Below are 72,089 nucleotides of genomic sequence, written 5' to 3'. Positions count from 1 at the left end.
TTTATATCTCTTTTAGTCCCCATAGGGGACTTGAACTTACAATCTTTTGATTGCTCATAGAGAATAATGCAATACCATAGTAGGTGTGTTGTAACAACGATTTTTTGGTGTGCTGAACAAAAGATACGGTCACCTAATGAAGAAATGCTTGCTTATTTGTCAGCTGATTAATGCCTTCACAGGGCCTAAGGATTGGGCAAGCGAACGCTCCTAGGAAAGCTCTTGCCCTGTCATCAGGCCACGTAAAAGGCCCTTTAGTGTAAGATTACCTAAGGTAAACTATATGTGTTGTGGATGTTGGTACGCAACACAGGTTACAGGATATGATGTAAAATAAACAGTACGTTCTTGTTCACATCCACGTTGGTGGTTCCATTCGGAACCTCTGTCACTGATTTCTGGACAAAGCAGTGCGAAATTCCAGAATGCAGGGCAGAAATAGAATGGACCCCATTATAGTCAATAGGGGTCCGCTTGACACCATTTGGTTCCGTCATAAGATCCATTTGGCCAGGGGGTGCCGTTTTCCTGTGCCCCAAACAGAGCAGGAAAAGGGGACTCCTGAATGCTGATGTGAATGACCGCAGAGACATACCTATAGGGGGTGCAGAGGTAGCAGTTACTACTGGGCCCTGGAGGCTTACAGGGCACAAATGTCCTTCTATCATATAAGAAAAGACCAGTATTATAAATGGCACATGAATGGTTGGGGGCCATGTTACAGATTTTGCATTAGGTCCCCTTACATTTAGCCTCTGCCTAATCTTTTAAAATTCTAGCAATGCCCTCGCCTGGCAACTCAACGATGCAGAGGGAAGTTGTGGGAGAGCCTTATGCTGGTCCACGAGCCTTTAGTTACACCTTCAAACGAGCTCTTTCAAAAATAGATAGAAGTTTATTCAATTTGAGGAAACCGTTTAGAAAACACTTAAACTTTACGGTTCTGTTACGTATCCTGACTACCACTAACTAAGGCTTATAACTAGAGATGAGCGAGTATACTCGCTAAGGCACATTACTTGAGCGAGTAGTGTCTTAGCCGAGTATCTCCCCGCTCGTCTCTAAAGATTTGGGGGCCGGCGGGGGGCGGGGGAGAGCGGGGAGGAACAGAGGGGAGATCTCTCTCTCCCCCTGCTCACCCCCGCAACTCACCTGTAACCCGCCCCGGCCCCCGAATCTTTAGAGACGAGTGGGGAGATACTCGGCTAAGACACTACTCGCTCGAGTAATGTGCCTTAGCGAGTATACTCGCTCATCTCTACTTATAACCGTTATGCTATGTGTAATGAAAAATAATAATGTGCTGCTCTTCGTGTAGAATGAGTATGGCGATGGGTACACACAGCTATCATAAAGTAATCCACACTTCAATATGGAGTATTATAACAGTCCGTTTCAACTAAGTGTACAAAGTTGTGAACAACAATACACTATCCATATTCCACAAAACATCTGCGGTAATATGTGGTAATTCCAAATAATGTTATCCCAAAGTTCCCTGGCTTGGTATAATAAGAAGCTCCAGCCACAGTTTATACAAGTTGGTCAAGCCTCATTTGTCTCACTACACTCTTAGCAGACCTGCTAAACTCTGAAAGTTACTGTGAGGCCTTAGTCAGATGGGCGTTTTGTTGCGCGATTTGCGCATGCGTCCGACGATTTTTTAAAACCATTGCTTTGCAATGGTATCGGACACATGAGTGCTTTTTATGCGCTCGTCCGATAAATTATAGAACAGAAATCGCAGATCGCACCTATCTGCGATCCCTGTTCTCTTCTCTATATGCGCTCAATGGGGCCGGCGGCAGCAGCGCCGACCCCATTGAGAACATATAGAAGACAAATCATTCTTCTCTGCCACAGCTGTAACAGCTGTGGCAGAGAAGAACGATGTTTGCCCATTGAATTCAATGGAGCCGGCAATACAGCCGGCTCCATTGAAAGCAATGGGCTGCCGGCGATCGCGGGATGAATTGTCGAGAAGGGCTTAAATATATAAGCCCTTCCCTGCAATTCATCCAGAAATGTGTAAAAATAAAAAAAATATATATACTCTCCTTATCCCGGCAGACGGAGTTCAGCGCGGTCGGCCTGCAGTGGGTGTGAGTGAGAGCTGCCTCTGATTGGCTCAGCGCTGAGCCAATCAGGGGAAGCTCTCACTCACACCCACTCACACCCACTGCAGGCCGGCCGCGCTGAACTCCATCTGCCGGGACAAGGTGAGTATATATATTTTTTTTATTTTTACACATTTCTGGATGAATTGCAGGGAAGGGCTTATATATTTAAGCCCTTCCCGACAATTCATCCCGCGATCGCCCGCAGCACATTGCTTTCAATGGAGCCGGCTGTATTGCCGGCTCCATTGAATTCAATGCGCTGGACAGCTCCGGCCCGTTTTTTCGGGCGATTTTTCGGCCCCGGTCACGCGATTTGCAGATGCACATCCGTCATGCGATCCGCAAATCGCGGCAAAAAACGCCCGTGTGACTAAGGCCTGAGTGCGCACTCAATTCGGCTTTTATTGAGGTCGGCCTCACTTATCATTCCGATGCTGCAGAAATCCTTCTGTGGATCTCAGTCCAGTGAATCCATAGCAAAACACATTCACCATGGGAGAGTCGCACATGCGCTCCACGTAGAGAGGTTTGTTTTTCCTACCACCAAATTCTGACTATGTTTGTTGCCCGAGAGGTGGAAGGCAGCTTCATCACTAAACACTAAAGACTCCATGACACCATCGCCTTCTATTACAGTTTGCAGACTCTCACAGAAAGAACCTTGTTGCACTTTGTCGTTCTGTTTCAGGGCAACCATTGCAATCGGTAGGGATAACATCGCAATCGTTTTCGCAGAATCTTCCACACAGCCAGCGGCGGGACGTCCAGTTCTCTGCTTGTTCAGATGGTGGATTTCTGAGGACTTCGTGTTTCCTCGCTTACTATGGACAGACGGATAATTTTCACTTACAGATGCAACCTTTATCCTTAATATGGTGCGCCATCAGGGTGTATCTTCACCAAACTTTGTTCAAATATGACGTTGCACACTAATAAGAGGCTGTTAGACGTCAAACTGAAGGACACAAGATGCTCTCCCGTCTTCGTTGGCAGACATTTTGTCTCATATCCCCCTAGTGACGACTACGGCTGAATAAAACTTTTTGTGCCTCATTTAGCAAAACTGTCTAACAGTAAAACTGTCCATGCTGCCTATAGCAACCAATCACAGCGCAGCTTTCATTGTACTTCAGCAGCTTGAGAAATGAAAGCTGTGCTGTGATTGGTTGCTTTGGGTTACAAGGACAGTTTTGCTAAATTAAACTTTTTGAGTTTCCATTAATATCAAAAATATGTATCTGAGTGTCATTAATAACCCTGTATTGTAATATTTTAATATAATTGTCTTATTTTAGCCCTCATTAACTGGGTTTGGAAGACCCAGGTAAGCTGACACTTAAAAAAAACTAGCTGAGTACCCTGCTATAGGGGTTGCCCAGGCGTCTGTCACATGAGGCGATCTCACATAACTGTTTGCTAGTGGCCACATGTAGATTTTTTAGCATGCAAGCAGGCAGCAAATTCGCAATGACATGCAATTTTTTTTCAAACACGTATTTTGCGTGCATCGTCCGAGCGGCACAATTGGAAGTCTATGGGAGATTTGTACTGCATAATACACGCACAAAAATTGCGTGCATAATACGCAGTAGCATACGCTCATGTGAGAGTGGCCAAAAAGGACGCAAATATTATAAATGGCACATGGTATATAAGGCAGGAAGGCTGTTACAGATTTTGCATCAGGGGTGATAATGTTATATATTACCCAGAAAGTGATGTGTATATATATATATATATATATATATATATATATATATATATATATATATATATATATCCATCCTAGATCCTTTTCTTTTTACCCAACTAACTAATGTAATCGGAATTGTCAGCTCATGTGTCCAGCAGCCTTCTAAAATAGTTTGTACTTGAAACCAATAGACTATTGGAATAACTTTTTCCCCCTGTGATTAAGTGGTTAATTGCTGCCACAATAAACATTTCCTCAACTTTCCATTTCTTTAGCTCCAGCAGTTTTTTGGAGTCACTGACCATTCCCAGTTCATTAACTGATTGACCTCGGCGTTAACACCCCCTCAGCTGGGGTTGTCTTGGAAACAAAGCTTCCTGTGCGTAATCCAAGATTATCCAGGCCTTTATCCCGCATGTGACCCTTAATTACTTGCTAAATTAGAATGGTTTTCTGAAAATCACAAGAGGAGGTTAATGTGTTCTTCCAGATCTGGTCAAGCTAAGATGACACTGAGTTTGCAGGGAATTGAAATTACGTGATCCCTGAAGGCGTCTCTTTTCAGCAAGAATATGGAGTGGGCCAGTAGGAGACAGTAGGTCCTCGTGAAAAGCCTGTCACTTACTCTCTTGTGGTCATTATCCTTCTATTAACTAATCTCATCTACACCATTTACTCAGGTAAATAGAGGCAGTCAATAAAGAGGAGTCAATTGTGTCACCGAGAGAGATGTATTATGGTCACGGTGTCAAAGCAACTTTTTCCCCCCCAAATCTGGCTATGAGAAGACGATTATTCTTGAGGAAGGACATTTTCCATAAAATAAAAATGGTGTAAAATTCAGCAGCAAGAAACTCTTGCTTTTTTTTCTTGGATGAGTAGAAAAGTTCAGTTCAGCCAACCAAAAGTATTTGTTGGGTGACAACCAATATACCTGACATTTCAACTGGATCAAAGAGGACTATGGAGGCTTCTGGTGAAATCATTGTATGAGTCTTCCCAGCTCTACTGGGTTGCCCTAAGCTTGTGCTGGTGTCATTTTGTAACATGGAAAAAGCAATGGAGAGGGCGGTCTGTCAAGAAAGGAAACCTTATTTCCTGCTAGTTGGCCATATCTCTTCATACTGGCCTTGCAGTAGTAGCCTGTAAGATTCAGCAGCAAGAAACAACTCTTGCTTTTTTTCTTGGCTTGGTAAAAAGTTCAGTTCAGCCAACCAAAAGTATTTGTTGGGTGACAACCAATATACTTGCCATTTCAACTGGATTAAAGAGGACTATGGAGACTTCTGGCCAAAACATTGTATGAGTCCTCCCAACTCTACTGGGTTGCCCTAAGTTTGTGCTGGTGTCATTTTGTAACATGCAAAGGGCAATGGAGAGGGCGGTCTGCCAAGAAAAGAAATCTTCTTTCCTGCTAGTTGGCCATATCTCTACAGCCCTGCAGCAGTAGCCTGTGTCCTTTCCTTTTCTAGCAGGCCAGGTAAATGCAGTTGTATATTGAGGGGGGGGGGGGGGTCTCATGCCTGGGGTTTGAATTAAACTAAATTTGTGGTCTGCACTAAGAGGACTAAATGAATTTGTAGGCATCTTTAATTTGATATCTGAATACATTTTGAGGTCAAAATTAGTTTTATGGAGTCTGAACTCTGGGGTCTAAGTTAATTATTAGGGTCTGAAGCCTGGTATCTAAATTGAACTAAATTTGTGGTCTGCAGTAAGGGAACTAAATTAACTTATGGGCATCTTAAGTCTATCTGGATAAATTTTAAGTTCAAAATTAGTTTTTAGGGGTCTAAATTAATTATTTGGGTCTGAAGTCTGACATCTGAATTAAGTTTAGGGCCTGCATTATTTTTGAGGTTCTGAAGTCTGAAATAATTTGGGTATCTAAGGATTCGGGTATAAATTAGAGATGAGCGAGCATACTCGTCCGAGCTTGATACTCGTTCGAGTATTAGGGTGTTCGAGACGAGTACCACGCGATGTTCGAGTCACTTTCATTTTCTTCCCTGAGAAATTTGCGCGCTTTTCTGGCCAATAGAAAGACAGGGGAGGCATTACAACTTCCCCCTGCGACGTTCAAGCCCTATACCTCCCCCCTGCAGTGAGTGGCTGGCGAGATTAGGTGTCACCCGAGTATTAAAATCTGCCCGCCCGCGGCTCGCCTCAGATGCATTCTGACATAGTTCAGGGAAAGTGTTGTTGATGCCGGAGCTGCTATAGGGAGAGCGTTAGGAGTGATTTTAGGCTTCAAGAACCCCAACGGTCCTTCTTAGGCCATAGAAATCGCAGATCGCACCTATGTGCGATCTGCGATTCCTGTTCTCTTCTCTATATGCGCTCAATGGGGCCGGCGGCAGCAGCGCCGACCCCATTGAGAACATATAGAAGACAAATCATTCTTCTCTGCTACAGCTGTAACAGCTGTGGCAGAGAAGAACGATGTTTGCCCATTGAATTCAATGGAGCCGGCAATACAGCAGGTTCCACTGAAAGCAATGGGCTGCCGGCGTGCGCGGGATGAATTGTCGGGAAGGGCTTAAATATAGAAGCCCTTCCCTGCAATTCATCCAGAAATGTGTTACAATAAAAATATATACCGTATATACCGGCGTATAAGGCGTATAAGACGACCCCCCAACTGTCACCTTATACGCCGGTAATACAGCGGAGCAAAGAATAAAATTCATTACTCACATCCCCCGGCGGTCTGCGGCGCTGCTGCAGGATGTCGCTCCCTCCTGGTCCCTGGCAGAGCATTGCTTTCTGGACGCAGGGCTTGAAATCCCCTATGCTGACAGTGCGGGGGGGGGGGCACTCTTGCCGCTATTGTGGCTTAATACTGGGACCTGGGAACTTGAGATGCAGCCCAACATGTAGCCCCTCGCCTGCCCTATCCGTTGCTGTGTCGTTCCCATCACTTTCTTGAATTGCCCCGATTTTCACAAATGAAAACCTTAGCGAGCATCGGCGATATACAAAAATGCTCGGGTCACCCATTGACTTCAATGGGGTTCGTTATTCGAAACGAACCCTCGAGCATCGCGAAAAATTTGTCCCAAGTAACGAGCACCCGAGCATTTTGGTGCTCGCTCATCTCTAGTATAAATTCATTTTGGCTCTGGGGTTTGAATTGATTACTGGGATTTGAAGCATGGAATTGAAATTAAATTTAGGATCTGAATACATTTTTGTGATTTCGAGTCTGATTTCTGATTTGACACAATATGGCATACAGATTGGCTGTTACAGTCTCCAAGAGGCATACTCAGTTTACAGGTTACAGTCTCCTAATAGAGCACTCAGATTAGCAATTACAGTCTCTTAAAAGGGTTGTACCAAGTTATAGTTATCCTCTACCCTGTGGATAGAGGAGAACTTTATAACTGATAGGGTCTGACTGCTGGGACCCCCACTGATCCTAAGAACGGGAGTCCATTTCATCCTCGAGTGGCTGGAGGGGAGGTTTCCCAGGCACGCCAGCCTCCATTCACTTCAATAACAGCGCCAGAGATTGCCAAAGTGATTAAACTCCGGCAAAGTCATTGAAGTGGAGCGGGGTGCACCTGTACTGTCACGTCTGCCGGGCGCACCCTGCCACAGCACGGACATAGGGTGATGTTCACACAGAATCCAAAAAGAATAAACCAAAATTATGCCGGACAGAGAACACCACTCCAGGAACCATGTGTTGCGTCCTAAGAACGTGCAACCTCAATAACATAAATCAAAGGCACAACTGTGCAAAAGGAAACAAAAACTAAAGGGGGATGCTCTCCCTATCGTCCCCTAACCCGGGAGGGGGCCCTGCCTACTCGGCAGACCGACCGCGCTGGCAAGTGCGAGCCTGCACTCGAACCTGGGCCACTGACCAGTCCCTCACTGGGGCCCTAGCACAAAACAAAAAGAGAAACAAAACCAAACCAAACAGTATAGCACTTAGCTTATCCAGCAGAGCTTCCACCACACTGTGTTGCTCCTTCGCTATCCAGCATAGAACTGAAGTGAAGTGAATTGAATTGACCAGCACAGGAGTAACAGTTGGCACTGCTTAAATAGGAGCAGAGCTACTTAGCACCAGGTGCTGACTGACATTAATCTTGCAACCACCACACCTCTCAGCTCCAGGAGAGGTAGAAATGCTGCTAAACCCTGGTCTGGCCTGAAAGCAAGGTGGAAACCTCAGAACGGCTGCAACAGTACCTCCCCTTCTAGGAGGGGCCCCAGGACCCTTAAGATCAGCACGACCAGGGTTTGATCTGTGAAATTTTTTGACTCGACGGGAGTCCAAAATGTGACTTATTACCAACTGCTCCTCCCCATCCGCTAGCACAGGAGACGGGGGTGGAGGGTCATTCCCAGGATTGATGAATCTTTTGAGCAGAGATTTGTGGAAAACATTGTTAATTTTCATCGCCCTGGGAATTTCTAACCGGAAGGCCACCGCGTTAATCTTCTCAATTATTTTAAACAGACCGATAAATCGCGGGCCCAGTTTAGCGGATGGTTGTTTGAGTTTTATATTTCTGGTAGACAACCAAACCAAGTCTCCAACACGGAATTCCGCCCCCTCTGGGCGGTGACTGTTAGCAACTCGCTTTCTCCGCTGAACTGCTCGCCGTAACTCTCTCTGGACCTCGGCCATAATAGGCCCAGAAGAATCCGGCTGCCCCAGTGCCGGAGCCGTAGCAACACACTTCTTCAATTTCTGAACCCTCTCAGGATCCATCTTAAAACCCTCTTGGGTATAAGCTTTGAGCGTCAGTCTCTCAGGAGGGGGTATGCGGCTCCTGGGGAACTCGTAGTCAGGGAGAAGTTTAATTGCACAATCTCCCTGTCTGTGCGGTGGTAATTTGTCTGCCCCCACTCGGGGAAGCCCCTTAGAGAGGTCGGCGATGACCTCCGGCAGCTCTTCTGTCTGAGTAGAAGCTATATCAACAGAAACGCAACCGGACAGACAACCAGGGCTCCATTCAACAATGTCCCCCTTTTCCCAGTCTACTACCGGGTTGTGTAGACGTAGCCAAGGCAGCCCCAAGACTACTTGCGAAGGGAGGGATTCTATGACATATAATGTTATAGTCTCCCTGTGGAACACCCCAATTTTTAAACGGACGTTAGGCACACAAAACCTCAGACTTCTTTGCGATAGAGCAGCATCAATGGCGGATACGGGAATGGGAAACTCCAGAGCCTTCATCTCTAAGCCTAAACATCTGACCGTCTCCCGATGTATTAAATTAATACTAGCTCCACAATCCAGAAGGACTCTTATGGGGCTGCCCACACTATCAGACAGGATCTCAGCAGGAAGCACCAGTCTGGAGGGTGATATTCAGGCAATTTGATGGCCTAGAGGGGCCCCCTCAGTAATCTCCCGGTCATCAAGTCCTGACTGGCAATTATGACGGGGACAACGCTGAGCCATGCGACCAATGCGGTTACAGGAAAAGCATCGACCTTTACACTGTACTTTGTTCCCATTCCTAGCCCTGGCAGCCAGAGACCCCAACTGCATGGGCTCCTCCACATCTGCTGATAAGAAGCCAGAATCTATGGAGAGTTCCTGATGTCTCTCCCTGTTCCGTCTCCCAGCTCTGATAGCCAGAGACATGGCCTCATCAAGACTGCGGGGTACTGGATAACCTACCAGTACATTCTTGATTTTATTGGATAGACCCCAATGGAATTGGCTCTTTAAAGCAGGGTCATTCCACTGGGTTTCTGCTGCCCAACGTCGAAACCCAGCACAATAATCTTCGACAGAGGAGTCTCCCTGTCGTAAGCGTCTGATATTCCCTTCAGCCACCGACATCTTGTCTGGGTCGTCATAGATTAGACCGAATGCAGCAAAAAAGTCATCCACCGAGTCCAAGGCCTCAGACGTTGGGGGTAATGAAAAAGCCCATGCCTGCGGCGCCCCCTGCAGTCTGGACATGACAATGCCCACCTTCTGGGCGTCGTCCCCTGAAGACACTGGACGCAGTCTAAAATAGAGCTTACAGGCATCCCGGAAGGATCCGAATTTCTGCCTATCACCAGAAAAACGGTCAGGTAGCTCAATTTTTTGGTTCCTTGCTGGGAACCTGCAGCGCAGTTTGTCGCTGTTTTATTTCAGTGAGCTCAGCAGCCAGCGTGCCAAGTTGGTGCGACAAAACCTCAAGGGGATTCATAGCAACAGCACAGAATCTCCCTGAGTAGGTAAGGGCTGGTCAATCTGTTGCGTCCTAAGAACGTGCAACCTCAATAACATAAATCAAAGGCACAACTGTGCAAAAGGAAACAAAAACTAAAGGGGAATGCGCTCCCTATCGTCCCCTAACCCGGGAGGGGGCCCTGCCTACTTGGCAGACCGACCGCGCTGACAAGTGCGAGCCTGCACTCGAACCTGGGCCACTGACCAGTTCCTCACTGGGGGCCTAGCACAAAACAAAAAGAGAAACAAAACCAAACCAAACAGTAAAGAACTTAGCTTATCCAGCAGAGCTTCCACCACACTGTGTTGCTCCGTTGCTGTCCAGCATAGAACTGAAGTGAAGTGAATTGACCAGCACAGGAGTAACAGTTAGCACTGCTTAAATAGGAGCAGAGCTACTTAGCACCAGGTTCTGACTGACATTAATCTTGCAACCACCACACCTCTCAGCTCCAGAAGAGGTAGGAATGCTGCTAAACCCTGGTCTGGCCTGAAAGCAAGGTGGAAACCTCAGAACGGCTGCAACACCATGATTGTAAGTTACCTCTCTATTGTATATATATATGTGTATAATTTTAAATGCTATTTAATGCTTGAGAAAGGCATATGGAAAAGCTGAAACGAGTTGCATTAACTTTAGGACTTAATAAAGTATGGTTATTATAACCATCATCCAACCAACCATCGGGTCTTAATTCCTCAAGTCCCAGAGCACGGAGATTTATTTTTCTCTTTTCCCTTGAATTCATTTTCTTAAGTAAGGATTTGTGAAACACATTCGTGATCTTTAATGAGCTAGGAATTTCCAATCTAAAGGACACCGGGTAAGGCTCTCTGTGATCTGAAAAGGACCAATAAAATGGCTGTTTAAGCTTGATGTTCTTAGTAGACAAGCAGACTAAATCACCCACCTGAAAACCAACAATCTCTGACCAACTGTTATCTGCCGAACGTGCAAATTATGGCAATTGTACTCAGAGGAAAAAATAAGAATATCATCCAAATAAACAAACACAAAACGTCCATTGAATTTCTGAAGTACCTCATTTATGAAAGCTTGGAACACTGCGGGGGGATTGGTCAAACCGAAAGGGATAACAAGATTTTCAAAATGACCTTCGGGAGTGTTGAAGGCTGTCTTCCATTCATCCCCCTCTCTCACCCATATTAAGTTGTATGCCGCAAGTCCAACTTAGAAAACCAGCGGGCACCCATTAGCTGGCTAAACAAATTGGGAATGAGAGGTAATAGATAAGGGTTGCGCTTAGTGAGCTTATTACGTTTCTTAAAGTCCAAACATGGTCGCAGACCTCCATCTTTTTTTTTAACAAAAAAGAAGCCAGCAGCTACAGGTGATTTGGATGGACATATATGTTTCTTTATCAAGCTGTTAGCAATATACTCCTTGAGGGACTGCCTCTCCGGACCTGACATACTATACATGCGACTCTTGGGTAGCTTGCAACCTGGAATAAGATGAATAGTGCAATCACCCTCCCTATGAGGTAGTAGCTTATCTGCTCCCTGTTTAGAAAAGACGTCAGCGAAATCCTTGATGTACGCAGATAATTCCTCAGTTTGTACAGCAGAGATATTAACTGACATGCAATTCTGTCTACAGGAAGGATTCCACTGAACAATGTCTCCCTTTTCCCAGTCCACCATCGGGTTGCGCAACTTAAGCCATGGCAAACCCAACACCACCTGTGTAGGGAGAGAATCCGTGACAAATGAACCGATTCTCTCTGTATGGAATACCCCAATCTTTAAACAAACATCAGAAATAGAGATGAGCGAGCACGCTCGGATGAGTCAGTTACTCAAGCGAGCATCGCTCTTCTCGAGTACCTGCATTCTTGTCCGAGCAGGCTTGGGGGGGGGGCGGGGGGTTGCTGGGGGAGAGAGAGAGATCTGGGGGGGGGGGGGGGGGAGAGTCCCTGAAAGCCTGCAACCCCTGTCCCTACCTACTTGCCCCCCTGGGCTAAGCCCCAGGGTGACAACTGGGCGACGGTCCCTACACTCACTAAGGAAGTGGGACACAGGGCAGACAAACAGACAGACATTGAAACAAAAAACACTAAGGCAAGTCAGACTATCCCGGTCAGCAACAGGAAGGTATGTGGTACAAAAAGGTCAGGCAAAGGCAAGTCGGGTCCAGAAAGCAGAGAGTCAAAGCAGGAGTCAAAATACAAGAAAATGCGGGTGCAGGTGGAAGACCAAACTAACACTTGCAAGGAAATGAGCACACAGACAAGTTTAAATGCTGTCAGAGCTCCTGTCCCAGCAGCTGATTGGGGCAGGGGCGTCTGACAGCCAGAATACACACAGCTGCGCTGGGAAACCCGCCCCCAGCCAAGCAGGACAGGCGAGATCAAGACACGTGCCTGGTTGCCATGGTGCCAAGGACGCGGCACAGGGCGGCACCCGCCGCATCCCTAACAACGAGGAGGAGTGCAGCGGCCACAGGAGGTAACAGCAGCCGTCTGGGTGACAGGACCGACGGTGTGGACACGTAGGACCCGCAAGCCGCCGATCCTAACAGCCACAACACCATCACGACTGACAAGCCACGACATGCACGATCTCCGCTTCATTTGCTTGTGGACTGACTGGATCTCCATTCTGGGGATTGGTGAGAGTACCAGTGGTTGGACACCCACTGATCATAAACTTATTCCCCAGCCTGTGGATAGGGATCAATTTTTAACTTGGCTAAGCCCTTCAATATCTTAATAGGCATTTAGTTTATCAGTTACAGTCTGTTAATTCCACAGGGGAACGCACATGAACATAACTCAAACAGGGCAACTAGTCTACATCCAAACTATCTCTGGTCATAGTCACTCAGGAGTTTTTCTAGAGATTGTTTAGTCCACTGAATAGTCTTTCCAGGTATGTCCATAAGCACCAGAAAGTCTTAAGGCTTCTTCTCAGATCCAGCAGTCCTAATCAAGGCTGTTTTCAACTTAGTCAATAGGCCAAGTTAGTGAGTTACACCTTTCAGAATCCAAGTGCAGCTTCTGAGGAGTGGGCCCTAGCCTAGGAGACAGCGGGGATGAGTTGTAGGCCTTGTCACAGTGGCACTACTGTCTTTCACAGCACAGGGGAATGCTGCGTACAGCGCTTCAAAGACACATCGACAGATACCCCAAGTGTCTTGACTCTCAGACTGGTTCAGGCTAGACTAGGCCACAAACTGCCTGACTTCCCTCCACTCACATTCTGCAAACATTAAAGGGGTTGTCCCGCGCCGAAACGTTTTTTTTTTTTTCAATAGCCCCCCCGTTCGGCGCGAGACAAACCCGATGCAGGGGTTTAAAAAAAAAACGGATAGTACTTACCCGAATCCCCGCGCTCCGGTGACTTCTTACTTACCTTGCGAAGATGGCCGACGGGATCTTCACCCGCGGTGGACCGCAGGTCTTCTCCCATGGTGCACCGTGGGCTCTGTGCGTTCCATTGCCGATTCCAGCCTCCTGATTGGCTGGAATCGGCACACGTGACGGGGCGGAGCTACGAGGAGCAGCTCTCCAGCACGAGCGGCCCCATTCAGAAGGGAGAAGACCGGACTGCGCAAGCGCGTCTAATCGGGAGATTAGACGCTGAAATTAGACGGCACCATGGAGACGGGGACGCCAGCAACGGAACAGGTAAGTGAATAACTTCTGTATGGCTCATATTTAATGCACGATGTATATTACAAAGTGCATTAATATGGCCATACAGAAGTGTATACCCCCACTTGCTTTCGCGGGACAACCCCTTTAATATAAAGCCTAGTCAGGTGACCACAAACTCACAACACAAAATGATACATTGCCAGACATCTCACTTACCAGACAGTTAACACAGAGGTGCACCACATACACTCCATGCATACAGAAATTGCTGACAACATGAATGCTTATGACAAACATGAAAGACATTTTGAAGTGGCCTACAACTCTGGGCCACTACATAAGGATTTACTGATTTAGTAATATCAACTTGATGGACCCAACTCTGATTCTCCTGAACCAGGTTAGATAACAATTGCATATTCCAGTCAGTCCCATGTGGTCCTTTAAAACGGTATTATTGTATCTTGTCACAGTGACAGCGAGGCCAGTAAAGGGGAGTGAAGGTAAGAGTCTTCAGCCGCCGGGGAGATTGACAGCGGGGCCAGTAAAGGGGAGATGGGAGCCCGGTGTCTGGTACTGCTCCCCTACCTTCAGCACCTGTCACTGCCGCTGCTGCTGAAAGGCAGATGGGGAGCTGAGTTGCTTCCCCGACGAACTATCTTCCCCGACGGCTGGCCAGGCAACATTTTCAGTGATTGGCAGGACCTGTGAGGTCGAGGAAAGGGAGGCAGCCGCCAGCCAATCAGGAACAGGGGGCGTCACCGCCCTGTCAATCTTGTCTCCACCCCTACTTCCTGGTGGTGACAAGATACAATAATACCTTTTCAAACTTGTGCCTTACGTCTTCCTAATGTATATTTGGTACACTAGGAGTAAATAGGGAAGAGTTAGATTGCAGTTTGACAGCAGGATCAGACTACATACGGTTTGTTTGTTACCTGTTACCAACGGCCTGCATTGTCGTTGCAGACACAAAATATAGAAATCTTTTTAAGGATGACTATTTCCAAAGTTGTTTAATTTTTTAGGCTAGATGTATTGCGGCAACAAAAAAAATTGTGAAAAAGTGCATATCCTTTAAAAAAAAATTAACAACTTTATCTATTGCTTGGATTTATGATACTGGCCAAATATTACCTTTTAGAAGCAAACCCTTTTTAATTACTGCTCTCAGCCAGTGAGCAAAGAGATGGTCTGAGTTCAGATGCCTATTGGTTGGGAGTAAGGTTCCTTTAACACCTGCCGAGTTCTTGGCCAGATGTAAATGGTAGCAATTGACGTGCAGGTCGATCAGCACTCATTTAATCAACAAGGGCCAAGAATCGGCTATGGGGCAAACGATTGCCAGTTCAGCCCCATAGACTCGCTGTACATATCCCTATTCACGCAGAGAGACACAGCCGATTAGCATGCATTTTTATGTCATCAGCCGATCATTCACTCTTTTACATGGGTAAATTGTCTGGTAAAAGAATAATTGGAGGAAAGTTTGTGCCTAATAATTGGCCTCTATAAAAGAACTTGTCACCTACCGTGTTTCCCCGAAAAAAGGACATCCCCTGAAAATAAGACCTAGTAGAGCTTTTGCTGAAGTGCTAAATATAAGGCCTTCCCCGAAAGTAAGACCTAGCTCTGTCCCTGCAGTGCAAGTCTGCTGTGATGAGCTCCCCCTGGTGGCCGGAAGCTGCAATACCGTTCCCGCTGTACAAGTGGTCCAGGAACTGCTGTGGGTGATCGTTACAGTCTCCAGACAGTGTGTGGGAGCCAGGTACTTTACAGCCCTTATTTCTTGTGGCCATGTGTGTGAGTCAGGCAAGACTAGAAGTCCTCATGTAAGGACAGTGCTATTGCTAGACATGAGAGATTTAGGCCAATGATTCTGAAAGATATGGAGTCAAAAGAAATTCACCAGGAAATTCCGGGTTTGGATTGTTATGATGATGTTCCAGAAGATGATGACATGACTGTCATTGAATAAGGCCGCCTGCAGACGGCTGGGTCGGATCCCGCTGCGACCCGAGCCCCTGCAGGGACCAGCGCGACACTCACCTGCTCCCACGGCTCCGGCTCTGTGATTTGCCGGCTGCAGCCCAGCCGGTGCATGCGCAGAGCGGAGCCAGCGGCCGGGGAATGACATTTCTGTGCGGGGCTCTGCAAGTCCTGCATAGAAATAGAGCGCGCAACGATTTGTTTTCTGTGCGCGATTTCGCGTGGACAAATCACGTCCGTCTGCATAGGATTGCGTTTTCTAACGTAATCCTATGGCAGCTTCCACAGGAGGAAATTCTGCGGGAAATTCCGCCGTGGAATTTCCGCCGTGTGCAGGGGGCCTAAATCTTGCTTTGTGTTCATAAATATCGGGATCGGTAAATGTACCACAGATTGTTGTACATAAAAATAATAATAATAACAAGAAATTCTTGCTAGGATTCACAGTTTGTCTGGTTCTGCTGGTTTGTGATGACAACTACTGTACAGTATATAATAAATGTTCTTTTTTTTTTGTTCAATAATAAATGTGAATTCTTCTTCATGGAAAAATAAGACATCCCCTAAAAAATAAGACCTAGTGCATCTTTGGAGGCAAAAAATAATATAAGACACTGGCTTATTTTGGGGGGAAACAGGGTACTTTTAGGCCTCATGTCCACTTGAAAAATCGAATTGCAGATTCCGCTGCGGAATCCGCATTCAATTTTGCCCATAGGGATCCATTAGCCATCCGCGGGCAATTAAATTGTAATTTGCACCCGCGGATAGCATTTTAATGGATTTGCGTTTTCTCCCGCACGTGAGAGAAAACACAGCATGCTTCATTTTCTGCGGGTCTCCCGCAGGCTTCCATAGAAGCCTATGGAAGACGTCCAGTCCCGCGGTACACCCGCAGCTGCATTTCTGCTCTCCGGCGTGGGAGTGCAGGAGAGCAGGAGTTCAAAAAGAAAAAAAAAAAAGAGTGCGCGGCGCATGCGCGCGGAACGCTGCCAGCGTGCCGAGCGCATCCGCCGGGCAGAGAGAAAGAAGATCCGGCCGCGACGGACAGGAACCCGCAGCGTCCGGACAGGTAAGAAAAATCTATTTTCAGGCCTCATGTCCTCGGGAAAGGAGGGACCCGCTGCGGAATTCTGCATGGAGAATCCGCGGAGGCCCGAATTTCCTAGTGGACATGAGGCCTTAGGCTGATAAGCTATCGTATGGGCTTTCTGATATCTGAATTTAAAGTTTAAAGTACACATTTTTGAAACTGAGCAGATGGAGAATTCATACATGACCATATGATAGTGCCTTAGGTGTTAGGTTACCTTTAAATTGGGATTTAAATGAATGAATTTACCACCACACTAAAAGGAGGAACAATATCAGGAGCCAACAGAATTCTGAGCCCAGATTTTATACCTCCAGGAGGATTCATTGATTTGTATGCAAAAATTTGTGTATTTTTCCATGACGCTCTCTGTGGTTTGCAGGACTTTGGCTACCACTAAATATAAACTCCATGGAAAAGACAATATAGTTGTTGCTATGTAATAAACGTATATCTCAGAGATGGAACAACACTCCAAAAGCTTAGGAGTTGTCAATGCTGTAATCCTCAGGGGTCTATAATTTTCACACTATCCTATAATGACTTCTCCAACAGCTGCATGCTACAAATTAGCACTGGTGTAGGTAGAGTGTTAAAGTAATAAGTGACATTTGGCGGAGTTGTCGTCTGCTATGATGATATAAATGAAAAAAGTATGAAAGCTTTATAACACTCCAGCGGATTAATGGTTTATGCATGTCTCTTCACATTTTTGGGAACTTACTAGTAACAACATTTCTAGACTGTGGTTTCCTCGTAAAAACAAAATATAAACAGAATATACAAACAGAATAGAGAATTGATTGGAAACTGATGACTACGGCCCCGGGGCAGTAATATCACAGTATCTGCCCCATAAATAAAAAACACTACGATGAATGGACACTTTATTAGAGCCCACGCCCCTTTCATGATTGGAGCTTCCCATAATGGAAATTCGGGAGTGACCCCAGAGTGCAGCATAAAATCACATGGCAAGGTTTCCGTGGATGAGTTTCAGTGTGAATCCACATAAGATGGGAAAATCCAGTGATATGGGCGACTTTCAACGAGGCCCAGTCATCAGCAAGACTAGCCGGGACCAGGATGTCACTGCCTACCGTGTGGGGTTTTCTCGTACAGTGGTATGGAGAATATACAGGGAATGGTGTGAGCGAGGTAAAACATCCAGTAAAAGGGGATCCTGTGGATGAAAAGAAGTTATCACCAAAATGGGTCAGAGGAGGATGTCAAGAATTGTTCTGACTAACAGCCAATGCACAGGTTAATACAATGCTGGTGCTATACATAACGTGTACAAACACATAACTCATCATTCATTAGCGTGGAGGGGTCATAACAGCAGGTGACCCATTCCAGCGCCATTGTGTTTAAGGCCTCATTCACAGGAGCGTTGTGTTGCACGCGCATATGTACATGCAAAACAGCGCTGCACGGATGTGCAAAAAAAGCACGTGACTAAAGCTGCGTGCCCATTGGTTTCAATGGGGCCACTGCTGCTGTCGGTGGCCCCATTGAAAGCAATGGGGTGCCGGCAAGCCTTGCAGTGATTTTTGGGGAAGGGCTTTAAATATAAGCCCTTCCCTGAAAAATCATCCCTAGCTTGTGTAAAAAAATATATTTACTCACCACTCCACCGCTGTCAGGGCTCGGCGCATCGAGCGGGCACTGTACTGAAGCTCTTTCAGCAGGCAGGGAAAGGGCTCTTGAAAGGGCTGTGTCTGATTGGCAGAGTGCCTGTGATTAGTCACAGCGCTCAGCCAATCAGAGGCAACGCTCAGCCATTCATTGAATTCAATTTGGCGGAGAGGTGAGTATATATATATATATATATATATATATATATATATATTTTTTTTTTTTTTTTTTTTTACACAAGCTAGGGATGATTTTTCAGGGAAGGGCTTATATTTAAAGCCCTTCCCCGAAAATCATTGCAGTGGTTGCCTGCATCGTATTGCTCTCAATTGAGCCGCTGGCAGCAGCTGCAGCCCCGTTGAAAGAAGTGGGAGAACATTGCGATCCTCTGCCACAGCTGTCACAGCTGTGGCAGGAGATTCTTTGCTTCCCACGGGGAATCCCCTTGTCACAGTGTTTAGTGACAAGGGGACTCCCCACAGGGAATATTTACGCACAGCACAGACCTTTGCATGTCCTATCCTTTGCAGGTGTGCGAATTTGCACGCCTGTAAAACACGGACATGTGAACACACCATAGGTAACCAATGGTTCTAATAGACGAGCTGTTTTGCACGCACATACGCACATGCAAAAGACCGCTCGTGTGAACGAGGCCTAAGAGAAACAGAAAGGCGAGACTCCAGTGCACAAAAGAGCACAAAAATTGTATCATTGAGCCATCCCTTACAACTTTTGAACAATGAAAAGAGGGACAACTGTAGTGGACCAGTGCCGCTGCAAACTTTTATGACAGGCCAAGCCTCTTTTATACAAAGCCACCCTCTCTATATCCCATAATAGTGCCCTTCACTCACCCACTCAAATTAACAGTGACCCCCTTAAAGGCCCTAGTAGTAATAGGGATCCCCATAGTGGCCGCAGTAATAGCACTGCTCCTGTCAGTGACCCCAGTAGTAACAGTGCCCTCATTCGTGGCCTCAGTATTAACAGTGACCCCGTTAGTGGCCCCGGTTGTAATAGTATCCCATATAATGGCCCCAGTAGTAACAGTCCCTCTGTTAGTGGCTCCAGTAATAATAATGACCCCGAAAGAGAGGAGAAGCAGGAGTATTATAGATAAGAGCCATATGAAGCAATTATAAGTGAGTGTGCGTGCTGTATTGTAAGTGTGCTGTTTCTTAAGTGTGTGACTTAACCCCTTAGTGACCAAGCCTGTTTGCGCCTTAATGACCAGGCCAAATTTTGCAAATCTGACATGTGTCACTTTAACACCAGAAAGGTTTTGCATATCCAAGCGATTCTGACATTGTTTTTTCGCCACATGTTGTACTTCATTTAGGAGGAAAAAAAGACCGATAGAATTTGTGTTTATTTATTAAAAGTGCCAAAATTAGGAAAATTTTGAAAAAATCGTCATTTTTTCACATTTCCAACTGCAATATTTCAAATATGTGCAAACATAATATAGAAATTTTTTGCTAAGATATATATTTCCATCCGTTTACTTTATTTTGGGCGCACATTGGAAAAACTTTCGTTTTTTTTAACCATTTAGGAGACGTACAAATTTAACATTACTTTTCAGCATTTTGAGGAACACTTTGTTTTCCTACACCAAGCCAAGATTGGAAAGGCTCATAGGAGTCAAAATGACAGATACCCCTACAAGTGACCCCATTTTAAAAACTACACCCCTTAACGTATTCACTGAGGGGTGTCATGAGTATTTTAACCCCACAGTTTTTTTTCAGGAGTCAATGCAATTTAGAAGAGAAAAACTAAAATTTCATATTTTTGCAAATATGTCATTTTAAAGACAGGACTTTTTTGTATAGTACACATGAAAATGAGGATTTGCACCCCAAAATGGGTACCCCCGTTTGTCCCGTGTTCAGAAATATACCCATTGTGGCCCTAGTATTACGTCTGTATGCACAATGGGGCCCAAAATGAAAGGAGCAACCGGTGGCTTTCGGAACAGAAATTTTGCTTGAAGGAGATTTAGTCCCCATTGCCCACTTGTAGAGCCATTGAGTGACCAAAACGATGGAGAACCCCCACAAGTGACATTTTGAAAAGTAGACCCCTTAACGAATTTATCTAGGGGTACAATGACTTTTTTGACTTCACAGTTTTTGAATGAATCTAAGCCAAGCCGAAGGAAAAAATTATGATTTTCATTTGTTTGGCAATTGTGTCAATTTAAAAACAGTTTTTTTTCGTACAATAAACATAGGAATGAAGATGTTCAACCCAAAATGATACCCCTGTTTGTCCCGTGTTCAGAAATATACCCATTGTGGCCCTAATCTACTTAAAGGAAACATGGCTAGGCCTATAATGGAAGGAGCACCAGTTGGATTTCAGGGTACAACTGAATAAATTCCAGGCCCCCTTGCCCACTTGTAGAGACATTGAGCGGCCAAAACGATAGAGAACCCCCACAAATGACCCCATTTTAAAAACTAGACCCCTTAACAAATTCATCTAGGGGTGTACTGCGTATTTTGACCCCACAGTATTTGAATGAATCTAAGCAAAGCAGAAGGAAAAAATTACGATTTTCATTTTTTTGGCAATTTTGTCAATTTAAAAACTGTTTTTTTTGTACAGTGTACATAGGAATGAAGACGTTCACCCCAAAATGGATACCCCCGTTTGTCCCGTGTTCAGAAACATACCCATTGTGGCCCTAAACTACTTACAGGACACATGGCTAGGCCCATAATGAAGGGAATGCCCGCTGGATTTCAGGGCACAACTGAATAAATTCAAGGCCCCATTGCCCACTTATACGGAAAAAAAATTGACTTCCTAAAAATACCCCCCCCCCCCGCCATCCCCATTTTTTGGCATTCCCTAAATATTAGATAAAAGTAATAATATAAACTAAGTTTTATGTCCAAAGACAGGGGTAATTACGGAGGCTGGTTGGGTTGAGCACATGGGGCAAGAAAACCGGGTATCCCCCCTCCTCTCCCGCTTGGGGGTATTTCGTGACCTCAGCGGCAGGGATGGGGTGTAAAAAGTGGCGCACTGTGAGTCTCCGTAATCTTGCTGCGGTGCGGCGGTCTCACACAGAAGGCGCTCAACAAGCTGCTCCTGGAACTGCAGGAAGGCAAGTGTTCCCGGGGCTTCTTGTAAATTACGGATTACAGGTAGCGGTCTGAATAACGGCAGGCTCACGCAGCCGTACGTGGAATCTGCTTGCGGATCCCAGCTGTGAGCCCGGCTGTGACCCTGCGTATGGCTGCGTAATGTACTGCGCATAACTGCCTACTCACACAGGCGGTCATGCGCAGTACACCGTTTTTTGTTTATATTTCCCGCGCCGTCGCTTAGAGATGACCCTGGTACCCGCAGCCCGTACACAATGTATTTGCATATGGGCTGCGAGTATATCCGCGGTCATAGAGCACAATGGGCTCTAGGTCGCGGATATCCGCGGTAAAATATAGCATGCCGTGTTCTGTTTCTGCGAGTGGATTACGTAATTCCAACCCGCTAATTGGGGTGAGTTGTGTAATCCAATGCATGTGATTGATCCGTGGATTACCGCTGATCAAGCGCATGCAGAACCTGTAATTCCTCTGCGGTCATGCGTGACCGGCCTAATGTTAGATCGCTAATTTATCACGTAATCGGGGACCGCTCAACGAGGCCACCGGTCACTGCTCCAAGCACTCAGCGACCGTTGGTCGCTGGGAGCAAGGAGATTTAAAATTTCCTGGGCTCCCCGGCTCCTGCGAATGTGTCCGCCATTTTGCCGGCGGGCGCATACCCAGTAGCCGGCAGAATCCATGGAGGATAATCGCATCTGGATTCAAATGCGGAAGCCTCTGAGAAGATGTTTCATCTCCCCTCACCGATCGCATCAGTGAGGGGAGATGAAACATCCACTTTTTTAAGAACTTTTACGTGATCGCCATTATGCATTGGGTAACGGCGATCACGTGCCCAGTAACCGCATACCGCGGCTCCCCGTGACATCTCCAGGCTCTTGGCTACCTTTGGTAGCCAGCAGCAGGGAGATTTTAAATTTCTTGAGCAATCTTTCACTTTTGCACATGCGTCCGCCATCATGCTGACGGGCGCATGCGCCGAAGCTGGGCTAAGGTCCACGGATTAACATCCCACCAGGGAACAAATCCGGGGACCTTGGGTATGTCATTTCATCCCACCTTATGGATACGATCCGTAAGAAGTGATGTAACTTTAACTTTATAAACTTTTTTTTAACTTTTAACTATTTTTTTCCTACTTTTTAACTTTATATGATCACTGTTATCCGATGGATAACGGTGATCATATGACTGGAAACCGCATACAGCGGTCCCCAGTCATATCTCCCTGCACTCGGCTATCTATGACAGCCGGGTGCAGGGAGATTTTGAATTTGCCGGGCTCGCCGACCTTCTGCGCATGCGTGCCACATCGGCGCATGCGCAGAAGCCAGCGGAGGGTCCCGAGACCGACCGGAGGACATGGAGGAAGCGGGGTGAGTATTTTCACCTTCCCTCATGGATCCGATCCATGAGGGGAGGTGAAGCTTTTCTTTTTTTTAAATGCTGCTTCACTTTTCCGCGATCACCGATATCCATTGGATAACGGCGATCGCGGTACCGGGGACTGCTCACCGCGGTCCCCGCTGACATCTCCTGCCTTCCGGCTACCTACAGGAGCCTTCTGCGCATGTGGCTGACGTAATGCCGCCTGGCGCGCATGCACAGAAGGCCGGCTTCGGGGCCCGGAGGACCAGGAGAGCGGGGAGCAGTGCGGCGGACCCGGGTGAGTAATTTCAGCTGCCCTGATGGATCCGATCAATCAGGGCAGCTGAATCTTTAACTTTTTAAAAACTTTTTTTAAATTTTATGCGATCGGTGCTATCCATTGGCTAGCACCGATCGCATTGCTGGGGGGATGTCCCTGCAGCCCGGGATGACAGCTCCATGCTGTCGGCTTCCTGCGGGCACCGACAGCATGGAGCTGTCACATCCAGAGCCCGAGGGACTTTATTCTCTGCAGGACACATGTTTTTACGCCCTCAGAGAATAAAGCCCACTTCGGGAGGACGTAAAAACACTATGGGCTGGTCGTTAAGGGGTTAATATCAGTGGAATTGTTAAGCGTGTCATTCCCTATTTTATTTGTTTATTTGTGTTTTACATCAAGGCATAGTTATCTTTTAGCATATATTGTAGCTATATTGCTTTTTTCCCTAAATGTTAAATACATTGTTCTGAGGGGGGTATATAGGAGGGTAAATTATCAAACATTGTTACATTTAATAGCACATATAGTCTGATTATGGGTTTCAATCTCCATTGCTTTGCATAGGTGATTACATTTGGGGTTACCCAATCAGGGTGTAATAGAAGCATCTGTGAAATTTCCTGTGTCCATTCCAAACAGAGGAGGAGCAGATGTATAATAGATAAGAGCTATATAAAGCACACATAGGTAAGCGTGCTGTTTCCTAAAGTGTGCTGTTTAAGTGTGTGACTTGAGATTAGTGACTTTAGAGCTAGGGACTTTCGAAGAATCACTTGTATTTATTTACTGCTAATCTATTTTAATTTTTGCATATATTACTGTTAGGACTGTTAGGGGCAGATGGACAGAGGATCCCTAGGCAAGCCCTCTCCCGTGACCCTACCTACTTGCCCCCCTGGGCTAAGCCCCAGGGCGACAACTGGGACCCCAAGGAAGGAGGGACAGGGAGACCGACAGGTGAGTACCACGTAGCTGACTGGAAGCAACAAATGAGTGGACCAGAGAGTAGTCGTAAAACAAGCTGAAAGACACATGCGGAGTACAGGAGGGCAAAACAGAGGCAGAGTCAAATGAAAGGCAGAAGTTGAACACACAGAAGTCAGGTCAATAATGTGAGTGTAGGCAGACAAGTCAAAACCAAACACTGGCAACCAGAGTGTGGGCCAGCAAGGTATAAATGAAGAACTCCCCGCGCAGAGGGGCAGGGCGAAGTCACATGACGACCGGAGGGAATCATAAAGCTGCCTCCCCCCCGGCGGCGTGCACCAGCCCGAGCACCGCGCCGCTGACCAACGGACAGGCGCGCCCGCGCATGACGCGCCATCGGCCGCCAACCACCAGAGTGGGGGAACTCCGGACAGAGCCGCTAGCCCGGGCCCCCGCAGCACTAGGACGAGCATCCCACACCAACCGGACCCCGGTGCCCCTAGTGGTAACCCCATATCTAACAATTACTTTTATCTAATCTGTCTGTATGACCCCAATTTAAGGCCCATTTACACAGGACAAGTGTTGGGCAAACGATGCCCGACACTCCTCCCCGTGTCTCCGCACTCCCGTGCTCCTGCACGGGAGCTAGCAGAGCTGGCTCGCACACGGAGTGGCCAGCAGGGGGGCGGGGCAGTGCAGGAGATTTCTCTCCTCTCGCTCCCACGCCCCTCTCCATTGAGATAAGACAGCGGCCGTTCGCTACTGCATCTTTTATGCAGCATAAAAGATGAGCGACGAAGCTCATCGCTCATCGTGCAGTTTAAACAGCCGCTGTTCAGTAGCCGTTGGCACACCCCAACCAGTTTGCAAAGTTGGCAGATGAGGGGGATGCCATTAAACAGTGCAGCACAACATGGCCTCTGTGCCGTCTTGCTGGTTCTCGGGTTCAGGTTGACATATTACTGGGAGGGGCTGTTGAGGTCCAGCAGTCATGGTACACATTGGCACCAATGACAAAGTTAGAGGTAGGAGGAGGATCCTTAAAAATTATTTCAGGGAAGTTTAGAGCAATGACCTCCAAAGTAGTATTTTCTGAAATACTACCTATACCGCGTGCCAGAAAGGCAGCAGGAGATTAGGGAGGCAGCAGAAGATTAGAAAGGTAAACAAGTGGCTCCAGAGTTGGTGTAGGAAGGAAGGATTTGGGTTCCTGGAGAACTGGGCCGACTTTGCTGCTGGCTAGAGGTTCTACTGTAGGGATGGGCTGACATCCCAATGAGGAGGGTGCAGGGAGAAGATGGTTGGAGAAATGTTTAAACTAGGGAATGGGGGGAGGGAAATCATAGAGATAGGGAGGAAGACAGTGTAGGCAGTGACCTGGGACTAAGTAATGGAAATGGGGGTGGAGCGGTGAGAGGGGTTAGTACAGTTAGAACTATCAGAGCAGTTAATAGGGATACACTTAATTTAAAAAAAGGTGAAAATCTCTAAACTCTTTGGTGACTAATGCTAGAAACCTGACCAGTAAGGTCGACAAATTTGAAGTACTAATATCTGTGGAAAACCATGAAATAGTGGGAAAAACAGAGACCTGGTTGGACGAAAGCTGTGACTGGACACTTACAGGGTTACAGTCTGTTCAGAAGGGATTGTGAAAACTAGAAAGGGGGAGGAGTTTGTATTTATGTAAAATCCTGTTTATAGCCCACATTATGGGAAGATATATGTGAGGTAGATGAACATGTGGAGTCTCTAAAATCCACAAAATGTCACCAGTCTAACCCAGAAGCGCAAAGCTGCCTTAAAAAGAATAAAACAGAGAAATCGCCAGGTCCTGATGGCATATACCCGCGGGTTTTAAGGAAATTAAGTAATATGATACACAGACCCTTGTTTCTTGTATTTAAGGATTCTAACTCTGTCTGTTCCACTGGATTGACATATAGCCAATGTTGTGCCAATATTCAAAAAGGGATCAAAAAGTGAACCTGGAAATCACAGGCCATACGTCTTACTTCTATTGTGAGGGGGGAAAAAATTGAGATATTTCTAAGAGATGCCATCCTGGAGTACCTCAATGAAAACTTGTATAACTCCGTATCAGCATGGGTTTATGAGAGACCGCTCCTATCACTCCAACCTGATCAACTTCTACGAGGAGGTAAGTTCTAGATTGGACCAGGGAGAGTTGCTGGATGTTGTGTATCTGGACGTTTCCAAAGCGTTTAATACTGAGCCACATAGAAGGCTGTTATATAAAGTGAGAATGCTTGGTCTGGGTGAGAATGTGTGTAAGTGGGTAAGTAACTGTGTAATGTGTGTAAGTAACTGGTCAGTGATAGAAAGCCGAGAGTGGTTATAAATGGTACATTCTCTGATTGGGTCACCGTTAGCGGTGGGGTATCATAGGGGGCAGTATTAGAGGGTTCACTGTTACTGGTGGGGTACCACAGGGGGCAGTATTAGAGGGTTCACTGTTACTGGTGGGGTACCACAGGGGGCAGTATTAGAGGGTTCACTGTGTCGTGGCAAAAATATATATAGCCGTCTAGAGAAAGCGGAGTGTACCTTGTGAATGACGTCATATGACCCATGCTACGGCGATAGCATGATGGAGGACAGCAGAGTGTACCCTGCGACCGAAGTCTAGGTGACCCGTGCAGTAGGGCTGCTCACACCTAGAGTTCAGTACGTCATATGACGGAGGAATTAAATGACAGAGCCCACACAGTTATGGATTCATCAAAGAATTCCCAACAAATCGATGTCGGGCATCTTTATTTATAGTCCCCTTACATTGGGGTGTCGCAACATCATTGGACAATTAACTTCGCAGTTTATTGGTTAGTTTCCAATCCAACATTTCTCATAGGTCAACTTAACCCTTCTTCGTGTCCATTGGTTACACCTCATTACTCCAAGAAATATCATAGTTCTTTGCACAGTTCTCAATCTGACCTCTGATTGGTTACTTCTCAGACATTACATGGCATTCACTGGATACATTCTGATTCTTCATTTGCATACCTTCCAGAAACTTCCAAGTCAGCAGTGAATAACTCTTGATGGAGTGCTGAGAGGCCCAAGTAGCTCGAAGTCCTTATCTTATCTCACCATATGTGTTCCTTGTACTTTAGCTAAGCATGTGGTCGGCCATTTTGTGTAGTCCTTTTGATATGACTCTGTGGCGTAATATTAAATATTACTTATATACCCACATTTACATACATATAGGCACACATACATACATGTGCACCTTCATATATACATACACATACATATGCACATATATACATACATGTATATATATATATATATATATATATATATATATATATATATATATATACACATCCACATTTTTGAACATTATTCTTTTATTCCTAGTGTGAGGAGTCAACCCCTCCCTTAGTATCTTGATATTCCTAGGGCCCCTTCAGCTAACATGTGGAAGCTTCTTGATATTCTTATCTCATCTAGACATATGTCCCTAGTTTGTGAAGTAACTTCTCCTGGTATATTTCAATGGTGTCTCTCATTGCGCATTTTAAATTCATATAATTATTATAATACCTTACAATCAAATCATTTCCATTACATCTGTTACTGGTGGGGTACCACAGGGGGCAGTATTAGAGGGTTCACTGTTACTGGTGGGGTACCACAGGGGGCAGTATTAGAGGGTTCACTGTTACTGGTGGGGTATCACAGGGGGCAGTATTAGCGGGTTCACTGTTACTGGTGGGGTACCACAGGGGGCAGTATTGGGCCCTATTCTTTTTAATATATTTATTAATGACCTGGTAGAAGGATTGTGCAGTAAAATATCGATATTTTCAAATGACACAAAACTATGTGATGTAATTAACATAAGAGGACATAAGGAGATTGCAATTGGATCTGGACAAGTTCGGGGCAATAAAGTGGCAATTGAGGTTTAACACTGATACATGTAAGGTTCAGCACATGGGCAGAGGAAATACATGTCACCATTACACACTAAATGGGAACCTGCTGGGGGACACCGACATAGAGAAGGACTAGGGGATTTTAGTTAGGCCCAATGTCCACGAGCAAATTTGAGTTGTGGAATCCGCGTAGGGCACCCGCGTGGGAGATCCGCAAATCAGTTTGCCCATAGAGGAGCCCATAGAGAAGCATTGGCATCTGCAAATGGATTAAAGCCTGCAGATTTGTTTTTGGTCTGCAAAAAAAAAATTGCAGCATGCTCCATTTTTGTGCAGTTCCCTCAGGGACGGCTTCCATGGAAGTCGTCACTGCTGACACTGCGGATGTGCCGCGGATCCCGCGGGAAAGCAGGAGATTTAAAAAGAAAAAAATTGTACTGCGCATGTCCGACAGCGAGCCGTTAGGACCATGCGCAGTACAGCAAACCAGGAAGTGGAGAGGTCCATGCGGATGTCGCATGGAATCCAACCCGCCCGTAGACATAGGGCCTTAACTATAAGCTTAAAGGGGTTGTCCCGAGGCAGCAAGTGGGTCTATACACTTCTGCATGGCCATAATAATGCACTTTGTAATGTACATTGTGCATTAATTATGAGCCATACAGAAGTTATAAAAAGTTTTATACTTACCTGCTCCGTTGCTAGCGTCCTCGTCTCCATGGTGCCGACTAATTTTCGCCCTCCGATGGCCAAATTAGCCGCGCTTGCGCAGTCCGGGTCTTCTCCTCTTCTCTATGGGGCTCCGTGTAGCTCCGTGTAGCTCCGCCCCGTCACGTGCCGATTCCAGCCAATCAGGAGGCTGGAATCGGCAATGGACCGCACAGAAGCCCTGCGGTCCATGAAGACAGAGGATCCCGGCGGCCATCTTCAGCAGGTGAGTATGAAGACGCCGGACCGCCGGGATTCAGGTAAGCGCTGTGCGGGTGGTTTTTTTAACCCCTGCATCGGGGTTGTCTCGCGCCGAACGGGGGGGGGGTTTAAAAAAAAAAAAAACCCGTTTCGGCGCGGGACATCTCCTTTAACGAGCAACCAGTGTCAGGCAGCTGCTGCCAAGGCAAATAGGATCATACTATGTTACATAGTTGTCCCAGTAGTAATAGTGACCCTATAGTGGCCCAAGTAGTAATAGTGACAAGCCAGTCCTGGTCTGGCAGCCATGGCGCCACTGCTATAATCAGTGTGACCTCTGACCTGTCCACCAGTGTCTGCATAGAGTTAAGTAGTGGGTGCCGCTGTTTCCTCTGACTCTAGACCCGCTTCTCCAGCAACTGCACCCGCACCCCCTCCATTCTGTTGCCGCGCCCTCTGCATTTCTGACAGACAAGCCTGACCGCCGCTTCAGCTATCTTGTACCCCAGCTGTACTGATGAAGAGGTTTTATACCTCGAAACGTGTTTATTCCCTAGCCTTAATTTAATAAAGGAAAAGTTGGTCATGAATTTGCAGATTTGCGGCCTCCGCTTTTTCTCTCGGAAGGTTGCGCCATTTCACCAATTTGTGTCTATCCTTCCTAATGAGCTTCATCACTCCCAAATGGCTGTCTTGTCTTAAAGATGTTTGTGTTAATTCTTAAATTGCTTTTACACGAAAGGAATATTGTTAAAAAAATCGCTGGATCATTCGAATGTGAACGATAATCGTTCGCTGTAAACACGGCCGATGATTGAACAATGAATGATAATTCATTCGCTTATCGATCATTTTTCACGCAGGCTTGAAAATCATTGTTGGCTCGTTCGCTAATCATTCGGTTTAAACACTGATTGTTCCGTCGTTCTCACTCGCTGCTACAGTGTTACCAATCCAGTAAAAAACTATTTATCTTCGTATTTGAAGTACCCGAGCGAACCGCGACAGCATTTGCTCGTTTTCTCAGACGAATGATTATCGCTATGTGAAGAAGTACCCTTAGTCCAGATTAACACAAGCTTAAGCGTAATTGCCTCTTTTTTGCTAAATGGGTGTTGCCTATTTGCGTTCGTATCGGCGCATTTTACTGCACCTTTGAAGGCGCAAGTTGTGCACAATTGCGTGCGTAAAAAAACACGCACTGATGCTCCCATGCATTGAAACAGGCAATTAGTGTAATTAGCTCAACATGTGCGATGTGAAGTGCTTGTGATCCAAAAATCGCACTGCTACTGTGAAATTGTGGTCCTGAGGCGGCTTTCATACGGCTGAGAAAATCGTGCGAGATTTGTGCATTGCAAAACGCACAAATCTCGCACAAAACGCACAAATTTCGTCATATACATAAGCGATTTATTTCTCGTATCACATTTGGTGCAGGAAAAAAATGGCGGCACGTCCTATCTTTGGGCGTTCCCTCATTCGTATCGCCCATTGCATTTGCGCAGGAATATTATTTGTGAATGCGCTCGGCCATGTAAATATAACCTAACACTGATGAGTACACTGGTCAGCTTCTCATCAACATGAAAGCACCCCAGGGAGCAGCAGACTGGCTTTTACTATCTTGGTGTACTGTCCCTTTAAGATACTTCTGCCTTCTTCGGAAGAACCTGTCACTATTGAGAACACACAGTTATCACTCACTGAGCTGCGTTTCTCACAGCGACCCCTACTCCCGGAGGACCACATTACACCTCTCAGCGTAGCGTCACTGTGCGATACACTAGCAACGCGTGTGACCCCGCCCACCCGTCTAGTCGTTGACCAATAGGAAAGCGCCCTGTTGGCTGTGCTAGTTGTCCCCGGCTGCCGCTACGTCAGCATTCTCCAAGATGGCGATGTCCATTGAACGGCAGCATCTCCGAGCTCTGAGCGGACTCTGCTGGTTTCTGCTCCTCTCCGGGCTTGGCTGTGCCGGGGCTGAGGAGCAGCAGGCGGGACAGCCGGCTCCACACCGCAGGTTCGAGTACAAGTACAGCTTCAAGGGTCCCTACCTGGTGCACGGGGATGGCTCAGTCCCCTTCTGGGTCCACTCTGGCAGTAAGTATCAGGGGAGGGGGGTAAGTTGCAGAACTTGGTTGACAACCCACTTATGGGTTAAATGTAAAGTAAGTACACCCTAAAATAGGAAAAACACTAAAAACACCAAATTATATACCCGCAAAGTGGGGTGACAACTCCGAGTGCTATTACAGCCCCCCGATAGGTTGTCACCCAGCTTCGCTATAGTCCTGCATGACCCCTGGGTAAGCTGGGCACCGCCGGTGCTCAGATTGGCGCTGGTGTTGGCGTCCGTCAGCACGCCGTCATCCGATCCCGTATGTCACGGTTTGATTGTTCCGGTCGCCTGCAGATAAGCCTCCGCTGTTCTTGGTATTGACTTTCATTATGGCGCGGCCGGGAATCTTCGTGTAATCGGAGCGCCGACTCTTACTGGCGCAGTCCGCTGCGAGCGTCTGATTACTGAGCTGTAAGAAGAACGTTTACAAACACCAAAGAGTTATGGCGTGCGCGGCTCCCCGGGGCCGGTATGAGGGCGCGTTCACCGCTAGCGGGATTGTGGCGATTTTCCGCAGTGCAAAATCTGTACCAAAATGTCGTAATAAATTACGCAGCAAAAACCGTGTCCAAATCTGCGCCGTTAGTGTGGATCGCGCTGCGGGTGTGAGCGGGGTCACCTCTTAAATGGAGCAGGTAGAATCTACAGCAAAAAAAAAAAAAAGTGTTAAGATCCACCAATCCGCATTAAGCGCGGCTTTTCGAAAGCCACGTGAAACGCTGTAAAAAACGGCCCGTGTGTGAGTGGCGTAAGGGCGGCTTTACATGAGAATGCTGCCACCTGAATAGTCGCCGAAATAGGTGCCAAGTAGAGAGGAGCGAACATACTCGTTTAGGGCGATTTCGCAATCGAGCATCCCTTTTTCCGAGTAACTGACTACTCGGGCAAAAAGATTCGGGAGGGGGGGGGCGGCGTGGTGGAGCGGGGGTAGCAGTGGGGAACAGGTGGGAGCTCTCTCTATCCCCCGCTCACCCCCGGCGCCCCCCGAATCTCTTTGCCCAAGTAGTCAGTTACTCGAAAAAAGCGGTGCTCGATTGCGAAATCGCCATAAACGAGTACGCTCGCTCATCTCAAGTGCTAGGGTGTTGTGGGCAGGGAGCGGTGACTGTCCATTGGTTGGTCAGTTTCGCGATCGCTGAACGAATCGTTAGTACCGTGTACGTAGACTGAGATACCGTTTGTCGCCTAGTTAGCGACGTGAGGCTCTTTGGTCGGCCTCTATTTGAGGTTTCGACCCCTCCCCAACGTATGCTTGGCGGTTGCAGAGCGCACTGAACACATACGTGTGGGCGATCTTCGATAAAACGCTGCGGTCTCTTAATACTTTGACTGATAAGTCGCACTTTGTGTTTTTGGGAACCAATGAGGCCGCACTCCCGGTTTTGACGCTTTTTATGATTGAAGTCACAGAGGACAATTGAAGAAGGTCCAGCTGCCATCATCTGTGGCTGGCTCATTCTACGATGGCGTTGGTGTCACACCCTAAATATAGGTGACGGCGTCCTGTAAATCCCCTATACGTGCATCTAGTCTGACAAGTGTCTAGTAATGAGTGCGCTGTGCTCATGGAAGGACACGTCACGCTTTCAGCCCCCCTCCGCCTCGTGGCCTTGTAGCTGCTGCAGCTGTGACCAAGTCCTAATATTTGTACTGTGCGAGCCGGTGAACCTCGTCGGCAGGAAGCTGCAGGAACAGATGTTATCTCGGCCTGCACCCGGGGGTCCCCACAAGACGCCTCCGCCAAAATATACAAGTACTCGATGCAGTGCCTGTGGATGCAAAGCTATGACTCCTGGCATGCCTTGACAACCATGCATGCTGGGAGTTGTAGTTCTGCAACAACTCAAGCTGTATAGGTTAGAGACCTTGTCCTTCTTCCAGGTGACTATAGCAGGAACGCTTGTCATCTGTCCACAGGCTAGACTCCACACAGAGTGCGCCATTTATAAGGAGGAGTTGTATGGAAGCTATAGACTCCGACTCACGGATTTTGGCCATGAAATGCCAGCAGAGTCGCTAGAAAAATCTATAATGCCCTTATTTGGATGCGGAATTTGTAGCGTTTCCATCACATGTAAATATTTATTCCACCAGAGACGACCCTTTTCGGTTTGGAGCTGCTGCAAGCATCGTCCGGTTTCGGGCATCCACTGCCAGTACTGATAAATGGCGACTCGCCATCCTGACTCCCAGTGGACGCCAATCTGTGACGTGACTATGCCTTCCACGATGGCTTCCTCCACTGCATACTGTGTATAACATGTCTCATTCTGTAAAATGGCGCGGACACTACCAATTGTAAGCTAGCGCCCTTTCACTTGGAACGATTAGCGTTCGCAGAATCATTGGATCGTGCAAAGTTGAGCTAGAATTACGTTCAGTGTAAACACGGCCAACGATTGAACGACGAATGAAAATTCGTTCCCTTCTCTTCGTCCATTTTACGCAGGCATAAAAACCATGTCTCGCCGGCGTTGCGATCGTTTAGTCATTCGCTAATACACTGGATGTGAACGGCTGAACGGTTTGCGAATGCAATTCAAAACAAAATTGCAAACGATTCATCTGCCTGTATAGATGGGCTGCGGCGCGAACTCTGACAATAGTGATAAATCGTTCACACGAGCGATCAGACGAGCCTAACCACCTGACTTTCTTCTTAGACGCTATCCCCAGCGCGGACCAGATCCGGATAACGCCTTCACTGAAGAGCCAGAAAGGCTCCGTCTGGACAAAATCAGCCCCGACCTTTGAGAACTGGGAAGTAGAAGTGACTTTCCGGGTAACGGGACGTGGAAGAATTGGCGCTGATGGCCTGGTATGTAATATGGCTTCATTGACTCCTTAGAAGAAGCTTAGATACGAGAAGCTGTTGGTGAGGTCCTTACATTGTAATCTGCTTTGGCGTAAAAAAGCGGATCCCAGTGGAGTAACAAATAGAAACCGCCCTTGTGGCGCAAGGGCTGAAAGGCAACTCTACAGTGGACCTGACCGACAGCAGCTCATGTCTCAGCTTCTGGCGCACTGCCAGTGTGTTGTACTCCTCTATAATGTGTCTTCTTCCTCTCCCAGGCTATATGGTACACGTCAGCGCAGGGGCTGGATGGCAATGTGTACGGAGCCGCTGACACGTGGAACGGCGTCGGTATATTCTTCGACTCGTTCGACAACGACGGGAAGGTTGGTTCTACTCTCTGTACTTTGTTTCAATTGATCTCCGCACGTTTCAAAGTACACAGCGGGTAGATTGTTTACTGAACTACTGAGAATTGCATCAGAGCGAGGAGCTGCCATTGTCCTGTGTGCAGGGAGATTAGCGAGTACTTGCATTAAGTGAGGCGGTGCGCTGCTCTCTGCCCAGAGGCTATACCCAGGGCAGTGCCGCTATCCTCACTTACAGACCGCTGCGGCACTTACTGCCCATCCATTACTTGCTTGCTGGCACTTTTACTGCTTTTGGTTTAACTTTGTACGGAAGCAGTGATTCTGAGAAGCTCTGTGAAAGCATCTGTCCACTCCTTCCATAGTGCAAAACACCTCGGCGAACTCTGTACAGACACAGATTTCAGCTCTGAAGCCGGCAGAATAGTGAGTGCAGCTCTGGAGTATATTACAGGATGTAACTCATGTCCTCTTGTTTGGAAGAGCTCTTTACAGGGGTATTCTGGGCTTTTTTTAGCTGATGACCTGCCACTACTCAGGACCCCTGTCCATCAGCTGATCGTCTGGTACAGACATTGTCGTCAGAGGAAGAAGTCGGAGCTCTGGCTTCACTCCCATTGAAGGCAATGGGAGGGCCGCGCTGTTCTTGCTGGGGCAGGACGTGATGTCTTGAGGAGGCCAGCGCTCCGACTTTCTCCTCTGACCATTGATGATGCTTCACTGGCGATCAGCTGATGGATAGGGGTACTGAGCAGCGGACCCCCGTCCATCAACTACTGATGATCTTTCCAGGGGAGAGATCATCAGTTAAAAAAGCCCAGGATTCCTCATTAACAGTAATTGCTGAGTGAGATATTTTAATGTTATTTGCTGCTCTGGAAAACCTCCAACCGTTACATCCACGCCTGTTCTATTGATATGTCATATTTCTGCATTCTTCCTGGCCTCTAATTGCGTTAGCTCATTTACATAAATTCTCCAACAGGTATAGAATGAATTGGGTGCGGCGGATGACAGCTGTGACATCCAAAATTATGTGGCCTGCCTGTAGGCTTATAGATTATGCAAATGAGGATTCTATTATTAGGCGTGACATCCAAATAGTTCACATCGTTTACATTACTCAATGCAGTGACTTAACACTTACATCATTAACATACTGAGGAGAACCTCAAGGGAGCTAAGGCCATTCCCCCATACTAGGAGCCAATCCTCAACAGATCATCCCATCCAGGTGATCCATTCATGTGTAATGGTGGTGGGGAATTTAGATGTACCTAGAAGCACCCATCAGACTAGAAAAAATATTGTAACCCCGTGAGGACGTGACTGTATTTTATTTTTATTTTTGTTTTATTCTACCCACTTAAAAACACTCAAAATCAGAAGAATCAAAATGTAGCCGCATACAGGTGATTTTTTTTTTTTTTTTTTTTTTTTTTTTTTTTTATTTGCGACACGAGTTGTATTTTTTAATGGTACTATTTAATATAGCATATAATGTACTGAAATACTCTTAAACATTTAAACATTTTTTTTTTAAATGGAGCGAAGTGGGGAAAAATAAACGATTGTACCCTTTTTTGGCGGGGGAGGTTTTAACAAAGTACACAATGCAGCAAAAATGACATTTACGGCAATTCCAAATTAAATAGTTTTGTTGTAGTCAAACTACTAATGACCACTCGTCTGTCCGTCCGTGAGTGAGTTGCATGCTCCGCCCCCTGATCACATGATGGTAATGTTATCAAAGGTCCTTCATTCCAAGTGAGTGAGTTACATGATCCGCCCACCGATCACGTGACGATTACGTTGTCAAAGGTCCTGTAAGCACACAGCTGCTGTGTTTGTTAGTATTCCATAGTAACTGAGGCCACGGAGGGTTGTAAGGGCTGGAATATTAACGAACGGCTACAGCAGCCATGTGCTTACAGGACCTGTTATGATGTCACCGTCATGTGATCTGTCACCTGTGTGGGAGCAGTCTGGGGTCACATGACCAGGGGGTGATCAGTGTGTGCAGGACTCCGCTGTGTTGCTTTTCATCGCTGTTGTATAAAGAATGTGTGTAGCAGAGCTGTATGTGATGTACATGTAGCAGAGGTGTGTGTGTGTGACGTGCATGTAGCAGAGCTGTGTGGCGTATTGCGCCACCAGAAACACTGGTACTATATGATTTCTTAATAATTACTAGTACATTTAAATGCCGCTGTAAAAACTTGTATATTTAAAGGGCACTTACTTTCTAAATTTGACCAAAACAATTTGTTGGGTGAAAATCATCTATTATCAACTGTAGTCTGCGTATGTTGTCTGGGTCTGAACTATTGTTGGCCTACCCTCGCCACTTGGGAACCCCTGGCAATCAGCTGGTAGTCTGTGTGTACGGAGCGGTTTGCTGACGTTGGTAAGGCAGGCGCTGTTCCCATTGTAGTCAATACAATACCAAGCTGGGTTGCTGGAGTTTGTACTGAGCTGTCAGTTTCCGCCTCCACGTATGCTGGCAGCTGACTGGATATCAGCTGACTGGCAGGTGTTTGCCACTTGGGTCGCACGGCAATCCACTATTGATGACGTGAGGATGGGTCATCAGTAGTTCATACCTGGACAACCCCTTTAAAAATTTGCAGTAACCGTAAACAAACGTGTGCAGGAACGGGTAACTTTGTTCTTGTTACCGGGAGTTGGAAACCAGGTTGTGCTAGCCTGGGAGAGCTTGACACGTACCGTCTGCATGAAGGGTGGAGATTATTCAAAAACTGTATTTAGAGCAATAACCCGAGGCTTTGGCACGAGGACAGGAGCGTTTCCATTGTCTATTTATATACAGCTTCGGCTCATTATCTTTTTGAGTTTTGAACTTTCAGCTTTAAGTCCCTGGTAATTTGTAACCTCAAAGTTCTTTTGATTCACTTTTAAGTCAAAAGATCAAAACTTAGGTTGAAAATCCATCCATGATACTTTCCATTCACTGACTGCTAGCAGATGGGAATTGAAACTAAGCTTGTTAGAAAGTTGCAAAACTTCATATATGCATTCACAACCCTTTAGGCTATATTCACACGGGGCGGGTTTGCAGTGGATTTTCAACATGGACTTTCTGTATGGGAGATTCCATAGCATGATGTTGTTGGGCGTTTAGTCGTTAATGACCCTCGGCGACCCTAAAGGCTCCCTCCGTGTTTTTTGGTTTTGCACTGCTTCTTTCAGTTGTGTGACTTCCATGCCAGTATCAGCTCTGACAGTATCAGCCATTGTGTTCTTTGGCGCCGGGTCTTATTTTGTCGCTGATCTGTCCAAGTATTATAGATTTTTCTAGCGACTCTACACGCATTACATGGCCTAAATACTTGAGCCTGAGCCCGGTCAGCTTGCCCTCCTGTGAGCCCCGAGCCCGGTCAGCTTGCCCTCCTGTGAGCCCCGAGCCCGGTCAGCTTGCCCTCCTGTGAGCCCCGAGCCCGGTCAGCTTGCCCTCCTGTGAGCCCCGAGCCCGGTCAGCTTGCCCTCCTGTGAGCCCCGAGCCCGGTCAGCTTGCCCTCCTGTGAGCCCCGAGCCCGGTCAGCTTGCCCTCCTGTGAGCCCCGAGCCCGGTCAGCTTGCCCTCCTGTGAGCCCCGAGCCCGGTCACCTTGCCCTCCTGTTATATATCGGGTCTTATGATTTTTGAGCCAAGGAAGATGAAGTCTCGCATGCATTCCATGACCTCGTTGTCGATTTTTTTTATTTGAATTTTGCCATTTTTTGCAGTTATAATTTTAGTCTTCTTTAAATTAAATTCAGGTATAGGCCCACTTTTTCACTTTCAATTTAATCTTGTATATCAGCTGCTTCAGGCCAGCGTCTATTTCTGCAAGCAGAATTATGTCATCTGCGTAATGGAGATTGTTGATGTTTCTTCCACCTATTTTCATTCCGATATTTTTTTATCCAATTCATCTAGGTCCATTTTCCGCATGATCACTTCTGCATATAGGTTAAACTAGAAGGGTGAGAGCAGGTAACAAAATAGCTTCCCTTTCTGCTCTGCCCCTGTATAAGGTCCCCTTTTGTGTCAGGCGCATGCGGGAGGGTATTGACCGCCATGCGGCTTGTATTATGCCTATACTGGCCGCCTTGGGGCCATGTTAGAGCTTGCTGCTGGGATCTGTTGTTCTACATGTTGTTTCTTACCAGGTCAGTTTCACAAGTGTGGTTGATTGTGCTGGCCGGATGGGGTGCTTCAGTCAGCTAATTCCCAAAGTCTGTGCTCCTTGTCAGTGTTTGCTGGTTTTGCTGCCGTGTCCTGGTGTGCATTTCTGTTCTGCGATGTCCTGCTAGAAGCAGTGTCGTTCTCCAGCATTTCTGCGCAGGTTCTGTGTGAACTGTCAGACTTCTGTATCTCTGTTCTGCTGTGTCCTGGTGTGAGCAGTGTCATTCTCTTGCATGTCTGTATCCAGGAGAAACTTATTACCGCCGCCGTGCGGCATGCCTATGAGCCACCATGCAGTTTTTAATGGGGAGCCGTGGCGCAGCTTTAAGGTGTAGCCCGGCCGCGGTGCGAAGTAGCCGCTGCGTGGCGTTTTCTGTGTTGCTGCTGTGCGGTATTTTGTGTAGCCATGCGTGTTCTGCATGGGGTCACATGGCTTTGTTTGTGCTGCCGTGGACATTTATGTATTGGCTGCTGCGTGTTGTATTGTGTTCATCTGCCTTTGGCCATCTGTCGGACCGTTTGACAACCCCAGCTGCTGCATTGAGGCGGCAGGCGTTTTTTTGCCCGCGGAGGGTCCTGTATGATAAGGGCTGTGGCTGGAAGATGGGAGGCCTGCTGTCCTCTCTTTACACAGCTTGTCGGCCCCCTCCCTTTCAATGGCTATGTGCCCCATTCCAAGGCTCCACCTCCTCCTTCATGTCAACGGAGCAGTATTGCCCTCCGCTCTACCCCTACTGAGGAGGGCGAACGTCCAGACATTGCTGCTGGTCAACCCCCATGTGATTCTGGGCCTACTGAGACCCGTGGTTCCTCCCATACTGAGAAGAGTACTTGCACAGGGATTATCTGCTACTATGTGCGGTACAAGACATACACCCAGCTACAGAATATCTCCTCTTACGACCGACCGTGTTCGAACTAATTGTCAGCATGGCTTTGCCCATGCTGAGACCTGTGGTACCCTTTATTTCGAAAGAGTACTTGCACAGGGAGTCTCCGGACTCATCACTCCCCATGTCTGTCTGCCCCGGACCGGGTTGAGCCTTGCCTGTCGGTTACTCCTCTGTTGCCCCTCCTGCAGTTCCCTGCAGGCAGCCTGGGGCAGTGTCCAGGATGACACACGGCCGGCCAGAGCCACATACTATGTGCGCCCTCCCTACAGTACGAGATTACATCCAGATAGAAGATATCTCGTCTTACGAACAATGGTGTTTGAGCTAATTGCCAGCATGGCTCCGGCCCTTGCAGAGACCTGTGGTACCCTCCATGTGGAAGGAGTACTCGCACAGTCTAGCCCACTGACGGGTGCCGCTTGCGGTTCTCGGCAGGCGGTCTTTGCGCCGTGTCCATGACGCGGACGACAGGCAAGAGACCCGTGTGTGCCATGTGCGCTCTCGATGCAGTAACTAGATTGCATCCAGCCATATCAGACTGGTTATCAGCAGTACTCCAGGCTTGCTGACATCAGTAGTTCCTTTCATATGGAAAGAGTACTGTGCACAGAAGGTCCTCGGACATATTGCTTCTTTTCTCCGCTCCGGAGGGGGGATCCTTACCTAATAGCTAGCTTCCCTATGACGGCCCCTCTGCAGTGTCCTTGCGGGCAGCTTTAGCGTTTCCCCCACTTACAGGATGAGACGCTGGCGGGGGGCTGCCCGGAGCCGCATACTATGTGCGCTGGCACGGCTATATGGGATAAACAGTCAGTCAGAATATCTCGTCTTGTTTTATCTAGGTATAGTGGTAGGCCGGGGGGTTCGCCCATCGACAGGCTGCCTGGGGGCGGTAGATCCATCTACTAGCTCCCCTCCGGTCAGCCCGGACATGCGGAGCCACTATGGGTCCGGTCCCTCTCCAGGTGGCCTTGGTACCAAACCAACATCTGTTTCTTTCTAGGAGGTCTGTCAGCTATGTCCATGCGGACGTGGGTCACTCGTGTCATCGGTGATGCATAAATGATCCTGTTGAGGTGGAGTCCGCCGCTGAACGGGCCTCGTATTCTCCCCTATAGGGATGTCTGGGCTGCTGCCGTTAGGAGTACTCTGTAGTCAGAGCGGTCTACGACTTCACTTCTACAGCCTCTTTCCACGTATCCTTCCTACGCAGGACAGACCAGCATTTAATCAGACAGTAGCGCGCTGCGATCCTCCTGCACTATTTACTCCTGCATGATTGCTTGCAGGAGACAGTGAAACGGTATACTCTAATACTGATCTCAATTCTTAGCGCTCCCGACTCCAGGGGGTTCTACAAAAGGGACCAGCGAGACTCACATCCGGGGGTAATTTGGCAGTTATGCCATGTTTTTGTGGTGCCTGGTGGGAATCATGCGGTGACAGTGACATCTTGGTGGGGAGCCACCCTGGCTTGACAAGTCGGACACCTTTTTTTTTTTTTTTAGGCCTAGACTTCTTCAAGGTCCATGGGCTTCAAGCAGAAGGGGAATGCTGTGGCCATTGTCACAGTCTCAGACGGCTGATATTAATCCCTTCCCGATGCAGGGCGTAAGTTTACGTCCTGGCAGCCTGGTACTTCCCGCAACAGGACGTAAACTTACGTCCTGGAGAAAGCGCGGGATCACATATGATCCCGCGCTATCCCGCAGCGGGAGCCGGCTGTCAGTCACAGCCGGCATCCCGCTGCAACAGCAGGGGGTCATCAGAGATGCGCCCCCCGCTGTTAACCCCTTCCCTGCCGCGATCTAAGTAGATCGCGGCAGGGAAAGAGTTCACAGAGGGAGCGCGCTCCCTCTGTGTCTGCGGCCGGTCATCGCGATAACATCGCGAGAGCCTGGCCTGTCGCCATGGTAACAGGACGCCAGACACTGGCGTCCTGTATTACCAGTGCCTGAGATTGCTGTATAAGCGATACGGCATGGCAGAGCAGTAGCTCTGCCATGCCTTATGACAGCGATCATCAGGACAATGGTCAAAGTCCCTCAGAGGGACACAAATGTTGTAAAAAAAACAAAGATTAAAAAAAAATGTAAAAAAAGAGTAAAAAAAAACATTTTTTATGCTTTTTCTCAGATTAGCATAAAAAAAGGTTAAACCCCCCCCCCCACATATTTGGTATTGTCGCGTCCGTAATGACGCGTACAATAAGTTGCACATGCTTTTGTCTGTGCACGGAAAAAAACGCTAAAAAAACGCTAATTTTTAGCATTTTGCCTCACTAAAAACGCAATAAAAGTGATCAAAAAAGCCATATGTACCCCAAAATGGTACCAGTAAAAACTACAGCTCGTCTCGCAAAAAATAAGCCCTCATAGAGCGTTGTACATCGAAAAATAAAGTTACAGGACTTTGAATGCAGCAATTTAGAATAGAAAAAAGATTTCCAAAAAAAAGGGTTTTTATTGCAGAAAAGTGGGAAAACCTAAAAAAAAGTAAGAATTTTGGTATCGTTGTAACCGTACCGGTCCGCAGAAAAAATGGAATGTCTCATTTATGCTGCATGATTAACGCTGTAAAAAAAAAAAAAAAAAAAAAATCTATGGCGGAATTGATGCGTTTTCTCTCCCTGCTATCATAAAAAAAAAAAAAAAATTTACAATATAGTCTATGTACCCAAAAGTGGCACCGATAAAAACTACAGTTCGCCACGCAAAAAACAAGCCCTTATACGGCCGCGTCGACGGAAAAATAAAAAAGTTATGACTTTTGATAAACGGAGAAGAAAATCTGCCAAAAATTGTTGCGTCCTTAAGCCCAAAATAAGCCGTGTCATGAAGGGGTTAATGGTATTTTGGAGCCATGTGTCTCCATCCCTCATTCCCTCTGGTAGCGGTATTCCCATGCATTCACCTGGAATTCTTCCTACTAACCCTTCAACCGCGGTGCTGTCGTTACGACGACCTGCCTAGCCGGGTGTTTACAGTCTGGACTCCAGTGGACCCTGACGTTCAACTAGGTTGCCTGCTAGAGGGCCCCAGGTCTTAAGTTTCCCCCCCTTTCTGATGGTGCTGATGTCACGTCCAGCTCGCCCAGTCTACTCATCTCTCTTCTAAGCGGGAGGCTCTATCAGGTGGAAGTTCTTTGTCATCAAAAGAAGGTCGTTATGGTCCTGTTGCATGTTACCTCACTGAATGTGGCATCTTGGCCCCACGTTAATGAAGACTAGTCCCATGGGATGATCCGTTCACAAGTGGTCTCAGTCGTACCTTTCTAGTGGCATTCTTCAGTCGTCCTGGCTCTCTGCTGGGGCTCCCGAACACACTGGTGGATCCTTGGTTCCTGAAGAGGGTTCCTCGCACTGGTGCTGCTTTGCAGCAGTGCAGGGTTACCGTGCCAGGGATATCATATGTTCAGGCTGGGTTACGGCACATATTTCTTGGACAACGGGTGCCTCGTTTGAAGCTCCTTGGAAGGAGCCTTTTTCCTGTTGGAGGAATGGGTCCGTGTTCTCAGGCCCCTTTATGCTCTGTCTCTGAGCATACTGGATGCCAAGGCACCCATTAAGGCTAATCACAGTTAAAGAGCTGATTACACTTCTTTACACATGTGGCCTCTTATATTTTCCCACCCCTTGGGTACTGTTCTCAACATTCCAAGGTCAAAGCTGTGTCCCCCAATGATAGACAAGAAAAATAGATTCTGTAAGGACCTTACTGTAAAATCTCTCGTCATGTTCATTGGGGGGGACAGCACCCGCCCAATAGGGTTCTTTCTTTGTTTGTCTATGGTCGCACTGCGCCCTCCTAAATTGCGCTCCTACTGCTTGCGTACAAAACTGATTAGCTGAATACCTGCAGAGGGTATATAGCAAGCGGGAGGAGCCAACTCATTTGTCTGCTTAGTGTCCGTCTCCACTCAGCAGGTGCTATATACCCACAGTCAAAGCGGTGTTCCCCAATGAACATGACCAGAAAGAGATTTTTCGGTTAGTTCCTTACAAAATCTAGTTTTTGCAGTTCCAGTGATCGGCTCGGGGTCTCTTCTGGCCGCCTCTGTTGACATCAGGTACGCTGGGGCCAGAAGTAGGTGGGCATAAATGGGCATGTGCAGTTCGAACAAAGCTGTGTCGGACCACGCATACTGGGTGAAGCGGCAGATCCGTGCTTGCGTCATTCTTCAAGCTGGACAGCGGAGCAAGCAGCCTCACTAGCGCATGTGCCGAGCCAGCATCCAATGAGAATTGTCCATTTATTATGGGATGGGGAAAGTGTGTGTGTGTGTGCGTGTGCGCGTGCGCGCGTGCGCGTGTGTGCGTGTGCGTGTGCGTGTGTGCGTGTGCGTGTGCGCGTGTGCGTGTTAAAAATTTCCGCTGCAGTAGAGGATGCCCTGGCAATAGGGGCAGGCGGAAGCCCTTAGGTGTTGGAGGATGGCATGGGGAGGGGTAGTGGACAAGCTGCCTAAATACTCTGAAGCAATTGTGAGCGGGACAAAGCTGGTTATGATTCTTGTGCAAAGCACCCTGGGATTGGTGCTGCACGCAAAGAAACGTATAGGTGCTAGGAGAGTTGCGATTAGGTCAAAGAAGCTAAAACGTTAAATAAAAGTACTTGGCCACTCAATTTAGAAAAAAGTACATTTTATGGTTGGAACCCCCCTTTATTAACACTATAGAGTAGGTCCCCTAGTAGTGACCGCAGGAAACCAGAATGGGATCCTTTTACCTTTCCCAATACAGATGACTTGTAGCTCTGTATCACAAGATGTTGGCATGGACAGGTCCCGGCACGAGCCGCGCTGCGTCATTACCGCCCCAGCTAGTAGTTAGTTTTCCTGCGTCTGCCCTGGAGTGTGACCTGCTCTCTATATAGTGTCTGCTTAGTAGCACTTCCATTAAAGGAAGTCTGTCACCTAATTGTAGCGATACGGGCAGATTACACAGTTGTGATCCTCAGATACATTTATCAGTTGCCAGTGGGCTACCATTCCTGAGATATCGCTCCTCAATAGTGTCGTGTGCCAGATGCAAATTAACCCCATCTCTGTCTGAGGTCTGAGCTTACTCACTTTTTTTCTATCACCTGAAAAACCGCCTCTTTCTGTCTCTAGCTCCGCCCACCAGAGACGGCATGCGTTCCACTACAATGCGTATGCGCCAATCTGAGCATGCGCAAATGATTACTTCTCAGCCGCACCGATGTCGCCGATCGCTCAGTGGTGCGCACACATTGTGGTGGAACGCATATCGTCTCCAGCTGACAAACTTGGGGACATCACTAGGGACAAGAAGGGGAGGTTTTTAGGCGATGGGGAGGGAGCGAGCCTGGACCACAGACAGGTGGACCGCCCGTCGGATTGGACTGGGTTAATTTGCATATAGCCACATAACACTATTGAGGAGGGATATCTCAGCAATGGTAACCGATAAAGGTATCTATGTATTCACCATAACAGCGTACATGTGACACTAATCTGCTTGTATCATTAAAATTTGGTCACAAGACTTCCTTTAAGGCATTGCCAACCAGTAACGTGCTCTATCGCTTACACAGTCGATGGATATATTCTACATTGGCTGATACTTTGTGAAGCAGTACTTTTTTTACTGTAAGGGTCACTAACTTATGAAACAACTTGGACTTATATGATCGTCAGTGTGATAACTAGCATAACTGCTATTCACTTTACCTGATGATGATGATGATGATGATGATGATGATATGGATCTCTGTGTTATTAGCAGAGCACACCATTTTTTTTTTGAATAGTCAGCTGAAATTAGGTTCCCTCTACACCGTTCACCTTATTGAATATGTGCTTTACAGATGTAATCTAGATGGAGAAATAAGTAAAACATTCTACTAATGTTTTATACACTACATTACTTATTCTGTACTGATCCTGAGTTACATCCTGTATTATACTCCAGAGCTGCACTCACTATTCTGCTGGTGGAGTCACTGTGTACATACATTACTTATCCTGTACTGATCCTGAGTTACATCCTGTATTATACTCCAGAGCTGTACTCACTATTCTGCTGGTGGAGTCACTGTGTACATACATTACTTATCCTGTACTGATCCGGAGTTTACATCCTGTATTATACTCCAGAGCTGTACTCACTATTCTGCTGGTGGAGTCACTGTGTACATACATTACTTATCCTGTACTGATCCTGAGTTACATCCTGTATTATACTCCAGAGCTGCACTTACTATTCTGCTGGTGGAGTCACTGTGTACATACATTACATTACTTATCCTGTACTGATCCGGAGTTTACATCCTGTATTATACTCCAGAGCTGCACTCACTATTCTGCTGGTGGAGTCACTGTGTACATACATTACTTATCCTATACTGATCCTGAATTACATCCTGTATTATACTCCAGAGCTGCACTTACTATTCTGCTGGTGGAGTCACTGTGTACATACATTACATTACTTATCCTGTACTGATCCGGAGTTTACATCCTGTATTATACTCCAGAGCTGCACTCACTATTCTGCTGGTGGAGTCACTGTGTACATACATTACTTATCCTATACTGATCCTGAGTTACATCCTGTATTATACTCCAGAGCTGCACTCACTATGCTGCTGGTGGAGTCACTGTGTACATACATTACTTATGCTGTACTGATCCTGAGTTACATCCTGTATTATACTCCAGAGCTGCACTCACTATGCTGCTGGTGGAGTCACTGTGTACATACGTTACTTATCCTGTACTGATCCTGAGTTACATCTTGTATTATACTCCAGTGCTGCACTCAGTATTCTCCTAGTTGTTAATGGATGCTGTCGACATGGACACCCCTATCAGTACTCTTGTATTGAAAACTAATTTGCTGTGGTTATTGTCACATTTTTCCTTATTTTTTCCCTTTTAGAAAAACAATCCAGCGATCTTAGTTGTGGGGAATAACGGGAAGCTGGTGTACGACCACCAGAAGTAAGTGCCATTCTCTACCTCCAGGAGTTATATTGATGAACAATGTTCAGAGCCGATAGTAGTCGTAGGAGGATCATGTAATAATCATGTGGCACCTCGGAGCCTGGAAGTGCTTTCCTATCAATCCGCACCCCCAAGTCTGACAATCTGGGGGTCTGTTTGATGGATGCAGTTAGCCACTTGGTATTTTGCTTTGTTTAAGTGTATTGTAGTCTGAAATTTCCATGGTGTATCCACTGGTCTTGCCATGGAACTCCTGATAGGTGCAGGTCCCAGGCGTGGGACCTGCATACATATTTAGTTTTGTCACCACGGCTCAAATTAATGCGGCAGGTAAGAGTGAGTGAACTCAGTGCGGCGCAGCCTACGCATCTGTTTTTTTTTTTTCTCCATAACTCCTATGGAAGTCAATGGGTGTTAAGGAATCGACATAGCACATGGAGCTATGCTGTTTACGCAGCTCCTAGTCCCACCTTTGGGACTGGCACTTATCAGACTTTCATGGCATAGTCAAAGTTTTGAAATATCCTATTTAGTTCAAACTTTTTTCCAGCTGATGGGGGTTTTCAGCATTTTTCACAGCAAGAATAGCACAGAATTGCTTCACTGTCAAACATGCCAAAATCCTGATGGGCGGGTGATGGACCCCATTATAAAGGCCTATTTAGACACCACGATTCTCGCTCAAAATACATATTTTAACCAATAATCGTTGTGTGCATTTACACGGCAAGATGATTGCTCAAAATTCGCTCAAACGGCAGTTTGAGTGACTGTTTTGAGCGTTCACTTTGCATAAGTGTGTAAATGAAGGCTCATGCCGTATGCAGTAGACAAGTGGGACCGTTATCTTCTGCATACAGCTGTTGTCTTCTCGGAGCGCTCGTCTGGTAATCAGCTGAGCGCTCCGAGTGGGGTATCCAGAACACAGCTGTAGTGCTGTCTTCTTCATACTTCTGCTGTGTTCAGAGCTCTCAGCTGGTATACAGCTGAGCGCTCCGAGTGGGGTGTACAGAAGACAGCTGGAGCGCTGTCTTCTTCATACTCCAGCTGTTTACTCCAAGCAGGATACCAGCTGAAACAATAGCTTGCTGAAAGAGACCAATGAGTGTCTCATTAACGAAAACTGCACAATGTCCGTGCAGTTAGACCCAACGATTCTCGCTCAAATGACGGCTTTGAACGATTTCTGAGTGAGAATCATTTGGTCTAAATGGGCCTTAAGTCATTACTGCTAGTCAGTAGAGATGAGCGAACGTACTCGTTTAGGTCGATTTCGCAATTGAGCATCGCTTTTTTCGAGTAACTGACTACTCGGGCAAAAAGATTCAGGGGGCGGTGTGGTGGAGCAGGGGGGTAGCAGTGGGGAACGGGGGAGCTCTTCCTCCCCCCCCCCCCCCCACTCCCCTCTGCAACCCCCCGGTGCCTCCCGAATCTTTTCGCCCGAGTAGTCAGTTACTCGAAAAAAGCGCTGCTCGATTGCAAAAACACCCGAACAGAGTACGCTCGCTCATCTCTACTAGTTAGGACTCAATTAGACAATCGTGTCTGAAAATGTGCCAAATTTATCATCCAGAATTAGCTGCTGTGATACATTTGGCCCATCTTTAGGCTGCCTGGTCGCAGCTTACAGTAACTATTAGAATAAATGAAGCCGTCCCAATGTTCTGTATTAGGAAGTTGCAGAATTAATTTGACTTTCTTCAGTTTGGAAAATCCAATTTAATTCCGAATTTCAGTAACGTTACCGTTTGTCCATAACTTTCTTCTGTTCGCAGTGACGGTACAACACAAGCGCTGGCCTCCTGTCAGAGAGACTTCCGTAACAAGCCATACCCAGTACGGGCCAAGATTACCTACTACAAGAAGACGCTAACAGTGAGTTCTTCTGTGCTCTCTGGCACCTGCTAGAATTGGAACAATTTTATCTCTCTCCCTGAACACTGTGCTTCTGTATTGTTCGCCTAGGTAATGATTAACAACGGCTTCACGCCCGACAAGGAGGACTATGAATTCTGTGCCAAGGTGGATAACATGATACTGCCCCAACAAGCCTTCTTTGGGATTTCAGCAGCCACCGGAGGCCTGGCAGGTTAGAGGCTTTTCAGCTTACACATTTACTGCTTGTTACATTATAGTAGAAGAGTTTAGCGCCATTATATTACAACCGCTGATAGCAGAAGTCAATATCACCGATTTTTATATGGTGACAATAGTGAAGTTAATGTGTTGGAAGCAAAAAAAATTGGTCTGTTTATGGATCTGGGTGACTGACAAGGACCATATTGTGATGGCCGGATTACTTGGTCAGAGCATCTCCAAAACAGCTGGCCTTGTGGGATGCTCCTAGTATGTAGTCATTAGAAACTACCAAAAGTGGTCCAAGGAAGGACAACCAGCAACAGGGTCGTGGGCACCAAAAGTGGATTGATGTGTGTTAAGAGGGAAGACTCTTCCATCTGGTCCGATCACACAGAAGAGCGACTGATGAAGTTGATGGAAACCTGTCAGATCACATAGAACATCGCAGTGTGTAGAGTATGAGGGTATGGGACTGCAGACCGCTCAAAGTGCCCATAATGATATCTGTTTAATGCCAAATGTGCCTACAGTGGGCACATACTGGACCGTTGAGCAATGGTAGAAGGTAGCCTGGTTTGGTGAATCATGTTTTACGTTTGGATAGCCAGCTCCAACGGTACAAGGATGCAGGAGCTGTTTTCGCGGCATGAGGCGGCCCTACACAATATTAGGCAGGTGGTTTTAATGGTATGACTGCTGTATGTGCTTCATACATAGACAGATTTTCAGGGAGAGTCATTTCGACTCCCTAATTAGGGGCAGACAGCTGATGTATCTGCACAGGTGGCCCTATACTTAAAAATGCCGCCACCACCTACTGTTGTCTATTACATTGTATGTTGGAGATTCCCTTAGCTTACAATTACTGATGGATTGTGAAAAACTGGCACACAACAATGTCAGGGTATACTTGAGGTGCTCACCTCAATCTTGATAGATTAGCAGTTTGACGATAAAGCGCTTGCATACTTAGGTCCAATTCCATCTAATTTCCACATCTCTGGTTGCTGTCATTCAGTAGGAACTTCATTTGTTTAGAATCAGTCCTGGTTACATAATTGACACACAGGTATGCGGCTTTTTAGAAGACACAATTCTCATACATGTACTGTAATAAGCCATCCTACAGTGCGATCTTGCAGACCCTTCATCAGAATAGAACCCTTGTACGACACTCGCTGTGCATCGTGCAGTTGTATCTTTCCATGGTTACGTTGAAGGATTGCTTTAAGACCATACACTGAAGTGCCAAAAGTCATAGGAAAGGAGGTGATCTAATGTAGGACCCCCTCTATTCCGATGGAAGTACAGCAGTTCAATGTGGGAGACGTCTGGATGGAGGGATGTTGATTCATCTGGATAGCCACCCATAGCTTTGTGGTATTTGTAGTTGCAGAATCTCTGGTGCGAAAGGACCTCTCCACCACATCCCATAAATGCTCGATTGGGTTCATGTTGGGTGAATGTGCAGGCTGCGCCACTCAAAACTCTAGAATGCTTCTTCAACCAATTCTGGACAACTTGGTCCTGATGGTACGGTGCATTATCCTGCTGGAATATCCCATCATTGTTGGGGGTACATGAAGTTCATGAAGGGCTGTAAATGGTCACCAAGCAGGGAAATGTACCAGGCACCAGCCAATGTCTTTGGGTGAACCAGTGGTCCCAGCCCATGCCACCCTACACCAGTATGGAACCACCACCAGCCTACACAGTGCATTGTTGACAACTGTGGCGCATGGCTTCATGAGGTTTGCGCCACAAATGAACCATACGATCAGTCCAAAACAATTGGTACCATGACTTAATGGACCACGCCACATGTTGCCAGTCCTCTAGGGTTGAGTTAGCATCCTCATGAGCCCAGGTAAGGCGCTGCGTCCGGTGTTGTGGTGTTAACAGAGGCGCTATGGTGGGTCTTCTGCTACCATATCCTGTGGAAGCCAAATAACGCTGCCCTGACCTGCAGGATATTCGAGTGAAGTCTTCTGCGTTGAATGTAAGTCGCTTGTTGGTTCACATATACAGTTCTAGCCAGACCTCACCAGCTGCAATCATTAGGCACCCACGGGCAGCTGTAGCTGTGGATGGTAATGCTTTCAATAATGTATTCTAAGGAAATATGTGACACTGTGGATGCAGGTCAGGAGGGATAACATCCCTCCTTAAGGGGTACCCCTCACGACCCATGTCACAGGACTCTCACTAGTCAAGCCAGGATCCTACTGCACACGGACTATTGGGACTATCGCCCCGAAACAGCTGTCTGTGTATGGATTCTGGCTTGGTTTTCAATTCCCAACCACTGTCCTAAAGACTTGTCTAAAGGGTCAGGCATTGATTTGAAGGAGTGCTGCCATCCAATAGATGGTGCTGCAGATGTATTGTTCCATCTTCATTATTTGCACTGTGGATAGAGGAATATTAAATGCCTGCACAACTTCAGAAATGGAACGTCCCATTCATCTGGTAGCGACTATCATGTTTTGTTTGAACTCCGATGATTTGCGTCACCCAGCCACTGTTTAACCTCACAAAATAACATCTTACAACTTATACAGGTGTGGGCATTTCCAAACCGTTAGCTGTGGTAACGCCACTTCACAATCTGTTTACGTACTGCTATCCCATGACTTTTGGTATGTTGGTGAAGAGCTAAATGTCAAATTCAGCTCTGCTGCATCCTTACATGGGGATGTATCCAAATACTGCAGGAAGGCTGATATCCTAGCAAATCAATATCTGTCCAAAGTTCGACCACCTCATGTGGACCCCGCTAATGAGTCGGGTCTCCCCTCTGTACCTAGCGAGGACTCATTAGCTCATATGTATATAGTCGTCATTGCATTCCAGACTGGATGATTATGTCTTGTTATCGTCTCTTATAGAGCGCTGTAAACGCTGACTCTCCTTTTTGGTGTTTTTTGTTACAGATGACCATGATGTGCTGTCTTTTCTCACTTTCCAGCTGACCGAGCCAGGCAAACAAAAAGTAAGTTAAGGATGTACAGGGTGTATATATATATATATGATGTCTGTCTCTGGAGAGCTGGATGTGGTGTCTGGGAAGACTCAGGTTCAGCAGTGGCCATGATTAATTTTAGATGCTAATTCAGGAGCATCCTGTCATTAGATGCTTCCAGAACCTCAAATCAAAGGGGGTATCCCTTATGTGCAACCTGTGTGCCAATTCTAGATTAAAGGGATTTCTGTTTTTCTACAAAGTTTAATCCCAATACAGATTAAAGTTCTACAACTTTCACATTTACTTATTTCAGCTTCTTGCCATTTTCAAGAGGTTTGCTGTCAGTGAATGAGAACATTCTTGCTTGCATTCAGATGATGTAACTCTGTACATAACTAGTCCTGCTCTCAGCTGAGAAGTGGCTGCAATTGTATCTAGTCTAGACAATGCTCTGTGAGCTTAACGCAGCAGCTGCACAAATCTCTCTGCTTGATTTGCTACAATGTATCAGTCTGGGCTGTTTAGCTCACAGAGCATTGTCTAGACTAGATACAACTGTATCCACTTCTCAACTGAGAGCAGAACTAGTCGAGTACAGAGTTACTGCCTCTGTTACCATTTTTTGTATCTGTTTGCTGTCAGTGAATGAGGGGAGGATTGAATCCTAAAGTAAATACCAAAAAATTCTACAACTTTTTTTAATATGTAGTGATTTGGCAAAACTGTAAAACCTCTTGAAGGAGTAAGAAATCATAGAGGGAGACTCTCCTACTTTGACTCGACTCCTCCCACTATCAGTTGGTTTCTGCTCTGGTGGACTTAGAGACTGTCACCCTCTCACAGGTGCAGAAGGTAGGGACAGGCATGCTGATTACAGTGACAAGTCTGCTGTCTGTATCTGTGCAGTAGTTTGGGAGAAGCTTACATTTTATTATGGTAGTAGCAGCACATGCATTGAGGACTACTTGAAGTAGTCCTGGATATTCATGAGCTGCAGCTAGCCCCGCCCACTCCACCCAATGATTGATTGCTTGCTCTCTGACGATTACTGTTCATAGTGATGGCTGCCAATCATTGGCTGGAAGGTGGGGTGGTTGTGACTAGCCGCAGGTCATGAAAATGGAGGACTAGTCTTTTGTGTGGCTGCTACTAAAAAAATACAAGTTTCTACTAAACTACTGCACAGATGCATCCATTTTTTTTTTTTTTTCTTTTTGCGCATCCGTTGACTTGAATAGGTGGCTATCATCCAGGGTAGGACTTGCTACTTTTTTTTTCTCTAACAGTCTGTGTAAATAATGCGTGTCTGTATACTGCCGCTGATCTAATGGGTCTGTGTGCAGTCAGTTGCCAATACAGACGTGAAAATCACCAGTGTGAAGATCTTACTATAGTGAATCCTCCGGATTAGTGTCTGTCCTGCCTCAGAATGGTTAGATATGGTTGTAGATGATGAGCATGATATCTTTTTAGTTTGATGAATAACCTGCTGTATGTGGAGGGGTTCTCTATGGCCTTCAGTCCCGATGAGATCTGTGCTCGGCACACAGGCAGGAATATAACGCTGTTGTCTCTCAGCCCGCTGTAGATGGAGAGATCCCCAAGGAAGAGAAGGACAAGTACCAGGAGGAGTTTGACAACTTCCAACAAGAGCTGGAAAAGAGGAAAGATGAATACAATAAAGACCACCCAGAGCTCAAGGAGCCCCAAGGCATGTATACACCAGCGCTGATTTACGCTAGGCATAGTCCTCATTGCACTCTAACCATTGAATGCGTGTTTGAGCCATTCGTCATTACTGGTTCACATTCGAACCGAGAAGTGTGTTTGCCATGCTGCAGAAATTTGCAGGGTTGAAGGAAGATCAGATATAGCAGTGCCTATCGTCTAATACAGACACCTGCAACTATCCGGCCCTTGCATGGCCCCAGTGGTTAAACCATGCTTTCACCATCCATCTGCTGGAGCAGGAGCGCACACCACTCCAATAGCATCACATTCCTCGCTCCTGATAATCAGGAAGTAATGTCCCATTTAGACGGAGCGACAGTCGTCTAAACACATGCACAGGCACTGACGTCGATGCTAAGGTCGTTGCAGAGCGTTTAGACAGGTAGAGAACACCGCTGGATTTTAGTTTAGCTTTGAACATTCTATGTAGAGAGATGAGCAGGGAGCATTTACACGCAGCAAGGATCCCGCAAAGTTTGTTATGCTGATTGAAAGTCAGTGTGAACTAGAAGTAAACCACTTTTTTGCATGTACAGGGGGCGATTATCGCTCAGTTACGTTTGTTTCAAAGAATTGTGAGCGATAATAGTCTCTTGTTAATGGCCCTTAACTGTAGAGTGGTATTAAATGGGTTTTCTGAAACTTAAAAGGGATTTTCCAGGCAGTTTTTATTGATAACCTGTCCTCTGGATAGATCATGGATAGTTGATCAGTTTAGGTTCGCTTCTCAGGATCTAGACCTATCAGCTGTTTATACGTTCGTTCGCTGTCACTGGAAAAACACACGGGACGAGTGAAGGCAGATGGCTCCGACCTCTCTATAGTGGCAAGTGCTGGTAATTGCATCTGCAGCTTCCAGTAAAAACAAATGCCAAAAACTACACAGACCTTACCTGCTTCCGCTCCGAACCTAGTGTGTTGTGTCACTGATACCCAGTGCCCGAACAGCTGATTGGTCGGGCTCTTGAGTGGCAGACCCCAGCCAATCGGCTACTGAAGACCTATCCAGAGAATACATCCCCAATAGAAATAACCTGGAAAACACCTTTTAAATATTGATTGACTAGCTGAGGGTTTGACTCCCAGCACCCCACTGATCATCTGACACAGCCACAACTATCAGATGGCAGCTGTGGCCTCTTCTTCAGGCCTGTGATGTTACTTTCACTGGTTGCAAGAACTTTCTGAAATTCAGTCCCATTCAAGTGAAGAGGTTTGAGCTGCAGTGCCAGGGACCACCACTACACAATGTATGGCACTGTCCCTGGTATACAATGAAGGGGCCACAGACCCCTCAAACAGCTGATTGGCAGGGGTGCTAGGAGTCAGACTCCCACTGATCTGATATTGATTCTTCTTTTGGGTATGAGGGGCTACTGTTTCTCCTGAAATGGTGGCACTTTTGCACATATATTATGTCTGGCATTGCAGTTTAGTTTCTTTCACTTGAGATGCAATACCACATGCAGGCCATGGACAGACATGGTGCCGTTTCTGGACAAACCCTTCCACCCATGAAGGGGGCATAAAATGGCTATTATTGTTGCAGGGTAGTGTGCCCATGTCTTCCATGATTGTGCAAAAAAAAAAAGATTTCTTTAAAGTCTTGGCCTAATTTTTTTTTTCTTTCTCTGGTGCTGTAGTGGATGACATGTTCGAGTCTGTAAATGATCGGGAGCTCAGGCAGATCTTTGAAGGCCAGAACCGTATTCATCTTGAAATAAAGCAGCTGAACCGGCAGCTGGACATGATCCTGGATGAGCAGCGGAGATATGTCAACGCAGTTACCGAAGAGATGGCCAGGAGGCCGGCAGGCGATGGAACCGTCCAGCAGGTAGAGTGTCTTCTCATTAATGGTCTTCCTATAGCATCAATATATTGGGCAACACTTTACAATCAGGGGGAACATGAAGAGACACAAATCAGACATTACATGTTCTATAAAACCAGTCACCTAATTGAACAATAGCGGCGAGTGTCCATGTAGATGGGCGGGGGGGAACGTCATCTTAATAGCATTTCCTAGGACTATTACAACAAAGTATCATCCAGGTAGAATCTGTCTGAAAACTCCTTATAACCTCCCATTCTTAAGCTCCATTTATGATCCTTCCAGGGTTCTCAACAGCAACTCGAAAATTTACTCAGCGGTCAGAGGGAAGTTTTCAAGCATGTCAGTGAAATGAGGTAAGGGACTTATTACCTGTGTTTTGTTTTTTTTTTTCCCTCTTAAAGGGGTCGTACCAGGATCAGAGTTTTTCCCTATCCACAGGATAGGGAATAATTTTCTGATTGTGAGTGCCACACTGCTAAGACTCTTGGCAATCTCGAACGGCGGTCCCGTGTCCCCTTATACTTATCACTCTGGGGTCGAATGTTCCCCCACAATTACGTCAGAATGAATAAGGCGCTGGCCAAGCATGCGCACTTAGTACTCCATTTATTTCAGTGGGGCTGATGTCATAAAGTGGGGTCCTCTGCTCCAAACCCACTTCTATGACCCAGAACAGGTATTACAGGATGTGAATGGCTGTCCTGTAATACAACATTTGTCCTGCAGTGGAGTACTTGAATATCCACGGCTTACCGCAGAAAATCAGCTGATTGATGGGTTGCTGAGAGCAGGACCTGAGGCAATCAGCTGTTTGCCCCAGGCCCCACATTCGAATAGAAGTTGTGCATCTTGTGTCACAATCCCCTTTAACTTAATAGACGCCAGAATTAATTTAATTCTACTTTTATATGTATTGCATACACTCACTGTCAAGAGTGAAGCACCTAGACGGAGTTGTCAGTTTGCTGCAAAACTCTGCATGCCGTTACATCTCGGGTAGATATCCAATGAATAGAGTCATGGTGTGATTAGATGAGGCCCTAAAAGTGGTGCCCCCCCCCCCCCCCCCCGGCCTATAAGAGGCTCTCGGAGGCTCCTTGTGTGTAGTGACCTCTTCTTCCACTTGTGTAGAGCTCGTTGACCACTAGACGCCTCTACAACGCAGAGAAGAGATGTCACCCCGTTACCAGAGTCTGAGAGGGGCGCATTATTGGGATGTGAGAAGCTGGATAGTCATATCAATGAATTGTCCCCCACCGGCCGTTCTGACCAGATTGGTAGGAGGTGTTGGGCCCAGCCGATGTGTGAGGGCACACAAGGTGACCGGGCTCAGGACCCCAGACAGACCACCAGTAGAGAGGAGCATCTGATCAGACTGTTAGAAGGTGTTGGACCATAAGATGCGTGAGGGCACACAAGGTGAATGGGCTCAGGACGCCCCCTACAGACCACCAGTAGAGAGGAGCGTCTGACTAGACTGTTAGGAGGTGTTGAGACCAGTGGGTGTGTGAGGGCACACAAGGTGACCGGGCTTAGGACCCCCGACAGACCACCAGTAGAGAGGATCGTCTGACCGGACTGTTAGGAGGTGTTGAGACCAGTGGGTGTGTGAGGGCACACAAGGTGAACGGGCTTAGGACCCCTTGACAGACAACCGGGAGTGTCTGATCATCCGACAACCACAAGCAGCTCAGTTTTGTTGTCCGCTATCCAGAGATAAGTGGCGCCATCGTTACATCCCTGTGTCTGTCGGAACCATTTCTAGGCACTTGGTTGAGGAACACTCAGTTTCACAGTACTCATTACATGTACTACTTTGACACCCACCATCATCTCTGTTGCCTCCATTTGCCATGGTGTAGTGAACAACGAAACTGGACTGCTATGAAGTGCAACCAGATTGTCTTCAGCAATGAATCCAGGTTTAATTTGTGCGCTGACGACAGCCATATTTGTGTCTGGAATCCTGCTTTGCTGTGGAGCGGCACCCTGCCCCCACTTTTGGTGTGATGGCCTGAGGGGAATCGCATACGACAGTCGGTCACCCCTAGTAGCCGTACGAGGAGCAATGAAAGCTCAGTGATATATTCAGGGTATCCTGCAGCCACATGCGTTCCTCTCATGGCGGCTTCCAGCAGGATAATGCTCGGCCGCACACACAAGGGGGTCACAGGAATGTCCCAAAACATTGTCACACTTCCCTGGCTGCCCAGTCGCTAGATTTATCACCAATAGAACATGTATGCGACCATCTGGGACACCATCTATGACAGCGTACGAGTTTGCACGATCTAGAGGCTCAGTTAGAGCAAATGTGGAGAGATATGCCGCAGGATACCATGCAGAACCTGTATGCCTCCATGCCCGCCCGTACCACATCTTGTATCCAAGGAAGAGGCGGTACAACAGAGTACTAGAGCCTCCATGCATCCCGTATCAAATCTTGTATCCAAGCTAGAGGCGGTACAACTGGGTACTAGAGCCTCCCTTCAAGTGTTCCATTTAGCGCAATAAACTATCCTAGTGTTCTGATATTGTAATCCCTTACACATATAAAGTTTCATTGGATTCCGACAACTTGTTTTAGGTGCTAGTTTAGTTTTTTTTGGACACTGAGTGTAATAAGTACTATAGTGGTTTTCTTTATAAGTTGTCCTGTTCCATTCAAGAGTTTATTTAGGACTGGAAAAACATGGCTGCTTCCTTTCACATCAGTCCACAGGTTATGTCTAGTATTGCCGTTAAGTCAAACTCAACAGATCTAAGCTGCAATATCAGAATCCACTCCTCTAAAATATAAAGGCCGGTCCATGGACATCACACATCCCTGTAATAACCTACACCATCCTATCAAAAATAATTGGACAACTGAGCAAGAATCAAGTGGTATTTGTTTCCATATGGTAATACCTAGTGGGGCTACTTTGGGTCTAATGACATCGGATACTCTCTACTAAAGTCTGATACTTCAGCTGGTATTTCCCTCCATTCATTCTGTAAACATCTGGCAAGTTCTCTCATATTTTCTGATCCGATTTTCCAGTTCACCCCAGAGATGTTCAGTAGGTTCAGGTTGGGACTCTGTGCAGCCAGTCCAACCGTGGGACAGCCATATCCTCAAGCCAATGTAAAACAGCGTTACCTTTGTGACAAGGCGCGTTGTCTTGTTGGAAGTATGGCTGACCGTTCCCAAAGTATTACCACATTGTCGGCAGCACTTTATTGTCTAGGATGTCAGGGTACACCTCCGTGTTCGTGGTTCTTGTCGCTACAACCAACGTACTGAGACCATGCCACGTAAAACATCCCAAGACCATAAGAGAACCAAATACCTCCATCTGGTGTGAAGGTATAGTACCACGATTCTTCACTCCATAGATTATTCTTCCGCTGCTCAACTGTCCAATGCCACACTCCTTGCGCTATTGTACACGATACATCTTCTCTGAGAGAACTTGCCAGACATTTGACACCAAGAGGTTTCTTGTTCAGGTGTCCAATTAATTTTTTAGTGTAGTGTATTTAGACATTTGCATGGACCAGATAGGGCAAGCAATGTGCAGGGTCCATGGAGATTGGGCAAAACATAGGCAAATGCTGTCTTATGTGAATTGCGACACGGTTTCTTAAGTGCAACATACCTACAACCATGTGAATTAAGCGTAGGGATTAGAGATGAGCGAGTATACTTGCTAAGGCACATTACTCAAGCGAGTAGTGCCTTAGCCGAGTATCTCCCCGCTCGTCTCTAAAGATTCGTGGGCCAGCGGGGGAGAGCGGGGAGGAACAGAGGGAAAGAGAGATCTCCCCTCCGTTCCTCCCTGCTCTCCCCCGCCGCTCTCCGCCACTCCCCGAATCTTTACTCGAGCGAGTAGTGCCTTAGCTGAGTATCTCCCCGCTCGTCTCTAATGTGCCTTTAGTGAGTATACTCGCTCATCTCTAGTAGGGATGAAACCTAATGATGCGACTGGATGCATGCAGCCAAACCATGCCCACCTATGGTGATCACTGGTAAGTAACCATTTGCCGGTCTAGTTTGGCTGCATGCATCTAGTCACACCATGGGTTCTCTATCTGGGAAATTCCATAATGGCAAGTATGGCTTCACCATTGACTCCAAGTATCCCCGTACCCCACACCCATTATTTCCCCTTAGGACAAGTGTCCACAGTAATATATTCTGTATAACGGCACTAGGCTTGTCCGTATGCTTCCATTGGCCGCTGTTGTCACTATGTAGGTCAGATGGACTCTGAAGATTATCATAGTTTTGTTTTCCAGCGCAGCTTTTGCTTTAATAATTCTTTCCAAATCTTTATTCCAAGTGAGTAAATTAGATTTACCAGTTAAGGTCTCTTATTTAATATTTCCTCTAAACTCTCCTTAATGTGCTCCGGCCAGATTAGAATGGTGTTTCTGGGCATCTTTGGAGAAAACAGAAGATAAATGAGCATCCGCTTATGTGTGCTGCTCATATTCGTGGAGTAATTTTCTTGTACAGATTGGTGGATTTCTTCTGCATGTTTTGATGCGTCGCTTAAGATTTAATAATAGCAGTTAATATCTAATATGCTTCTCTGAGGATTTACGTCTTACAGCTAAATCCTAGCATGAAGCCTATTGCCAATTTCAACATGTAAATGTCGTCTAAGCTTCATGCGCATATTGATTTCACCTCTGAACTGACTTGAACTTTTTTTTGTTAATCTTTATTTGCTGATTGCACTGAAATACCCTTAGTTTACAACTGGACAACCCCGTAAAAATTACAATCAGGTGCGCCTGTACACCAGGCTTATTTCTTCACCAAGCAGACAGCTCCATTCTCACTGCACTGGCCAGGCTTTATATTTCAGGCAAAGCTCCTATTGGAATGAATAGAAACTCTGCCTGTAGTACCAAGCCCGGCCACTGCAGTGAGAATGGAGCTGTCTACTTCCTGCAGAAATCTGCTCGTTGCATGAGGGACATCAGCCCTGAGAACAACTGCTCAGCGGGGATCCTACCGCTCTACCATGGATGACCTATCCTGAAGATAGGCCTTTAATCGTTTACAACTGAACAACCCCTTTAATGCAATGTTAAAGCGTACCTGAGTTCAACAAGTTTTCTTAAATGCACCAGGTTCTTCTTACTCTCATTTGTTGCTGTTTGCACCTTGTTTCATATCTGTAAGTTCTGACTTTCACAGGGTCTTCCCAAATTTTTTTTGTTCTGCTGGTATCTAACCACTTTCAGGCAGGGGACCTAGTATTCTATCAGTAGTTTCCTGTACTGTACTTCCTTGCCGTTAATTCCCATGCTGCATTGCACTTTGGTCTAATCAGCAGTATCGGAATGCCCGCCTCTCTGCTTTCCCTGGACAATTTAGGCAGTCAAATAGTTAGTAAACCCACTATAATTTGTGTGTAAGTTGCACACACACCCACACGCTGTGACCACAGAAGAGGCAGAGACTCTGGAGATCCTTATCACAGTGTCTGCAGATCTGTAAGCCTGCAGCTTCTAAGTGCATGAGAGCTGTCTGTTAAAATGGCCCTGCCCCCTGTTGCTATGGAAATGTCCTTGTTACCACTGAAGCTCTGTACTTAACGACGTGTGGATTGCAGAGAAGTTGGAAGGGAGACCCCTAATGGCAGCCACCTCAAACGTTATTTACAGTGGTAAAGCAACATTTTCAATGCAAGTATATTAATGAAATGTGACTTAACCCAAGCTAGTAGAGGAGCAGATGTCTGATATGTTAGTGCTCCTTTAAGATGAATGCATTGGAGGTAAAGGGGTTAAATAAATTAAAATTATCTCCTATCCTGTGGATGTGATTGGTGGGGGTCCAACAACTGGAACCCCCTCTGATCGCTAGAAAGGGATTTCCTATGTGCCTCCTATTCGCCATTGGATGGAGCAACTTCCAAACATGTGCCTTTCCCCTCCATTCATCTCTATGGGACTGCCGAAGAGAAGCAGACTGCAGCGATCAGACACTCCCATGGAGCAGATGCTTGCATGCTCCTCCGCTGCTCCAGTCATATGTGGGCTATCGGATCTCATGATCGGTGGTGGTCTCAGAGGTCAGACCCCCTACTGATCAGACGCTTATCCCCTATCCACAGGATTGAGGATAAGTTTAAATCTTGGGATAACTTGGGATCTTAAAGGGGTGTTCCAGGACCTTTTTTTTTTTTTTTAAATTCTACTTATGACCAACAGGTCATCAATAAATGATCAGCAGGGATCCGCTGCTCTGATCAGCTGATTCCCAGGGCTGCTGTCCCTGTGCATGAAGTAGAAAGTGCTGACCATAGTACAGCGGCCCGGACTCGGTATTGCAGACGCAGTCCTCATTGAATCCATTGGAAGCTGCGCTGCAGTACCAACCCGGTCCGCTGCGCTGTGGCCGGTGCTTCTTGCCCTGACCACAGTGGCATCGGGAATCAGCTGATCGGCAGGGATCCCAGCAGCGGGTCCTTGCTAATTACCTATTGATTACCTGTCTTTTTTTTTTAAGTCTGAATAGTCCTTTTTAAACGAGGTGCGCTGCTGTCAAAGGAATTGCCTAAAGGACCCTCGCTTCGGGTGATCTGTGGAGGTCCCAGAGGTCGTCTTACAGTGGAGGACATCATCTTGTGACTTTGCCTTTGTCCTTTTTAGTGTACCACTGATTTCCTTTTGTTTACCACCTTGTTGTTACAGCGAATAAGCGTCTCCGGACTAAATTCCGTTACTGGGGATATTTTTTTTTCGCTCTTTTGTGTCTTTTGCCAGAAGTAGAAAAGGGATTAAAAAAAATCCTCCTCATGATAAATATTCCCGTTACAGACCTTAATCTTCTTTACAGCAAAAAACCGTAGCATAACAGGACGGCTGAGTGATACAAGCATATTGATTAAGCAGCATGTTTGTGCGCGCTGATCCGATCACGTTACAGATCTGTGTAAACGGCCGCCACCGAGGCACAGCCTGGAGTTTAATTTGATTTTTTTTTTTTTTTTTTTTTTTCTTCTTCTTCTATAGTAACAGGGGGGGAAAAACCAGGACTACAATGTTCCAGCGCTGGAGGAGCACATATGGGAAATGAGTTTGTCTTATGTTCAATGTAATCTTGGACCTTAGCCCTAAATCTTTCCTTATCCTTAAGCCTCTTCATTTCTTGCACAACTGTATTAATTTCTTTTGGAAAGCTTTGCTTTTCTCAACGGGATGCGTCTCTCTTAGAACTACTTCATTCCTTTTGTGTAGGAGCCCTTTCTCCCAAACACCAGTGAACCTTACATTGTATCCAACCACTATATGGAAATTTAGTAACATAAATGGAATGATCCCTTCATTAAAGCCCCCGACCCTTTCATGATTGGAGCTTCCCTGTATGGATATTCTCCCCGTGACCCCGGAGTGCAACATAAAATCCCGTGACAAGTTTTCCGTGGATCAGTTTCAGTGTGAATCCACATTAGATGGGGAAATCAGCGATCAGAGCGACTTCCAACGAGGATGGGTCATTGGTACTAGACTAGCCGGGGCTAGGAGATAATTGCCAACTGTGGGGGAGGGGGGGCCTCTTGTAATGATGTAGAGAGTATACACAGAATGGTGTGATCGAAGAAAAACATCCAGCGAAAAGGGATCCTTGGGGCATAAACAATTTATCGTTGAAAGGAGTCAGAGGAGGAGGTCAAGAATTGTTCTGATGAATGCGTGGGGCAGTCAGGCAAATTGCAGCTGCTGGTGCCCCAGCTAACACGTCTGAATGCACAACTTTGCTGCTCCTTACACGGATGGGCTATAACAGCAGACAACCAATGCCATTGCTATGAGAAATAGAAAGGCGAGACACCAGTAGGCAAAATAATGCAAATATTGTATCACTGGGCAGCGGAAAAGCATCTCCTGGTCAGATGAATCCAGATTGCACCGTGCTGATGGGAGGTCAGGATTTGGCACAAGCAGCAGGAATTGATGACCCCTTCCTGTCAGGCTGGGGAAGGTGGGGAAGGTTTTCGCGGCACATTCTGGGTTCTCTGATATCTGTGAATGGGCCTTATGATGAATTGCTGTTGGTCTAAAGGCCAAAGAAGGTGGAACATGCTACTAGTGGGGGGTCTCTAATACATCAATCTATATGCATAGCATAAAAAAATGTGTTCTACAGGCACAGTAAATATATATGGACATGTATTGAGAAAAGTGCACAATGAAGGTTTTACGTAGAACTTGGTTAAGTTGTCAATGGATTAAAAGTCTGTTTTCTTATAGGAACTCTATGGGTGAAACTTTAAGGCTGGTCAGTGGGAATCCGCATGGAGGTGCTGCCGGCTACGAGAACACACAACACTTCAATGACATCAAAGAACATCTGCATCTGGTGAAGAGGGACATTGAGGCTCTAGTACAGAAGAACATGGTAACTTTCTATCTCATCACCATACCATTGACAGTTCTCTGCAGGCTTTCCTGCGCTCTTCCCCAACCTCTTACAAAAGTTCTTCCATAACTGTAGTGAATTGTAGGTATATAAAATCCTCTTCTGCATGTGCTTCTTATTTATTGTCTGTAGACAATCCTTGGGTTTTTCCAGTATCTCTTTTTTTTCTTGAGTAGTGCTCCAAAAGAGCAAGTTCTGGTAACTACTGACATAATATATTGTATGAAAGAGGACATGACTTATTATACTAAGAATAACATTTTTACTTCTAAATGCAATATCAAGTATTTGGGAAAATTGCCTAGAATTAGCTAAGTGGATTATTGCTAGGTAGGTTTATTGGCCTCAGACCATGGGCTCTCAATAATTTTATTCATATCTTATCATATTTATGTCCCGCCTTTCTTTTAAAGTATATCCCTCTTTTCCATAGCAGGAGTCAATTGACCTTCTCTCTGAATTCCCCTATTGTGGGGAAGGCCTCATCTAGCCAATGCTGAGCTATTCATTTTCTTGCAATGTATAGGAGTCTGGCTGCTGCTATCTGTTCTCGCTCCTCCACTGCTAGATCATTAACATATCCCAGAATGCATACTAATGGGGTAAAATCTAGGTTAATCCCATGTACAGCATTAATCAAAGACTGTACTTCGGAGCAGTATCTACTCCACTTTGGACAACGCTGCATCATGTGCATTAATCCTGCGGTGTGGGACTTGCAGCGTACGCACAGGGGATTCTCCCTTGCTCCTATGTTGTGTAAGAACACAGGAGTATATTATACCCCGTGTATGAAGTAGAATTGTGACAATCTGTCTCATTCACTTAGAGACAATTTGGGAGTCATTTGCGAAATTTCCTCCCCATGCAGGTCCTCGATTGGACCAATATCTGCCTCCCTCTGTCTTTGATCCAAAATTGTCCCCATTATAGTTTAGGTTCTCACCAACAAAAATAGGACATGTAATGTGCAATGTCCATGTAGGTCAGCAAGCAGATAGACTGGTGTTTGTCTGCTTTCTGATGTGAGTTACGCCCAGGTTTCTTAGGTGCATCTTGCATACAGCCATGTGCCTTTTGGCCTTTAGAGATGGTAATATGAAGCAGGATGGAGTTGTGCACAGCAGATCCATTTGGGTAAGCATCCAAGTCTTCAGGTAGTGCAGATCACACAGCTGCTGTGTGAATGTAGATGGGGAGAGGAGCAAACACATAGCAGTCTGCAGGAGGAGGGGGTAATCGCACAGGCCCTCTGCAATTGAATATTCACACAATCCTCAGCATCTCAGCAAAAGGGTGAAAAGATCCCTTATGGGCTGCAGAAGGAGAAATCTATCTGGGAATGATGCAAAAAGTTGCAATAATATATTTTAAAACATTTTTTCCTTGTCTCAGATGTTCATGGCCTTTACATGTGTTACTTTTTTCATGCATGATTAAACTGCTTAAAGTGGAGTCGCTGTGTACGTACATTACTTACCCTGAGTTTACCTGTATTATACTCCAGAGCTGCACTTACTATTCTGCTGCTTTTCATTGGAAACCTAGCAAAAATTGTCACCGGACACATTCAAAACAGCTTAGCTGAGCTCCTCTAAAGCAGAGGAAGCAGATAGTTGTATCTCCATCAGATTGCTGTACAGTGCCTGGTAGAAGGCCTAGATTACCCAAACTGCTGATCTCCAAACTGAGATCTTTGCCGGTATTGAACCAACAGGAAATCCTGGGAGATTTCCTCTCTGAAGCCTACACTGTTGTGCATGCAGCCTTGCAGTATAATTATGCTTTAAAATTTAACTCCCACATCGCATTCCGCGTGACCATATAACAATGTCAGTCGGTTTACCTTTTTGATTGTATTCTATAATCCAGCATTTTCTTCTTTCTTATAGCCATCCGAAAAACAGCGATGCCCTGAAGTTCCCGTTCCCTCGTGTCTATCGACAGTGCACTTCTTTATCTTTGTAGCTGTGCAGAGCGTATTATTCATCAGTTACATCATGTACAAGTGAGTCCTGCAGGTCCTCCTTGTAGATTTACTCTCCTCCTGGATAGAGTAATGCATCTGTAAATGTTCAGCACTTATTACACGGGTTATTCTATGACCGGCGTAACATTTTGAGAACTTTCGGCATTATTCAGTTGCTATTACTTAATGTTCAATCTGGGTTGGCTTTGTCCTTGTCAGTATTTAAAGGTGTTGTAGCACAATGTCATGCTATTCCCTTTCCATAGAATAGAGGATAACTTGCTGATGGGTGGAGGACTCCCTTGTCCTGCTCTCCTATCACTGCAGGGGTCACTAGTGGGTGTACGAGACCGATGCCTTATTCGGTTTCCTCCTTGCTGCGGGTATTGCCATAGCTCTGCAGTAAGACTGGGTTCCCACAGGACGGAAATCTCGCGGCTTGGCTGTACCGAAAAGCCGCAACATTTCCGCAGGAGAGCTGCAGCTTCAGAACCCGTAGCATTTCAACTCAGGTTTTGGAGCGGTTCAGCTGCCGGCATTCCGTTGCGACTTGCTCTCCCCATAGATAGCAGTGAGGCCGCAACGGGAAAAAAAAAGAATTGACATGCTGCGGCTGTCAATTCCGTGCCGCATCACCGGTTCCACCCGGCTTTGCCGCGACGGATTGGCCTCCCCATGTGGGCGAGATTTTTGCAAAACCTTGTCCACATGGCTGGCTAATCTCGGGATTAGGAGCCGCGGCAAATCCGTCCCATGTAAACCCAGCCTAAGGAGGATACAGGATGCTCCTTCTTGAGATCAGGGGGTGTCTCAGCAGTGAGATCCCTACCATTCAGCAAGTTATTCCCTATCCTGTGGATCTTCCCTGCTGTATGAAAGACAGAAACCTTTGAGTGCACAAGTTTTCAAGGCAACAATCTTTGTGACCCTCATATTAAACATAACCTTCACTTTAAACTTTGACCTTTTTGTGAGCTGGGGTTACGTATTTTTGCTCCCTCATTAGGACCGGGCGATCCTGTGATACTGGACTTGTCTATGCATAGCTCCGCCCTATGTTGTCTGCCTACTAGAAGAACTGCACTTTTATTGACTGTCCTCTCTTGTTTTGCAGAAGTCAACAAGAAGCAGCGGCCAAGAAGTTCTTTTGATGAGTCTCATCACTTTGCACGCGAATACCGCTCTCTGCCTGGCATATGTTTGTACATGAGGGACTCTTTTAGTATTGTTTGCCTAGATTAAGTTATTGAAGTTTTGGGAAATGAAAGCGAGAGAGAACCCATTTTCTTTCTTGAAAGAACGGCCATCGATCTGGGAGGAGAAGAGAAATATAGTTTTTTTAATCTATTTTTTAAAATTCATCCATAGGATAACTCGCCATCATCCTGCATCCGGTTACGTTAACATTCGTCTGTTTTATGCGTTCGACCCTTTATGACTCAGGGCAAACTTTTTTTTTTTTTTTGCCGCCTCCTTGTTGAAAAGGTTTAATTTACCCTAAATGTGCTCATTTGATGTTAATTTCTAATTAAGATAGGTGCTTTTTCTTTTCTATGGGGGAATTTTGGCTGAAGAAAAGCACTTAAGGTGAATTTTAAAGGGGTTTGTTTTTATAAAGAGAGTTGTTTGGTCATGAAAGGGAAAACGGCACAATAAACATTATAATGAATGTTTCTATTCTGGTTGCCATGGTTGCGTCCAGGGCTATGTAGTTATGTATACATGTAAATGCACTTCTCTTCTGTCGTCTATAATAGATATATAAATACACTCACATGGGTGACGTTTAGTACGCATGCAGACACACTCACTAGAAATAAACTGTTAACGGGGTGATGTAGCTATGGCAACCAGAATGAAAACATCCATGGTCGATTCTATTCTGAAAACCGGAAAATAGACATATAATCAAAAGTAAGATGTGCCTGTGGGCACCTTCATATGGATCCGTGATACGGCCATGTGAATGAGGCTTACGGTTTATATTATAGTGTGCCTTTTTTTTTATGACTCAGCAGCTTTATTTATATAACCCCAAAGTCCAGTATTAGTGAAGCAAAAGTGTTGCCAGTCTCGAAATTTCCACAGCTGGTGTACTGGCAGATGCCAATCACTTGTGCCAATAACTACAATGGTATTTAGTTGTAAAGAGTCGATTTAGACCAGAGTTTCCTAAACTCCAGTCCTCTTGACACCCCCCCCCCCCTTCCCTACGATTTGAGGATATCTAATAGAGAGAATACCTGTAGCAATGTCTGCCACACTGACGATAATTACGTTACATGTACAATTCTAAGGAAATCATGAAAAACAGATGTATTGGGAGGTCGAGAGGACCGGAGTTTGGGAAACGCTGATTCAGACCTTCAAAAATGCAAAATAAATGAAAGTATTGATCATGTATGAGAATGTTCTTCAGTATCTTCATGCTGTGTGCACTGCAGCAGACTGTTACAACAGTCACAGCAGCCAGAAGTGTTGGTGATGCGTGTCGCCCTTTATCCCAGCTTCCAACGCACTTTCTTATATGGGTTTTGGGTTGACAACTGGCACAAACCTTTCTGGCTGTTATGCCCCTCAGCATGCATTGCTGCCATATAGTCCAATGCTGAAATAACTCGCCACCGCAGTGGGAATGCAGTGAGGAGATTGAATATCTGCAATGCTAAAAAGTGGAACGCCCGTCCAATGGGAAAATAGGATGTGTGAATGGGCCCTTAATGTGTTGGTCGCCCTCACCTACAGTTGTACTATTAACATCTGGATTGGCTTGCTACCTGTGGGGCATCAGATATAAGTAAGACCTTTTTGTTCTTGTCTAATGTCATTTTTGCTGCCTTACTTATAAATCTTATCTCCTCGTGTCCAGAATAAAATGTCTAGCTCTTTTCTTATCACTGTAGACAATGTACAGCACTTACCTTTATACATGGCGGGATTTCAGCGCTCCCAACGCCGCCCTTAATGCTCTATCTACAGCCGCAACAGTTTGTGCAGAACGCCAGTGCCAGCATTTTGGGAACGATTACAGGGATAGAAAACATGGCCGCTTTCTTTCAGGAACTGCGCCATACCCTGGGCAGGCACTTTGAAGTGAATAGAGCTGTAATACCAACATGTGGACAATTGTGGCGCTGTTTTCCTGATCTTGCGCAACCCCTTTAAGACACCATTAAACTGACATCGGTATTTCCTCGTGCAAATCTCTATTGACTGAATCCATGTTGTTGGCTAAACTGATTTAAACTCTTATTAGTCGTCTTTTAGTCTCTTGCTTCTTACATTGTGAACGGAAATCTCCTTTGGACACCTAGCAGATCTGACAAAGGTGGGATCTAGGTATTTCTTACATCATTGCCGCACCTCTAATCAAAGTAGATGCCACAAAATCATGGGAGGATATATTGTTCTGTTAGTGTAGGGATGCCTGCAGAGGACTACTTCTGTCCATATGGTCTTGTTTGCTCATGCAGACATCAATAAGATAGTCCACTCCCAATTAAAGCTCCTACAAAGTGACTACTGCGCTGGTGGACTAAGTGTCATGTAGTTCTACATTGAACCTTAACAGGTGACCAACAGCAGTTACAAGAACTGGAATCCTGGTGATCATCTGATTCCAGCGGGATAGTTGTTTTATCACAGTTGGAAAGGGGGTTGTCCTGGTTGGATAACCCATTAAAGGGGGACTCGAACACTTACTATTGATGACCTAGCATCAGGATAGGCCATTAATAATTGGTCGGTGGGGGTCTGATGCTCGGGATTGTTGCCAGGCCCATTGTCAGTGGGAACAGTGCTGGTAGCAGACAGCACTGTACGTATTGAAGTGGCCCACTTTGGTACTGCAGGCATAGCTCCGATTGAATTCTATGAGAGCTGTGCCTGTAATACCAAACCAAGCTGCTTCAATGTTGACAACACTGCCTGGACTGACATTGGGCCTGGGGGGGTGAACTGATTGGTGGGGTTCCTGAGCGGCAGACCGTGCTGATTAGAGATGAGCGAACGTACTCGGTAAGGGCGATTTCGCAATCAAGCACCGCGATTTTCGAGTACTTCACTACTCGGGTGAAAAGTACTCGGGGGGGGGCAGGGGGGAACAGGGGGGAGCTCGCCCTCGCCCTCTCGCGCGCCCTCTCGCGCTCACCCCTGGCATACTCGAAGCTCGATTGCCAAATCGCCCTTACCGAGTACGTTCGCTTATCTCTAGTGCTGATCTATTGATGACCTATCCTCAGGGTAAGTCATTAAAAGTTGAAGTCCTGGATAACCGATTTAACCAAAAGTGCAGAATAAATGTTGTGAGAAGAGGTGCTATTTGAGATATATAAAACGCAAAGTGAGCCAAAGTTAGACAGCTGTCTAAAGAGGCACCAAATTTACCATGCAGCATGAGCCACTGTAATAAACTTGGCGCATCATTATAGAGTCCCTGATCTTAGCTTATAAGGGCACATTTATTTAGTCTGGCGATTTACATGCCAGTATTGATAAACAGTGTGCTTGAGAAAGAGGTGCCTCTTGGTCATCTCTGGCCCGACTGGAAGGAAACGTCCAAGGTGTGGATTTCAGACACAGCACCACCTCTGACTACAGGTTGTATCTGGTATTGCAGCTTGGCTCCATTGAAGTGAATGGGGTGGAGCTGCAATCCAACACACAACCTGGACATGGATTGTGGTGCTTTTAGAATGAGTAGTCTATTGTTTTTTTATCACTTCTGGACAGCCCTTTTAAAGTTGTAGGAACATTTTTAAAAGTTGGCACAACCAAGCAAAGGGCCTGAAATTCTAGAATAATCTGCAGTAACTATGCAGAACACGAGTGCCGTTATTGCAGATGTGATATTATATAACAGACAGCTGATTTTCCTATGGCATAGACAGATGTTGTAATACTGTCAGCCAATAGTGTCTGTCTATCAGTGTTTCCTGTAATACAAAGGGACGATTTACTAAGCAAAATATACCAAAATACTTCAGGTTGTGCCAAAAAATGGCGTAAATGCAGTGCGCCAGACATATTGTGTGTTTTAGACCGTTTTGGAAAAGGCGGTATATGTACGTGCGTATGATGCTCTGCGTTCTGGTCCAGAGACCCGTGGTCAAGCCAGAACACACTTTTGAAGTCCATACGTTAAACAGATGCTGCCAAAGACAGTGTGGATGGGGCCATAAGAGTCATGAAATGCGCCAGTTAACATAATGGCACAAAATATTCTTGTAAAGTAGCCAAGAAGTGGCATTATGAAAAGTGCCTAACACGTCTAGCAATATGCACTAGATTTATCATATGGCGCCAGTTCAATCAATTTGGCACAGCTTCTGACCACCTGATGTAGTTTATCTAAATTTAGGGCACTAATAACTCCCCTGATGTATTTGCGTTATCCACATATAATCCACCTGATTTGTCCTCCAAATACTGTGTGTGCAACTGACAAATACAACCAGTGTTACAGGTGTATAGGACAGCTGCATATATCTGTGTATGAACAGAGTTCAATTCTGTAAATTGGGTAAAATGTTTTGGGGTCTTTTTTTATTCTTTTCCTTTTTTTTTTTTTATTCTAAACAAAGAATAAATACATGAAATTATGAATTTGTGTCTGGAATGAATTGATTTGAATAAATGTATACTAGTGTGCTCTGTCCACACTTAGAGAAAAAAAGTTAAATGGTGAAAGCTGCTTACCCAATGGGGATTGAGCATGGTGAAACTTGGAACAATCAGCGATAAGGACAAGGGTCTAACGCATAGGTTCTGTGACAGACAAATAGACAAACCTAGGATACTAAAGGAAGCAGCGAAGGTGATTGCTGAACCACTTGCCATAATCTTTGAAAATTCCTGGAGAACAGGAGACGTCCCAGAAGATTGGAAAAGGGCAAATGTTGTCGCTATCTTCAAAAAGGGAAAGAAGGTGGATCCAGGAAACTACAGGCCTGTGAGCCTGACTTCTATACTGGGAAAGATCTTTGAAGAAATTATTAAACAGCATGTATGCAAGTACTTGGATAAAAATGGAGTAATTAACAAGAGCCAGCATGGGTTTGTAACAAACAAGTCATGCCAGACTAATCTAATTTCCTTCTATGATAGTATCACTGACTGGGTTGATCAGGGAAATGCGGTGGATATAGTATATCTTGACTTTAGTAAGCATTTGACAAAGTATCTCATGCCATGCTTATTGAAAAAAATGACTAAATATGGGATCGACAAGGCAACTGTTGGTGGATTCACAACTGGCTGAGTGATTGTACTCAAAATGTGGTCATAAATGGCAGCACATCCATGTGGAAGAATGTATCAAGTGGGGTACCACAAGGCTCTGTTTTAGGCCCAGTGTTGTTCAACATTTTTTATAAATGATCTGGAGGAGGGAATTGATGGGAAACTGATCAAATTTGCTGATGACACAAAGCTAGGAGGGATAGCGAACACTAAGGAAGAGAGGGAGAGTATTCAAAAAGATCTAGAAAAGCTTGAACAGTGGGCAGCGACTAACAGAATGGTATTTAACACAGAGAATGGCAAAGGCCTACATCTGGGCAAGAAAAATGACAAAAGCACATACACAATGGGAGGAATTGAGCTAAGCAGCAGCACATGTGAAAAAGACTTGGGTATACTAATAGATCATAGACTGAACATGAGTCAACAATGTGATGCAGCAGCCAAAAAGGCAAACACAATTCTGGGATGTATTAAGAGAAGCATAGTCTAGATCACGTGAGGTCATTATTAGAGATGAGCGAACGCGTTCGTCCGAGCTTGATATTCGTGCGAATATTAGGGTGTTCGGGATGTTCGTTATTCGTAACGAACACCATGCGGTGTTCTGGTTACTTTCACTTCCTTCCCTGAGACGTTAGCGCGCTTTT

At 46.1% G+C, this 72,089-nt stretch overlaps 1 protein-coding gene across 1 annotated transcript; it reads left to right on the top strand.

Annotated features, from left to right (window-relative positions):
- Window positions 1-30,751: 30,751 nt before the first annotated feature.
- Window positions 30,752-70,803, top strand: LMAN1 (lectin, mannose binding 1). The gene is made up of 13 exons (XM_066602550.1): window positions 30,752-30,975; window positions 33,658-33,812; window positions 34,067-34,174; window positions 46,135-46,196; window positions 47,975-48,074; window positions 48,165-48,288; window positions 51,212-51,270; window positions 52,822-52,954; window positions 54,618-54,808; window positions 55,091-55,161; window positions 63,062-63,209; window positions 65,123-65,238; window positions 66,314-70,803. Exons 1-13 carry the CDS (start codon window positions 30,768-30,770, stop codon window positions 66,348-66,350), a joined length of 1,512 nt encoding a protein of 503 aa, XP_066458647.1. The 5' UTR covers window positions 30,752-30,767; the 3' UTR covers window positions 66,351-70,803.
- Window positions 70,804-72,089: the final 1,286 nt, after the last annotated feature.

Source organism: Eleutherodactylus coqui, chromosome 5 (genome assembly GCF_035609145.1).
Source record: "Eleutherodactylus coqui strain aEleCoq1 chromosome 5, aEleCoq1.hap1, whole genome shotgun sequence".
NCBI lineage: Eukaryota > Metazoa > Chordata > Amphibia > Anura > Eleutherodactylidae > Eleutherodactylus > Eleutherodactylus coqui.
This window is presented reverse-complemented; position numbering and strand designations above follow the sequence as displayed.

Coding starts and splice junctions, on each gene's coding strand:
- LMAN1 (XM_066602550.1), top strand. CDS start 30,768: ATGGCGATGTCCATTGAACGGCAGCATCTCCGAGCTCTGAGCGGACTC. Junction 48,075..48,164: donor ACTACAAGAAGACGCTAACA/GTGAGTTCTTCT, acceptor TTGTTCGCCTAG/GTAATGATTAACAACGGCTT. Junction 63,210..65,122: donor CTCTAGTACAGAAGAACATG/GTAACTTTCTAT, acceptor TCTTTCTTATAG/CCATCCGAAAAACAGCGATG.